Source organism: Anas acuta, chromosome 3, assembly GCF_963932015.1.
Source record: "Anas acuta chromosome 3, bAnaAcu1.1, whole genome shotgun sequence".
NCBI lineage: Eukaryota > Metazoa > Chordata > Aves > Anseriformes > Anatidae > Anas > Anas acuta.
The window spans coordinates 115,208,263-115,277,578 of record NC_088981.1 but is presented as its reverse complement, the minus strand read 5'-3'; the positions used below and the strand labels follow the sequence as shown (position 1 = coordinate 115,277,578).

The 69,316-nt window shown below is 47.5% G+C and overlaps 3 protein-coding genes and 2 long non-coding RNA genes across 6 annotated transcripts; 1 reads left to right on the top strand and 4 right to left on the bottom strand.

Moving 5' to 3' along the window:
• Positions 1-10,281: 10,281 nt before the first annotated feature.
• LOC137854925 (uncharacterized) lies at positions 10,282-11,674 on the bottom strand. The gene is made up of 2 exons (XR_011095455.1): positions 11,182-11,674; positions 10,282-10,530 (listed from the first exon to the last, which is right to left on the bottom strand). It is a non-coding gene; the product is annotated as an uncharacterized lncRNA (long non-coding RNA).
• A 3,095-nt stretch (positions 11,675-14,769) lies between these two features.
• On the bottom strand, positions 14,770-16,286 carry LOC137854924 (uncharacterized). Its single transcript, XR_011095454.1, has 2 exons — positions 15,674-16,286; positions 14,770-15,022 (listed from the first exon to the last, which is right to left on the bottom strand). It is a non-coding gene; the product is annotated as an uncharacterized lncRNA (long non-coding RNA).
• Positions 16,287-22,382: 6,096 nt separating this feature from the next.
• Positions 22,383-23,178, bottom strand: LOC137854923 (cygnin). Its single transcript, XM_068678901.1, has 2 exons — positions 23,049-23,178; positions 22,383-22,617 (listed from the first exon to the last, which is right to left on the bottom strand). The coding sequence occupies exons 1-2, from the start codon at positions 23,104-23,106 to the stop codon at positions 22,484-22,486; spliced, it is 192 nt and encodes a 63-aa protein (XP_068535002.1). The 5' UTR covers positions 23,107-23,178; the 3' UTR covers positions 22,383-22,483.
• An 8,752-nt stretch (positions 23,179-31,930) lies between these two features.
• On the bottom strand, positions 31,931-33,456 carry LOC137853122 (cygnin). The gene is made up of 2 exons (XM_068675136.1): positions 32,968-33,456; positions 31,931-32,175 (listed from the first exon to the last, which is right to left on the bottom strand). The coding sequence occupies exons 1-2, from the start codon at positions 33,023-33,025 to the stop codon at positions 32,042-32,044; spliced, it is 192 nt and encodes a 63-aa protein (XP_068531237.1). The 5' UTR covers positions 33,026-33,456; the 3' UTR covers positions 31,931-32,041.
• Positions 33,457-46,260: 12,804 nt separating this feature from the next.
• Positions 46,261-68,291, top strand: MTMR9 (myotubularin related protein 9). 2 transcript variants are annotated; one of them, XM_068678899.1, is made up of 10 exons: positions 46,261-46,610; positions 49,245-49,353; positions 50,025-50,150; positions 55,646-55,819; positions 57,503-57,720; positions 58,482-58,643; positions 60,731-60,872; positions 61,465-61,685; positions 63,601-63,752; positions 64,446-68,291. In XM_068678899.1, exons 1-10 carry the CDS (start codon positions 46,426-46,428, stop codon positions 64,607-64,609), a joined length of 1,653 nt encoding a protein of 550 aa, XP_068535000.1. In that variant the 5' UTR covers positions 46,261-46,425; the 3' UTR covers positions 64,610-68,291. The 2 variants fall into 2 exon arrangements, with proteins under 2 accessions (XP_068535000.1, XP_068535001.1); XM_068678900.1 differs by having other exon boundaries at positions 46,479-46,610; positions 49,158-49,353.
• Positions 68,292-69,316: the final 1,025 nt, after the last annotated feature.

Here is a 69,316-nt window from a genome sequence, read left to right as displayed (position 1 = left end):
TTGGTCAGTGCGATACAGAGGGAAACCTGAGGGCATCAAGCAAAGCAGGAGGATAGAAAGGACCCATCGATAGAAAGGACCCATCAAAGAGAAGCTCGAGGAACTCAGCTGTCTGCTAGCTAGGCTGATAGAAAGGGGCAGGGGGGATTTGGCAGCACAAATGCACAGGTTGAATCTCCAAGAGGATAACAAGCTCTGGCATTTTTAGGGCAGAATGAAAAAAAAAAAAAGCTGAAACAGCAGCAAACAATAACTCTTGATCTAAACCTTACAGATCACTGTACTTGCAGTGAATCCAAGGGGGCACTCGTCCAGGTGAGGACTGCAAAACAGGACCTGTTGAATGAGACTGCCTTGACCCAAACAGTTCCTGCTTGTCCTTACATCTCCAGTGGAGGCTGTGAAGCCTTGGCTGGTCATTTCTCCTCTCCTCTAGTATTTCACCTGGAAGAGAGGTAAGAATTCCTGTTCCTCTGAGACATCAAACCTCCATTCATAGACCCAAGCACTAAGTCATGCTGCTGGTCCTGCTTGAGACAGGTCAGAAAATCCCACCAAGAAACCTCTGTTCAAGAAAACATTTTCTTCATGATGAACGACATTCATTGCACTTTCAAGCAACTGCTGCTTCCTGCCTTGCAAGGTGCCATAAGATGCAGCATGTTCGTTGTGCTCGTTACTAATTAATTAACATTCCGGAGAGAAGCTGTCGGTTCCACTCGTACGAGCCAGCTCCTCTCTGCACGGCGTGCTGCTGCATCTCACGGCCGCCAGGTTTCGGTGCAAGGCAGCTGGGCTGTGAGAGAGCAAAATCTCACTTCTCAGGAGTCGTGGTGGTGTCACGACATGCCAGGGACATGTACACGCAGCATCAGACAGGGCTCCTTTCCCTGCGTTTCTTACAGGGGGTGCAAGTGCTGTCTCTCTGCTCACATGGGCTTTCAGTGTGCAGATGCGTAACGCTGTTTCTGCCTCTTTGGCAACAGCTCTTTTGCCAGGTCCTGATTAAACAAAGCATTTAAAGCAGATTGTTTAAGGACTAGCTTTTAGTGCACGGTTCAGTGCCTGGCTTCAAGGAGCACCGGCAGGTTTCAGGTGAATTTGGGGTGCAGTGCTGTGCTGGACCTTGCCTTTTCCACCGCAAAGAACAACCACCTGGGTGCAGAGAGTGCAGCATGCAGGAGGACATCCCACTTGTTGCAGGAGACACAAGCTAGCAGGGGCTCTGCAGAAGCAAATTGGTTGGAAGGACCTTGGATGTTCCTCCTCAGCCTGCAAGTCTGTCTTGAACGATTTGAATGAATTAGTTAATGGAGTTTAGGTACAAACTCCGGTTTAGTTTAGTTTAGGTTTCCGGATTTATCTTGATGCATGGAGCTGTGTTTGCCTCTTTTTCCATGCAAAATGCATGAACCAGAGCTTGGGTCTCAATAGCTGAGTGTGTAAACTCTCACATGCTCCCCTGGGAGCACTGCCACCAAGAAATGGGGTGCCTGTGCCCACCCCACCCAGCCCGTTACTTGTGCCTGCTGTGCACTGACAGAGAGCGTGAGGAGTGCAGAGTTTTAAGGTTTTAAATAAGCAGCGTTTAAGGTTTTAAATAAACAGAGACCTTGGTGTAGGTGCTGGCAGCTTCTCCACAGCATCAAGGATAGACAGGTGAGTTGAAACTAAGGAAACACCAGTGGGAGAGTCTTGAGGCCTGATATTCTCCCGATCTCCCCTACCCTCAAGGATGCACCTAAAGTTTCTTTAATCAACTTCAATTTTTCTTTCAAAGCTCAGCAAAATATCATCCAGTGATCTGTGGTTTCCCAACCAGGACCCATCGTTTTGTCTTCAGAGGAGCTTTAAAATGTGCCAGCGGAAAACGTGCATGGGTGAAGGACACTGGAAGGGATCCGGTGAATATCCCAGCTGGCTGCCAGCACTGCAGCAAAGCTTGTTTTCTTTAAAGCCCCGTGTTCTTTAACCCAGTGCTCGGTGAATTGCGAATCCAAGTGCACTTGACAGTGTGAAGGCAGTGTAACAGTCTGGCGGCTGGTTCCCCCAGTGGGAAATCCTGTGCCTGGCTCGCGTTGGCCCCGCTACGTCAGGGAGCTGCAATCATGACCGGAGGTGATACCTCCATTTTCAGGTGCAACTGCTCTTTCAGCTATTTGCCTTCCAAAATCACTCATTTTTTTCTGCTATGTGTGAAAACCTTCACCACTGTGCAAAATTACTGTGTATCAGATGGGAGCAGTTTCCTGGCGCTGCTTTTCAATAGAATATTTCACAGCTCTCTGCTTGCTGGGAAACATCCATTTCTGCTCCAGTCTCTGCTGACCCGCACAAGTCACCGGCTTTCACAGCCTCCTCATACAGAGCTCGGGGCCCGTAATCAAAGCTGGAGCCACTTGGACATTTGGGTTTGAAGAACGCTAATTCAGCATCCTCTGAACCAGCCACAGTGGGTAATTTTGTCTGACCGGTGTCCACGCTGCTGGATGATGCCGTTTTCTCCATGCTGCTACTTGTCTGGGCCATCTTCTCCAAACTTCCCAGCTCTGCAGCGCCTCGTTCATGTCACAATGTCAAAGAATTGTCTTATTGCCACGTTGCTTTTTTTTTCCTTGCTCCTTGTAGGCAAGGAAAATGTAGGGCATCATAGTTGGGATGGGCCTGCAGAGATTCTGATCTCCAAGATCTAGCCCCGTAGATGCACGTAGACCCCAACTTTTGACTCCCAGCCTGATTCCCACAAGGGCGTTGTGTTTCTTCCCTGGTTTGCAGTAGTAGTGCTGCCCTTTTCATTACCATGGATACCAGTGGCTTGTCGTAGGAGGGATTTTCAGCGTTTTAGTGTCTGCCGAGTGCTGAGGACTTCTTCATCTGGCCATCGGTCCTCAGTCTCGAACTGGGCAAAATGCCACCTGCAGTCTCTGAGGATATTTCAGACTCCGTTGCCTAAGTGCCCTCTGGTCCTTCCTCAGTGTTTCAGGCTACGGTTTGACGTTGAGGCTATCTCACGAACCACATTTATTTCCAAATGTGGCAGCAAAACGGCTCACTGTAGCACATTAATCGCTCTCTTCTCCTTTCCCGATCTCCCCAGCTCTTGCATAGGAATTGCCATAGCCACTTAGATCACCAGTTCATCAAATCCTGCTTTCTGCCTCCAGCAATGGCCAAAACCTGAGGCTTCGGAGGTTACCCCCGCAGCACACCAAACTACCTGCTCAGTTCTGGGTGTGCGGGTGGAAAGCCTCTCTCCTGGCTGCTGCAAAGATCCACTTATGCACTGAAGCATGAGATTTGATTACCTTTATTACAGGATCTTCCTGTGCAGAGCTACGAATATTCATGGTCATGCAATTATTCACTTGCAGCAATTGACTCGGTGACCTTCTTTGCCATTAGGGTCCACAAATTGACTCTGCACAGAGGTGGGACCTCAAATTTAATGCACCTCCACTGAAATTTGCCTTCACCAGGTGACACTCAGGACTTACATTGCACATAGCAGGGGAAAAAAGAAAGAGAGTTTTAAGGCGGTTCATTTGAAGACTGTTCTGCCATTTTATTTCACTCGTAAGTCCTCAAACTGTACTTTTGTCTAAAGCAAGCATATACTTGTGTTGCTCTTCAGGCTTTTTCAGCACCCTGGAGTGAAAGTGGAGATCAGAAATCACAGACTCATAGAATCAAAGAACAGTTAGGGCTGTAAGGAACCCTAAGGAGTGATTAATTCCAAACCCCTGCCATGAGCATGACCCCTGCCACCAACCCAGGCTGCCCCCAGCCCCATCCAGCCTGGCCTTGGGCACTGCCAGGGATGGAGCACCCACATCCAAGAAGGATATCACGCAGGACAGTGTCTCATGCTTTGAAACACATGGGAGGGAAGGGATGAGATCCAGATGGACCTGGCCAGGCCTGCGAGGTGGGCCCGTGTAACCTCGTGAGGTTCAACAAGGCCAAGGGCAAGGTCCTGCAGCTGGGCTGAGGCAATCCCAAACACAAATGCAGGTTGGGTGGAGAATGGATGGAGAACAGCCCTGAGGAGAAGGACCTGAGGGTGCTGGCTGATGAGGGAGGGGATTCTCCCCCTCTGCTCCAGGCCCAGCACCAGGAGGACGTGGAGCTGCTGGAGAGGGCCCAGAGGAGGCCCCGAGGAGGAGCAGAGTCTGGAGCCCCTCTGCTCTGGAGCCATCTGAGGGAGCTGGGGGTGTTGGGCCTGGGGAGGAGAAGGCTCCGGGGAGACCTCCCAGCGGCCTGCCCGGGCCTGAGGGGCTGCAGGAGAGCTGGGGAGGGACTCTGTTAGGGACAGGACAAGGGGGTTGGCTTTAAACTCAAAGATGGGAGCTTTAGATCAGACATTAGGGAGAAATTTGTCATGATGAGGGTGGCAAGGACCTGGCGCAGGCTGCCCCAAGGAACTGTGGGTGCCCCATCCCCGGGGGTGCCCAAGGCCAGGCTGGATGGGGCTTTGGGCAACCTGATTTAGTGGAAGGTGTCCATGCTCATCGCAAGAGGTTGGAATTAGATAGGACTTAAGGTCCCTTCCAACCCAAGGTGTTGTAGAATTCTGTGATCCTGGGTAAAGATCTCAGGTGTGTCTGGGAAAAGAGCATGGACATTATTCAGATGCAAGGTGGTCTTTTCAAGGTCTGACACCACCTGAGACCCCAAAGAGGAAAGATGAGGAGCGCACTCAGTTAAACTTTCAGGGAAAATTTCCTGTGCTTCAGAGTATAATTTGGCCAGAGATGTCAGTTCACAATGAAAGTACAATGAAAATACACCAGTACACCAGGCAGCAGAAGAAGCAGGAAGGAGGGAAGGAAGAACAATTATTCAAGGAGAAGGAAGAAAACAATTCTAGCTATAAGCAAAGCAAAACAATGCCAAAAAAAAAAAAAAAAAAAAAAAAAATTTAGCATCTCATCTCACACATGCTGCAGCAGCCTGGAGTGCAAGGAGCCATAAAACTGACTAAAGCAAGAGTCTCGAGAGCGGATTGCTCAAGTGAAAGGAAGCTGGAATGAAATGCCAGCCAGCCCCGTCGGTCCCTCATTCAGCACTGCTCAGAAATGCCTGATGCTTTCTGACTGGGTAGCCAGGGCTGGAGCAATTACTTGGTTGCACCGTTTTCACTTTTACAGCAAAAGGGAGGCTTCTTTTCTTTGCATGAGTTACAATTTTGCCTTGTATTTTATGAGCTGACACTGCCAACACAAGCCTTTGCTATACGGGCTTTCTGGTTTGCTCCTGACCCGGTCATAACATCCACATGGCCGCTCTCCTGCTTGGCTGTATCTGAAGCTAAATTCCCTGGTGCTATCATCTATAGATGGGAATTAAATCATCTGGGGCACAGAGAGTCATCCATACAGCTCAATTGCCACTTTCAGCCCAGGTCAACAAGCACTGACCCAAACAACCCTGGGAAGCTCAGGAGTTAGCAGAAATCAGGACCTGGAGGGACAATCCTGTTCTGAAGACTCAGAGAGTTTAAAAACAAAGACGTGGCCAGACTGTGCCAGAGGGTCTCAGGACTAGAGCCATGGACCCATTTTTTTGTGCTTTGTTGATTGTTGTTGACTAGTCTAGATGTAGCCCAACTGCTCACTTTGTCTTAGGTTGTTTGTCTTATCTTAGCTAGTCCGGGTGGAGCAGATAGCCCTGATGTTTAGCCCTTTTTCCCTGCTCACCACCCATTGCTCTGAGGTACTAGCATGGTTCAGGTCATTGTGCCCCAGGGTGGCTTGTACGGGGGAATTTGTGAGTATGGGAGCACCTCCCCTGGGTCTCCTCATCCTGAGCTCCTCCTATAGTCAGTAAATGCCTCCAAAGGCATTTGGATCAATCTCCAATGCTAAGCCATTCCTTGTTTCTCCGTTCCAGCCTCCTCCCCCCAACACACACTCTCCTTCTCTAATCCTCAAGGAGACACAGTTTAGGAGCCATAGCTTAGGATTGCATGGTGTGCGTGTCCCATTGTCCCCCTCTAATAGTATGAACCCTGTATGAATCCTCTTGATATTAGGGCATGCATTGTTACTGGAATTCCTTGCTTTATTTCTAGTGCTTTCAGTTCTGTATTGGGTCTTTTCTCTTTTTTTTTTTTTTTCCCTCTTTTTTTTTTTTCTCTTTTTATTTTATTTTTTTTTTAATTTTCTCTGGATATTCAGAGCGTGGTAAGATGTACCATTACTTAGATCTTAAATAATCTTTTATAGTAAAGATCTTTACTATAAAAAAACAACAGCAACAACAACAACAAAACACAGGGATCCACAAGAGGATATTGGTTCATATCATGAATCCTCAGGAGGCAAAATTTGGGTAACCCATTAAAGTTATCAAGAGAAAAAGTTACCTAGGAAAAATATCCCAATTATTATTGCCCAGACAGGACATTCACAGCATCTTTCAGCTTGATCATCCTCCCACACCACATAGCATCAAACTGCTTTAAGGATATGGTTTGGGAGCACTCTCACTTCCTCTGCATTTGATGTTTTTTAGGGGGCTGAATTAAAGGTTTTGACTTGGTCAGAGGTGGCAGGGAGGCCGAGCAATGGAGATGTAGAGCTGCTAAACTTGTGGAGGTGTAAAATCTTGGAAGCAATGGATATTTTGACTCTGATTTGTTATGGGATTTGTCAGATATTTCCTTGGCCAAGAGGCTAAGCAAAAAGTGCTGCACACTCATGCACTGACAGATCCTAAATGGTGTGGTGTTGGCTTGCTAGATGAAGACAATTTGGGATCAGAGGAAGGTGCTTACATTAGGATATGCTGGAGAGACAGGGAAAGGTGGAAAAGGGATGCAGGCTCACAGGATCTGTTTGGCCACATGGGCAAGACATCTTGCAGGCCATCTCCCCTTGTCCGTGATGGGGCACATTCTTCACTCCTTGCTGCCCATGGAAAGGCGATGCACAAAAGAGAGAGAAACACATCCTTAAGAAATGCTTTGGCGTGGGGGCGCAGCAGTGGTCCCAGCAGGGAACCATGTGTTCACGGAATGCTCACAAAGGGGCTTTGCCCAAGACATATTTAAGCAGCTTATGGCCATTAGACCCGTGTTTAATCTGCAGGAAAGTGGGCCACCAGGCGGGCAGGTGCTCCGACGCATTTAGAGCTATGGAGCAGCTGTGTCTTCGTAAGGCTGCTTAATGAGAGAGAGAGTGGTGGAGAGGACCCAGGGGACGTGTAATCAGATGAGTGTAGGACCAAGGTGGCTGGAGTCAGAGCTTACACACCAGGGGCTCAGCGAGCAGGCGTTGCAACCCCCCAGAAGAATTTTGTGGAAAGGGTGAAAGGAGGCCCTGAAAACACCTAGCAGCTGAGATAGTGAAAGAGAGCCCCAAAAGTAAAGTACTGAGTCTAGTTGTGCCTCTTCCACTCTCTCCTCAGTGGGGTTTTGACTGTAAGGGGAGGAGTGTGTGTGTTGGTGGGGCTGGCAAGGTAGAGGAGCAAAGCACAGGGGACACACAAGGGTTTGCTTGCCAAGAAAAAAACAGAGGAGGCACATCCAGCTTACAAGACGCAGATCTCCCAATTTCCTGGCCCAGTCACAGGCTTTTAGAGGGAAGATGAGTCTCCAAACTGAAAAGGCAATTTTCCCTCTGTCTTGACTTCCAGGTGCTGGATGCCTGCCCCTATGGCCCCCTGCGTGTTGCCTGCAGGACCTGGGCCAGCTAGGTGGAAAGCAGCTTGACTACTGCTCTCCAAAAAGCCACTGCTGAAAGGCAGCAAGGGCCAGACAGAAAATCTGCCAGATCATTTCCAGAACCAGTCCTAACTTTCCCAAATTAAAGATCTGGATCAGTCTGTGGGAGGCCAGAGAAGAGCAGGAACAACTTCAGTCATTCTCGACTGAGCTCGTCCTCCAAGAAAAAGGCCTCCCGGGACCTGGAGTAATACTTCCTAAGCAGGCTCTTATTTTGCAGTCATCCAAGAGATGGCAGCCTTCTCCAAATTTTCTTACTCGCAGGCTGGCTAGAATCTAGAAAGCTGCAGAAAGCTGTTAAAAGTCTCAGCATTTTCCTGGAGCTTGGCTCTGACTGCAAAGAGTAATTCTGCCTGCCTCCTCCCGGGAGGGTTTCCTTCCAGTTGGATGTGATCTAAACTGCCCTGAGTTCACAACCCTAGCAGCCTTGGGTTGCTGCTGCAGCGTGTCTTCACCACCCACGGGGCCCAGAGCAGCTTCTGTGGTTGTGTTGGGAGCCTGAGGTGGTTGTAGGAGCCAGAAATTCTCTGATGTGCAGCCTCAGCTGGGAGCGAGCTTGGTCCCCTCCATGTCCCTGTCCCGTCAACCTATGTTCTCCGGGCTTTGTCTTTGGAAGATAGGGACACAAACGACAAATCCGTTCTTTCCCAAGCAGCCTTTTTTTATCAGGTCACCCTTCTTTCCACGTTAGATTTGCAACCTATGCAAAGCTACAGGCTGACCCAAATACATAACAACATCCTCGGCTGAATTTCCCCCACTTCCATTTCTCTGAGTTCACCAGTCCGAGGGAAATAAGGCATGCGGCCTAGTTCTGGCTCCGTTCCCCTGGCCTTGGACACACTGGAGACATCTCTTCCACTCCATTAAACTGTGCCAGGGCCCGTTTTCTGCCCCTGAGGCCGACTGACACCGCCTGGCCTTGTCCAGACTAGGAAAAATCTCTCCCCCACCAAAGCAAGGCGTTGGGTCTCAGCTGCCGTGGTCCCCATTCCACACGCCAAATAACACCAGGAATTGCTTGGCTCAAAGGCCGGCCTTGGCAAATGGGAGTTCCTGTGCCTCGACGAGGCCCTGTGGACAAGTCACAGTCACTCTGAAGCTCTCGATTTAGGATTTGGAAAACCTCCATGGGTTTCCATGCAGACCTTGTCTGCCGCCTCGGGCAAGGCCTGGTCCCTCCCTCGTCCCTCAGCAGCAGGCAGCTTTGCTGGTGACCTCACAAATTAGACCTGCAATAGGCTCTGTTGAACCCGGTCAGCTCCAAGCTCACTAAAAGACAAATATATCAGTGCCTGCAGGGTATTTTGGTGTGCTGGAAGCAGGGACCAGCAAGGGACTCCCACTCCAGCACCCTGAGTTCCTGTCCCTCCTAAAGGAGCTCGCCCCAGGCCCAGGAACGCAGGCAGGGAAGAAACAAGGGCAAGAGCAAAGTGGCAATATGCCAGCTGCATTACTGCTCTTTTTACAGACATATTTTTTTCATAGAAATGAATTTCTTTAAGTGAATTTCATAAAGTGAACTGGGTTTGGTGAAGGACAGGCAGGGAAGGGAAAAGACTCGTGCCCAAGTGAATCGTTTTGCTCAGATAAAACTGTGAGGATCCATTTTTATTTTGAGCTTTTAAATCCTTTCCATTTGCTACATCAAAACTACACCAAGTGCATTAAAACTAAATAAAACCGTAATTTCCTCCCCCTCAAAAAGAGGCTGTGGAGCCCGGTTCCCCAGGTTAGGATAACTCCCCTGTGCCTTGGAGCTGAAATGGGCCCACAGCCTAGAAGATGGATGAGAAGGAAAGGACAAATTGTCCTCAGATATTGCAGGAAGCAAAACTTAGTTAATTTTAGCATCAACAATACAGGCATTTCTCAGTACCCTTTGTGGAGGTACTGATTAAAAATAAATAAATAAATAAATAAATAAGTGATGAATAGGAGTGAGACTCAGCAATGTAAAAAAAAAAAAAGCTGATTTGGCTTTACACTTTATTTTCCCCCCCAAAAAAATGGTGCACAAAGGGGATCCCTGCATATTTCCTTCCTGTCTAGCTTGTTGTGACTGCTTCCTGCTGCAGCACTGCTCTGTTCCCCCCATTCTCTGAACAAGGGTGGGGCACATGGCAGATTTTCTGGTCCACTGGCAAGCCCAAAGAACTCGGAGAAAATTGACTGATTGACTGTAATGTAAAAAAATTGTATTTTTCCTTTTCCAGTTTGCTAAAAGAAAAGAAAAAAAAAAAAAAAAAAAAAAGTGATGAATGGGAGTAAGAGCCACCAATGTAAAAAAAAAAAAAAAAAAAGCAGAGCAGGAGACAAGGAAACAAATTCTCCCTGGATTCTTCTCTCCAGGGGGCTGACTCAAGGGGCAGGGAGAAGGAGAGAGGAAAAATGACAGCTTTCATCCCAAATCCCTCCCCCACAAGACCCCCCGGCAGTGCTACAGATTGCTGTTACTGGGAATCCAGGCTAAGAGGACTCTGGGCTGGGCTCAGGGGACCTGTTCCAGTGCTCTTCCCGGGGTCACAGGACGCCAGTAAGCACACCACACACGTATGGGAGTTAAATCTTTTTCTCTTTTTATTTGTCCAGTTGACGGGGTGGCAGTGGAGCTCGACAGTCGAGATGCTGCTTCCAAAGCCGCCGAGCTGCCTCCTTGTCTGCAGTGGTTCCTTGCCCAGCCCTCATTTCCCTTTCCAGCCCGGCACCAGGGAGCAGCGCACTCTGCATTTCCAGTATTTGGAATACGAGCCCACCTTGGAGCACTCGGGGGAGCAGAACATGACTTTGGTATAGTGCGCCTCTGCCTTCTCATAGCCTGCAAGAAGAAAGCAGAGGGAGAGTGCTTGGCTTAGGAGAGTGCCCTTTTCCCCATAGGAATGGGGAAATGTTTCAAATGTTCAACTGGCCACGGAGCAGCCTTCCGCCAGATATTCACCGTGGTGCTTACAAGTGGGAGCCCGAGTGAAGGACTTGGCCTCAGTAGAAGAGAAACGGTGTCTGAAAGGAGCTTCTTCTGCCCGACTGGCAGATCTCAGCCCACAGTTCCTGCAGAGGGACCACAGGGCACCAGACTCCCAGAGACGGGCACTAGCAGCTACAGCTGTGTCACATCAGCAAGTGGAATGTGCCCAGGACTGCTCCGTGGCTCAGAAATCAAGTGGCAAGCGTCCCCTCTGGCACTGTGAAGCTCTCTTACCCCCTGCAGCACTGTCCATATCCAGACTCTTGGTTAGGAATTGTCTGTCCTAAGCTTGCTGCCAGATTCAGTTATCCCTCCAGAAATCTTCCTGAGCTAATCCCTTTTTACACCCCAGTCCCTTGAAATAAATCACTGATGTACCTGGCCGGGTTATAGCGATCATCTTAGGTGATGATATCTATATTTCTGAGAGTTAAAGTCACTTTAAATGAAGCCCACCAGTCTCAGCTCATCTCATCCCATCCATTTTTCCCACTTACCTGAGTTGGCCAGGGAGACCAGCAGGAAGACGGCGAGGACAAGGCAGAGAACCCTCATGGCTGGTGCTGAGCTGGAAGCTAAGTGAGGCTGGAAGGAGAAGAGCCGGAGTGAGCTCTATAAGGCATTGCCACTGGGAGCTGCAGCTGCCTTTATGAGCCCGTCCCTGTGCAGATGACACACTGAAATCCTGGAAAGCATGGAAAAAAAAAATGGTGTGTGATTACTTTATAAATGCATTCCAATTCATAATACTGTACAAACTAAAATGGAAGAACAGAAGAGGTCCTCTGAGCAAGAGAGCAAGTCAGGGAAAAAGGGAAAAGAAGTTCTAAATTTAGCCTTTCAAGTTGTGCCAGGCCCTCAGGAAATATGTTAATGTTTATGTCTGCATATTTTAAATTTTTGTTTCAATTAAAGCACGGGACAAAAAACGGCTGATAAGAGGCTGCGTGGAGGATCGCCTGATTCAGCCAGCACGGCCCCACTAAAATTGCATGGTGGAAAGCATTAAATTACTTTTTGAAGAGCCTAAAAACTCTGTTGCCTCTGGTAGCGGTGTAAAAGGAGGAGAAAGCCAAGCCGGTGGTGAGGATCTCATGGCTGGTGCTGAGCTGGAAGCTGAGTGAAGCTGGAAGGAGAAGAGCTGGAGTGAGGTTAAGCAGCCTCAAGCAGTCTGGGGCTGGAGGGGGCTCGATCTAACATTACTAATAGGAATACTATTCTGCACGTGATAGTACAATGGTTGCCAAGGCAGAAGGTCAAACGGAAAAGCTGTAACCCTGTGCCAAAGCATAATAAAGCATAATAAGTCACAGCCCTGTCAGCCTGTATCAGAAAAGAAACCCGAACTTTTTCGCATGGACAGGAAAGTTGAATTATAGAATTGTCTAGGTTGGAAGAGACCTCATATTCAGCCAACTATTCACCAATACTCCCAGGTCTTTCTCTGCCTGGCAGCTTTCCAACCAGAGGAACCTCATGGCTGGTGCTGAGCTGGAAGCTAACCGAGGCTTTAGAGAGAAGAGCTGGAGTGAGCTCGAGCAGGCTCGAGCAATGCTGCGGGAGGCTGGAGCTGCTGCTATTTATTGACACAAAACTTGTGCATGGATGATGCGAGGTATTCATGAAACTCCTCGAAATGCAGCCAAATGCAGAAAAATCCTTCAAGTGTAAACCTGGAACCTGTCCGAAGGTCAGAGAAGTAAGGGGGTGTGTTGCAGGCCTCCTGCCAGCTTCCTCCAGAGCCTATGTCAGAGAAGAAAACCCAAACTTGGGTTTTGGAAGGGTGAAGTTGAAAATTGCAAAAGGATGAGCTGCAAAAACCTGCTCAAGGTTGGACTCTTTGCTATCCTCAGTGGCTGCAACTTGGTGGTGCTGAGAGATGTTGCCTTGGTCAAGGATGAGCAGTCGGAGGACAAGTTCCCCACACTGTCTCCTCAGGAAGGGTCTTCTCCTGCCTCAGCAGGGATGCCAGAGGCAATGTACCCCTTCATGCAAAGACATTGGGATCCATGCCCTGTTTTGGAGAACACAGGGGCTAACAACACAAAATGGAAGAAAAGGAAGTCCATTTGGGGACAAGACGTAATTGCCGGTGGCAATTAGCAGGTTCAGAAGGTGCAGCACAATGTTCAGGCTGCCCCAGACCCAGCCAGGTCTCTCCTCCTCTTAATTCTCCAGCTATTCAGTCCCATGGAGCCTGTGCTTACAAAGGCTGCCAGCACAGCACAGAGCACTTCATGACGTGATTTTAGCTGCTGTATTTCCCCTTTGCACAGTTGGTTCCCAAATGTCTCAACAGTGCAGGAGTATGAGGGCTGGAGCTACAAAATCCCAGATGCCCATAAGGTTTCTCACGTGTGGAAGATGTCTGAAGAAATCTGAAAGGGCTTTGGGAACAGAAAATGTCACCTTCATAGGATTGTGTCTGGGCTGCTGGTTCAGATCGTCTGGGACAGAAAAAGAAGTAACAAAGATTTATGTAGGGGTCTCACAGCTCGTCTGAGGGTAGGACTTCTGGGACAGGCCAGAGGCCTACAGTGGATTTCTCTCCGATACCACCCCATCACCTCTGCTCCAGCACATCCCCACAGGATTCGCCAGCAGTGTGCTCAGGTGGCCAAGAAGGCCAACGGCATCCTGGCTTGCATCAGAAACAGTGTGACCATCAGGGCTAGGGAGGTGATCGTCCCCCTGTACTCGGCTCCAGTGAGGCCGCACTTCGAGTACTGTGTTCAGTTTTGGGCCCCTCGCTACAAGAAGGACATCGAGGTTTTGTCTTTGGAAGGTAGGGACACAAACGACAAATCCGTTCTTTCCCAAGCAGCCTGTTTTTATCAGGTCACCCTTCTCTCCATGTTAGATTTGTAACCTATGCAAAGCTACAGGCTGACCCAAATACATAACAACATCCTCGGCTGAATTTCCCCCACTTCCATTTCTCTGAGTTCACCAGTCCGAGGGAAATAAGGCATGCGGCCTAGTTCTGGCTCCGTTCCCCTGGCCTTGGACACACTGGAGACATCTCTTCCACTCCATTAAACTGTGCCAGGGCCCGTTTTCTGCCCCTGAGGCCGACTGGCACCGCCTGGCCTTGTCCAGACTAGGAAAAATCTCTCCCCCACCAAAGCAAGGTGTTGGGTCTCAGCTGCCGTGGTCCCCATTCCACACGCCAAATAACACCAGGAATTGCTTGGCTCAAAGGCCGGCCTTGGCAAATGGGAGTTCCTGTGCCTCAACGAGGCCCTGTGGACAAGTCACAGTCACTCTGAAGCTCTCGATTTAGGATTTGGAAAACCTCCATGGGTTTCCATGCAGACCTTGTCTGCCGCCTCGGGCAAGGCCCGGTCCCTCCCTCGTCCCTCAGCAGCAGGCAGCTTTGCTGGTGACCTCACAAATTAGACCTGCAATAGGCTCTGTTGAACCCGGTCAGCTCCAAGCTCACTAAAAGACAAATATATCAGTGCCTGCAGGGTATTTTGGTGTGCTGGAAGCAGGGACCAGCAAGGGACTCCCACTCCAGCACCCTGAGTTCCTGTCCCTCCTAAAGGAGCTCGCCCCAGGCCCAGGAATGCAGGCAGGGAAGAAACAAGGGCAAGAGCAAAGTGGCAATATGCCAGCTGCATTACTGCCCTTTTTACAGACGTATTTTTTTCATAGAAATGAATTTCTTTAAGTGAACTTCATAAAGTGTATTGGGTTTGGCGAAGGACAGGCAGGGAAGGGAAAAGACTCGTGCCCAAGTAAATTGTTTTGCTCAGATAAAACTGTGAGGATCCATTTTTATTTTGAGCTTTTAAATCCTTTCCATTTGCTACATCAAAACTACACCAAGTGCATTAAAACTCAATAAAACCGTAATTTCCTCCCCCTCAAAAAGAGGCTGTGGAGCCCGGTTCCCCAGGTTAGCTCCCTGTTAATTCCCCTGTGCCTTGGAGCTGAAATGGGCCCACAGCCTAGAAGATGGATAAGAAGGAAAGGACAAATTTTCCTCAGATATTGCAGGAAGCAAAACTTAGTTAGTTTTAGCATCAACAATACAGACGCGAATGCAAAGGACGCGAGTAAGCACACCACACACGTATGGGAGTTAAATCTTTTTCTCTCTTTTTATTTGTCCAGTTGAGGGGGTGGCAGTGGAGCTTGACAGTCGAGATGCTGCTTCCAAAGCCACGAAGCTGCCTCCTCGTCCGGGTTGGCTCCTTGCCCAGCCCTCATTTCCCTTTCCAGCCCGGCATCAGGGAGCAGCGCACTCTGCATTTCCAGTATTTGGAATACGAGCCCACCTTGGAGCACTCGGGGGAGCAGAACATGACTTTGGTATAGTGCGCCTCTGCCTTCTCATAGCCTGCAAGAAGAAAGCAGAGGGAGAGTGCTTGGCTTAGGAGAGTGCCCTTTTCCCCATAGGAATGGGGAAATGTTTCAAATGTTCAACTGGCCATGGAGCAGCCTTCCGCCACATATTCACCGTGGTGCTTACAAGTGGGAGCCCGAGTGAAGGACTTGGCCTCAGTAGAAGAGAAACGGTGTCTGAAAGGAGCTTCTTCTGCCCGACTGGCAGACCTCAGCCCACAGTTCCTGCAGAGGGACCACAGGGCACCAGACTCCCAGAGACGGGCACTAGCAGCTACAGCTGTGTCACATCAGCAAATGGAATGTGCCCAGGACTGCTCCGTGGCTCAGAAATCAAGTGGCAAGCGTCCCCTCTGGCACTGTGAAGCTCTCTTACCCCCTGCAGCACTGTCCACATCCAGACTCTTGGTTAGGAATTGTCTGTCCTAAGCTTGCTGCCAGATTCAGTTATCCCTCCAGAAATCTTCCTGAGCTAGTCCCTTTTTACACCCCAGTCCCTTGAAATAAATCACTGATGTACCTGGCCGGGTTATAGCGATCATCTTAGGTGATGATATCTATATTTCTGAGAGTTAAAGTCACTTTAAATGAAGCCCACCAGTCTCAGCTCATCTCATCCCATCCACTTTTCCCACTTACCTGAGTTGGCCAGGGAGACCAGCAGGAAGACGGCGAGGACAAGGCAGAGAACCCTCATGGCTGGTGCTGAGCTGGAAGCTAAGTGAGGCTGGAAGGAGAAGAGCCGGAGTGAGCTCTATAAGGCGTTGCCACTGGGAGCTGCAGCTGCCTTTATGAGCCCGTCCCTGTGCAGATGACACACTGAAATCCTGGAAAGCATGGAAAAAAATCGAAGGTATTGTGTGTGATTACTTTGTAAGATGCATTCCAATTCATTGTACTCTGGCTTTATCATTCAATATTCTTTACAGAGCAGCCTGTTCACCATAGTGATTACAATGTTTACAACTTCTACTTCCTCCAAAGTAAATCGGAAGTCCTGAGTGAAAGCCAGGGAAGAAGGGAAAAAAGAAAAGAAAAAAAAAAAAAGCAGAGTGAAAGACAAGGATTCCTGATTCCTGGGAGGACAGAGGCCAGGACGTCAGGAAATATGTTATCTTTTATGCCTTCATATTTTAAATTTTTGTTTCAATTAAAGCACGGGACAAAAACGGCTGATAAGAGGCTGCGTGGAGGACTGCCTGATTCATCAAGCACGGTCCCACTAAAATTGCATGGTGGAAAGCATTAAATTACTTTTTGAAGAGCCTAAAAACTCTGTTGCCTCTGGCACCGGTGTAAAAGAAGGAGAAATCCAAGCCGGTGCATCTCTAAACAGCTTGTCTGTGCAGAGTAAACGTCTGCCCCTGCTGCAGAGCTCCCGCAGACCTCGGATGCCCTCACAGCCCTTCTCCATACCCATTTTTCCCCACCTGAGACCAGAATCTGACCCTCCCTCCCCCCGTATGGTACCAATACCCCAAACTGAAGAAGCCCTGGCTGGGCAGCCTGCCCGAGGAGAATTAAAAAGGCATGGTTTGAGGTGTGGGACAGACAATTTGTGCCTCTGTTGTCCACCTGCCTCTGGGGGTCTGCTGGTGTTTGCACAGAAAAGGGGGGTATGACATGCTTACAGCAGACGTTGCTGAACCACACACATTTTTTGAGACGTCTGGATACATCCTGTAGCCTGAAAAAAAGCAGTAAGGAACTGAAAGATTCTCCCTGGATTCTTCTCTCCAGGGGTCTGACTCAAGGGGCAGGGAGAAGGAGAGAGGAAAAATGACAGCTTTCATCCCAAATCCCTCCCCCACAAGACCCCCCGGCAGTGCTACAGATTGCTGTTACTGGGAATCCAGGCTTCTGTGGTGCTAAGAGGACTCTGGGCTGGGCTCAGGGAACCTGTTCCAGTGCTCTGCCAGGGGTCACAGGACGCGAGTAAGCACACCACACACGTATGGGAGTTAAATCTTTTTCTCTCTTTTTATTTGTCCAGTTGAGGGGGTGGCAGTGGAGCTCGACAGTCGAGATGCTGCTTCCAAAGCCACCGAGCTGCCTCCTCGTCCGGGTTGGCTCCTTGCTCAGCCCTCATTTCCCTTTCCAGCCCGGCATCAGGGAGCAGCGCACTCTGCATTTCCAGTATTTGGAATACGAGCCCACCTTGGAGCACTCGGGGGAGCAGAACATGACTTTGGTATAGTGCGCCTCTGCCTTCTCATAGCCTGCAAGAAGAAAGCAGAGGGAGAGTGCTTGGGTTAGGAGAGTGCCCTTTTCCCCATAGGAATAGGGAAATGTTTCAAATGTTCAACTGGCCACGGAGCAGCCTTCCGCCACATATTCACCGTGGTGCTTACAAGTGGGAGCCCGAGTGAAGGACTTGGCCTCAGTAGAAGAGAAACGGTGTCTGAAAGGAGCTTCTTCTGCCCGACTGGCAGATCTCAGCCCATAGTTCCTGCAGAGGGACCACAGGGCACCAGACTCCCAGAGACGGGCACTAGCAGCTACAGCTGTGTCACATCAGCAAGTGGAATGTGCCCAGGACTGCTCCGTGGCTCAGAAATCAAGTGGCAAGCGTCCCCTCTGGCACTGTGAAGCTCTCTCTTGGTTAGGAATTGTCTGTCCTAAGCTCACCCCCAAACTTTTAACCTCAGTTATCCCTCCAGAAATCTTCCCTTTTTACACCCCAGTCCCTTGAACTAAATCACTGATGTACCTGACCGGGTTATAGCAATCACCTCAGATGGCGATATCTATATTTCCGAGAGCTAAAGTCACTTTCAATGAAGCCCACCAGTCTCAGCTCATCTTATCCCATCCATTTTTCCCACTTACCTGAGTTGGCCAGGGAGACCAGCAGGAAGACGGCGAGGACAAGGCAGAGAAACCTCATGGCTGGTGCTGAGCTGGAAGCTAAGTGAGGCTGGAAGGAGAAGAGCCGGAGTGAGGTCAAGCAGTCTTGAGCAGTCTGGGGCTGGGGGGGGCTGGACCTGACGTTACTTATAGAAATACGATTCCACACGCGGTAGTACAAATTTTTCGCGTTTTCCTGTCAAGTCAAAATTTTTCACATTTTCCTGTTCAAGAAGTTAGAAGTGTGCCAAAGCATAATGAGTCACAGCCCTGTCAGCCTGTATCAGTAAGAAACCCAGACTTTTTCTCATGGACAGGGAAGTTGAATAGTAGAATTGTCTAGTATGAGCACGCTGCTGGCTCATATTCAGCCAACTATCAACCATCACTTCCAAGTCTTTCTCCGCCTGGCAGCTTTCCAACCAGAGGAACCTCATGGCTGGTGCTGAGCTGGAAGCTAACCGAGGCTTTAGAGAGAAGAGCTGGAGTGAGCTCGAGCAGGCTCGAGCAATGCTGCGGGAGGCTGGAGCTGCTGCTATTTATTGACACAAATCTTGTGCATGGATGATGCGAGGTATTCATGAAACTCCTCGAAATGCAGCCAAATGCAGAAAAATCCTTCAAGTGTAAACCTGGAACCTGTCCGAAGGTCGGAGAAGTAAGGGGGTGTGTTGCAGGCCTCCTGCCAGCTTCCTCCAGAGCCTATGTCAGAGAAGAAAACCCAAACTTGGGTTTTGGAAGGGTGAAGTTGAAAATTGCAAAAGGATGAGCTGCAAAAACCTGCTCAAGGTTGGGCTCTTTGCTATCCTCAGTGGCTGCAACTTGGTGGTGCTGAGAGATGTTGCCTTGGTCAAGGATGAGCAGTCAGAGGGCAAGTTCCCCACACTGTCTCCTCAGGAAGGGTCTTCTCCTGCCTCAGCAGGGATGCCAGAGGCAATGTACCCCTTCATGCAAAGACATTGGGATCCATGCCCTGTTTTGGAGAACACAGGGGCTAACAACACAAAATGGAAGAAAAGGAAGTCCATTTGGGGACAAGACGTAATTGCCGGTGGCAATTATCAGGTTCAGAAGGTGCAGCACAATGTTCAGGCTGCCCCAGACCCAGCCAGGTCTCTCCTCCTCTTAATTCTCCAGCTATTCAGTCCCATGGAGCCTGTGCTTACAAAGGCTGCCAGCACAGCACAGAGCACTTCATGACGTGATTTTAGCTGCTGTATTTCCCCTTTGCACAGTTGGTTCCCAAATGTCTCAACAGTGCAGGAGTATGAGGGCTGGAGCTACAAAATCTCAGATGCCCATAAGGTTTCTCACGTGTGGAAGATGTCTGAAGAAATCTGAAAGGGCTTTGGGAACAGAAAATGTCACCTTCATAGGATTGTGTCTGGGCTGCTGGTTCAGATCGTCTGGGACAGAAAAAGAAGTAACAAAGATTTATGTAGGGGTCTCTCAGCTCGTCTGAGGGTAGAACTTCTGGGACAGGCCAGAGGCCTACAGTGGATTTCTCTCCAATACCACCCCATCACCTCTGCTCCAGCACATCCCCACAGGATTCGCCAGCAGTGTGCTCAGGTGGCCAAGAAGGCAAACGGCATCCTGGCTTGCATAAGAAACAGTGTGGCCAGCAGGGCTAGGGAGGTGATCGTCCCCCTGTACTCGGCTCTGGTGAGGCCGCACCTCGAGTACTGTGTTCAGTTTTGGGCCCCTCGCTACAAGAAGGACATCGAGGTTTTGTCTTTGGAAGATAGGGACACAAACGACAAATCCGTTCTTTCCCAAGCAGCCTGTTTTTATCAGGATCCCCCGACCACGACTTTTGGGAAGACAATGAACCACACAGCGCACCTCAGAGTGGGAACTGGTCTTTTTTAATGAGAGGACCGAACTCCATTTCCATGAAATAAGAAACTGCCGCATGCATCACCGTTTCCCTCCTCCTCCCAGCACTGAAAGTCTCAGCTCGACTTCTTTTTCCTGTGTCTCAGGCAGCAAGATGTCCTCCTGCAGTCCTCAGGGTGCACCTCCCTCTCTCCTTTAGCACACATCCTGGAACAATGCCCGTTGCAGCTCTTTTTTGACTGTCTTTTTCCTGTAGAAAGAAAGAGAGTTAAGTCTGTGTTTGCTATTTCTTCGTGGTCAGTGGCACAGAAAGTCCACCACCTCGCAGGAAACTGTCTCCTTACAACAAAGCACCCACACCCAAACCAATCATTAGGAACGGGCCCTGGTCATGGTTGGTCCTTGTCTCAGGATGGTTTGGGTCCATGCTATTTGGCCAAGAGCAAAACTGATAATTGAAAGGCTTGGAAGATTTAATTTCAGTGTCAAGTCCAGGCCTCAGAGCAGGCACTGATGAAGTTATTAGAATAGCCGTAACCATCCAGGTTCATAAATTGAAATTCAACTTCAGAGGAGCTGATTTGCTCTGCCTGCGTTCATTTGTCTCCAGTGACTGTGATGGGACTCAGTTCACATGAAGACACCCTCAGATGGTGGATGTCTAAATCTAGGCCAGTGTGATTCAGCAGCTGGTCTCCTTCCCAAAATCTGGTGAGCCAAACCCACCCAAAACCTCTATATGACCCTCCCCACCTGCACCTATTTCCCTGGAAAAGTCTTCGTTACCTTCCTTCCTTTATGGTTCATTCATTTCTTCTCCACGTAATGTGCCACCTTACCTGGGGTGGCCATCAGGGTCATCAGGAAAACAGCAAACACAACATAGATGATCTTCATGCCTGGATCTCCACCGGGATCACAGCAGGTCTGGGATGCAGCCTGGCCGAGGGAGCTTGAATCTGCTGCTAAAAATAAGGCTGGAAATCCCGATATTTATAGCCATTTCGTGGCAGAAAGGACAGCGTTAAGGAGGGGCGTGACTCTGCTGTTGCCCAAGGACGCGTTGTTTGCTGCTCCATGGGATATCGTGTCACTCCAACCCAGTGGCCCTCCGACAATGAGACATCCACCCTGTGCCCATTTGTCACGGGGTGTTGAAGGCATCTCGCGTGGCCTCTGCAGGCGTCTCTCCTTTCGTGGCCGGGCTCCTCTCCATCTCGGTGATGATGCTCTTATCATGGCCAATTGTCACTACCAATCCCAGGGTACATGTCTTGGGATGGAGAGGTCACAGGGACAGGTCTGAGAGTGCTTCTGCCCTTCCAGAACAGACACCTGAGAGGACTGGTGCTACACAAGCCAATGCCACCACGTACCTTCTCTTTTTATGTCAAAACCTAGCCCCTCTGCTAGGAGCCAACATACTGTGGCAATGGACAGGCAAGTTTTTATAAAGTTGAAATATCTTTCCTGATAGATATAAATATAAATATCTTTCCAGAACTCTGGCACACTGAAGGTGAGGCCACCAGTCTCATCGTCAGGGGCTTAATTCACTTTCCTGAACACTGACAGCACCATTCCCCAGGTTCACCCTACTCATCAACCACGTGCAAGAGACTTGAAAGTCTCTTCCTGCAGAGAGAGAAAATAGCAGCTCAGTCCTTGTCTCTTATTCTCCTCAGTCCTCTAAGAGTTGGGCTTTAAACAGAAATGGATGGAACAGAGCAAAACACCGCCTGCAGAGGTGACCAAATGGTGGCAAGCAGAGAAATAGCAACCACAGCACCTCCAGTCCGAGCAGACACACCGTGGGCTGTGTTCCCTGGCAATGACCGAGTGTTTTGGGCTGAACAATATTGGCACTGCCTTGTGCTGTTCCCTCCAGACCTGCCTGCAAGCAGGTTAGGGCTATCTGCCCCGGAGAGCACAACCTGCAGAAGCACTCGCTCCAAGTCCATTCGCTCTGAGTGGGAGGTGAATAAACCTAGCAGAGAGATCCCACCTCATCCCCAGCCATGGCTCTAGAGGGTAATCATCTCCTGCAGCTTCCAAATCACACCTGGCAGCCACGTAAAGGTGTCCCAGGCACAAAGATCCTTCTAGGTAAAGACCTAAGAGCTAAGCTCTCCCTAATTTTCTTTTTAATCTCACCCAAATTGTTCCAGCCCTTCTCCATACCCATTTTTCCCCACCTGAGACCAGAAACTGACCCTCCCTCCCCCCGTATGGTAGCGATACCCCAAACTGAAGAAGCTCTGGCTGGGCAGCCTGCCCGAGGAGAATTAAAAAGGCATGGTTTGAGGTGTGGGACAGACAATTTGTGCCTCTGTTGTCCACCTCTGGGGGTCTGCTGGTATTTGCACAGAAAAGGGGGGTATGACATGCTTACAGCAGACATTGCTGAACCACCCACATTTTTTGAGACGTCTGGATACATCCTGTAGCCTGAAAAAAAGCAGTAAGGAACTGAAAGATTCTCCCTGGATTCTTCTCTCCAGGGGGCTGACTCAAGGGGCAGGGAGGAGAGAGGAAAAATGACAGCTTTCATCCCAAATCCCTCCCCCACTTTGGGCTGGACTCAGGGAACCTGTCCTAGTGCTCTGCCTGGGGCCACGGGACGCGAGCAAGCACACCACACACAGGAGTTACATCTTTTTGTCTCTTTTTATTTATGCAGAGGAGGGGGTGGCAGTTGAGAAGCCGCTCCCAAAGCCACCGAGCTGCCTCCTGGTCCGCGGGGGCTGCTTGCCCAGCCCTTATTTCCCCTTCCAGCCGGGCGGCAGGCAGCAGTAGAACTTGCAGTCGGAGGACAGGGACCACACGTCCGCCTTGGAGCACTTGCTGGAGCAGTACCCGACCTTGGGGCAGTACTTCCTCACCTGCCCGTAGCCTGCAAAAGGAAAGCAGAGGGAGAGTGCTTGGGTTAGGAGGGTGCCCTTTTCCCCTGTTTTCCAGCCTTTCGTCACCTCCAGAGTGAGGATACTGAGCAGGATGAGCTCCTGTTCACGGGGAGGTCCTGCTCAAGGCTGCTCTGTGACTCAGAAATCAAGTGGCAAGAGTTCCCTCTGGAAATGTGAAGCTCTCTCTTGGTTAGGAATTGTCTGTCCTAAGCTCACTCCCAAACTTTTAACCTCAGTTATCCCTCCAGAAATCTTCCTGAGCTAGTCCCTTTTTCCATCCCAGTCCCTTGAACTAAATCACTGATGTACCTGACCGGGTTATAGCAATCACCTCAGATGGCGATATCTATTTTTCCAAGAGCAAAGTTGCGTGAAATAAATCCCAGCCAGTCAGCTCATCTCTCCCACTTTTCCCACTTACCTGGGGCAGCCAGGGAGATCAGCAGGAAGACGGCGAAGACAAGGCAGAGGAACCTCATGGCTGGGGCTGAGCTGGGATCTCAGCGAGACTGGAGGGAAAAGAGCCGGAGCGAGCTCGAGAGGAGGAGGAGGAGGCAGTGTGGAGGGAGGCTGAGGCTGCGGGTATTTATCGAGCCCTCTCCTACAGCGCAGAGGATGCCGGGGAGCCACGGGAACCCGTCCAAGACCGTGCTGTTCATGGCCGGGCACACGGTGGGGGGGAACGAGCAGCAGGACCTCCTGCGCCCAGGTGTGCTGGCAGCCGCCTCCCGGTTGCCCAATATCGGCCAATAATCCACGCGCCGCCTTTGAAGGGAGCACAAAGGAATAGGGGCTGGCAAGAGCGGGGCGGATGGGTCAGCGGGACCTGATGGGGATCTGCAGTATAACGGGGAGGGGAGGACGAGATCGGTATCACAGAATTTCGGGGCTTTTCTCGGCCTCTGGCAGAGATGCAAGAGGGCTGAGCAGCGGGCGCGATATGCCGATAACTCGCCCTCCATTGTCTAGACCCTTCAGCACGCAGACAGAGGGAGCCTGCTGTGAGCTGCCTTGGCTTCAGGAGGGCCCAGGGCCTGTGCCTCCATTCCCACCCTCATGGGAACACAGCCTGCAAAATATCTCTAATAATTTCAGCAAACCTCATATCCATCACTTGCTGTCCCCTCTCACCCCGCCGATGGGCAGCAGCACAGGGGCTGAGTGCCTCTCCCAGGAGCCTGGATCAGCCGACTGCTTGCAGACACTTTGGTCACCATCCCCTCTCTCAAACCCTCCAGAAAATTATGTGGTTTGGGAAAAAATATGTAATCTTCGTACAAATGATGGAGGGAGGAGGATTGGGAATCCGGGGGCTCTGAACACAGCTGCAAGGCTGAAAAGGGGAAAACTGTATGCTAAGAAATTTTAGCTTTCTGATTTTTGATTAGAATTTGGATTTTAGCTTTCTGATTTTCAATTTCTGATGGCCTGTAATAGGGCAAGAAGAGGTTAAAAGCTGGGGGTTCATTCCCGTAAAGTTAAATATGCCAGAGCTTTTCAGCTCACGAATGAAGCAGTTACTGGAGATGGATCACAAGGCTACAAAAATTGTAGAGGGCTAAGGGACATCTACAGTTCTCCAAGTCTAACCCAAGAAATGGGCGAGATGTGCTGAATCACACGTTCATAGCAAAAGTAAACAAAATACACCCTTCACACTGAACGTAGCTGAAATGTTGAACACGTTGCCACCAGATGTTGGAGAAAAATATCAGACATCTTAAAAAGCACTTTATTAATTCAAGAAGCAATTGCAAATGCAAAAATTAGATACAAATCCTTATCGAAGAAGACCCTGAACCTCATGGTGCTGCAGGCTGGAGACTTTTGCTGGGCAAAAACACGCTCTTGGACTCTCTCTCATGCTGTTTCATGGCTGCTGCTTCTAACCAGCACTTTGCCTGTTTTGCAGTGTTTATTTTCTCTGTGCACGGTGTACAAAGCTGGATGGATGCACTTTCCGACACGTGCAGGGTGCCGTGGGTACGTCCTGTGTTTCACCAACCCAGCTTCTGTTTAAACTTGCAGGACAATTGGTGCTGGCTTCCCAGCACCAGGACATTGCTCGTTTGTTCCTACCCGTGATCCACTGCAACCTGAAATTTTCCTGCACGACTGCTGCGCAGACAGAAACTCCTTGTTCTGCAATCCCCAGCTAATTACTCATGTCTGGAGATGGGTAGCTCTCCCTGTTCCCTAATCGTACTTGGTTTATTATTTCTTTAGCATGAATCCTCACCCTGTCCTCTAATTTGTAGCAGTCCCTCACAACTTTTTATTTGTGAATATAGCAAGCACTGTCCCTGGATGACCGGAAAAATTATTAGGCAGGATAGCACTGGGCTCACAACAGATTTCTGATCAGATGTGGTGTGGGAATGAATTGCTTTAGTTTTGTTTAGATATTTGCCTGTTTCCCTCAATCAGCTTCATGTTTCTTTTGAGGAGATTCCAACAAAACACCCAAATAGCTCCCAGGCTATTGCAGGGCATCAATAGGAAAGACCCTTGGAGAACCTCACTGACAAAGTGAGGATGGAGGCACCCTGAAAACCATTCCCTATGATGGATTTGATGCCCCAGTGCTGTCCGTGAGGTCTGTGCATTGCAGACAGCATCCAGGGCTGGTGCCTGACCAGAAGGACACTCAGGCTGGATTTCTGCAGCCCTGGGGAGCAAACCTGCCCCAGGCAGCTCCTGCTGGCACCGGGTTGAGCAGGGCTGCACCCGGCGGCGCTGAGCAGCCGGATCTGGAGGAGGGGGAATTGCCCCCGCGTGTCCGGGTTGGTGCAAGCGGCCGGGAGCTGGGAGGTGAAGCCCACTGGAGCATGGCCCCAGCCTCCTGGCACCTTTGGGAGCGGGTCCAGCAGGTCGCAGTGACATTGCACGCGCCAGAAAGCAAACGCCGCCTCTCCGAAGATGGCTTTGCTCGAGTTCCTCCTCCCTGTTCATGTCAGGCACTGCTCTATAAAACCCAGCACCTCCAGCGTTCCTCACCGTGGCCGTCTCACACCTCTGCTTTGCTCCCGGCGTGCCGAGATCCCCACCGTCCTCCAGACATGAGGGTGCTCTGCGTGGTCTTTGCCGTGCTCCTGCTTTTCTCCATGGCCGCGCCAGGTAAGAGAGCGATGCCGTACCTGGGGCTGAGGGTGCACAGCCTCTAGCAGAACCATTTCCAAATGCTTACCTTGGGTCCCTGGGTTTTAGAGGCTCACAGCCACAAGGGATGCCCTGGAGACACCTCCTGACCTTCTCCTTTCTCACTCTTTTTTACTCTAATTCCTGCCCTCTCTTCCCCTTTTGCCCTCTGCTCATATCACCCGGTGTCTCCTGCCTCCCCTCTCCGGTCTGTGGGGTGGACGGAGGGATGCATCTCCCCCAGCTCTGGGGCTCATCCTCCCGTGGCCTCCCCCTGCTGCCTTCAGCTTTAGCAAGGACAGACAAAAACGGGCACTTTAGGACATGATTTACCCCACGCAGCCAGCAAGCTGTATAGGTCAACGTAGGGATGAACTTCCAGTGCCCAGCTCTCCACCTGGCTCAACGGGGACAGAAAACACCACTCCTTCCCTGCAAGGGTTTAAACACAAACCTTCCCCCTGCCCCAGCACAGCCAGAGAGGAGACAATTTCCAACTTTTGGGGGCTTGCTGTCCTACAGTGCAGGACATTTGCTGTTATAACCCACCTCTCTCTCCTCCCTCGCAGGGTACGGGCAGAAGAAGGGCTTTTGCGCAGGGTACTGCTCCTACTCGTGTGCCAAAACGGACGAGTGGACGTTCCACCAGACCTGCGGGAAGATGTACTGCTGCATCCCCCCTCCCAAAAAGGGAAAATGATTGCAACGGAGATCCCAGCGCTGTGTTCATTGCGTGCCGGAGACGGTTTCGTTGCTTTGAAGTAAATGTGGCCAAAAGTGATTTGTGTGTGCCGTGTGGTTCATTCCCCTCCTGGGCAGGGAGCTCCAGGGGAGGTTCTGCAGCCTCCCTGGGCCACAAACGCAATGCGCCTCTGATAACCACAGACATGTGACTGCAAAATGTCAGTCTGGAAGGGAAGGGGCTTTGGGACCTGCTTAAAAACAGGGTGGTGGCAAAGGCTGGGGGAGAACGGACTGCCTGATATCCTGTCCTCCTCCTCCACACTTTTCCTGGTCCCTACCCACTCCATCACACCATAAACCTTTCACTCCAGGCTTTCTGCACGGGGATGGGGACAGGGAGTGGTCTGGTGCTGGGGGGCTCAAAGCATCCAGGCAAAAAGCAGCCAGGGAAGGCTCAGGAGCAATATCAGAGGGTGGGATGTTCGTGTCAAAAAGCAGCAGCTTCCTGACTGCCTCACGGGACAGAAAACAGCCCAGTTCCTGAGCAATCCCCCGGGAAACAGAATAAGTTTCCAGCCGTGGGGCCTTTCAAACGCAGAAAAAGGCTCCCACACTGGTGTTTGTCAGGTTAGGGGATGATGAAGGAAACTCCCTCGCAGAAAACTTGGTTAATTTAGGATTAAAAGAAAGAAAGTCAGCTTAATTTTTTCCGTGTGTAACCTGAGCTGCTCCAACTGCTACTACTAATAACTCGGGTAAAAACAAGCCACATCAGGAGATTTTTTTGGGGGAGGGGTTGAAGAGAGCAAGTAGCCTTACACTATTTAATCCACGGGACAAAGGGTCATTGTGAAACCCGATAACTTTAAAAGATGCATCTCTTGACAAAGTGAGCAAGAAGCCAGGAGTCCTGATGGAGCTGTGGGATCCCATGCGATGTTTCCCCTTGCAGGAGGAGCTGTCAAGATTTCTCTTTCAGATTTCTCTTTCCAAACCAGATGGTGAGATGTTGAGCAAGAGGGGTTAACATCAGCGTGGGGCTGAGATCAGCCAGGGGAAGGCAGCAAGGAAATGTTGAGAGTGACAGGCGTCCTGCTTACCCAGTGGTTACTTACCCCAGGCAACAGGATCCAAAAAATAAAAATAAAAAAAGGGAAAAGCACCTGAAACAGCCAGCTGCTGGTGAGAAGACTGCACGGCCACATGGGGTTGGGAGTTGGAGAAAATAATAAAACTTGCAGAAGGAGGTGCTGAACAACAGCAGAAAAACAAAACAAAACAAAACAAAACAAAACAAAACAAAACAAAAAAACCCTTACTGTTTCTTTCCCATTTTTCCACAAGGAAAAAAAAAAAAAAAAAAGTGTGAAGAAAGTGAAAAGAAAAGCCCTGTGAAAGTGAATGAGCAGCAAAATGGGGTTTTGAAGAGGTCTCTCTCGCTCTGCTACATCTCCAGCCTTCAAAATTCTCTCTGCAGCTATAGAAAGTTTCTGATAGCAAGAGCTTATTCCAAATGTCCGTTGTGAGGAGATAAAAGAGCTCTCCTCTGCCTCCTGCAGAGCAGAGGGGCCCTCCAAGGGCGCTGAGCATCAGAAGGGATGGCACGGGCTCTGCTTTGTGGTTTCCAGCCTGGAAAGGGCTGTGGTTGCAGTGCAAGGAGGGGAGGAAGGCTTCCTTCACCTTCAGGGCCCATCTCCTTTACCTGTAGATAGCTGGAGCTTGGTACATGCCACAAAAATGCTGTTTCTGTTGTGTGGAAGTGATGTTTGCCCAAGGGGCCTTCACAAAAGGGAAGCAAAAGGCCCCCGTGCAAAGAGCATCCAGGATCCCTTCAGAGGCAAGACTGAGGAGCTGATGGGGACACAAACTTGACCAGTCTCTTGGAAGAACTGTCAATAATAAATTCATTTTTGCAGGAGGCATTTTGATCACTGTTGTGCAGGATTTTATTTTGCTTTCCTGCAGGATAACTGTACAAGACATGAACCGTAAGCTTGCAGGAAGAGCAGGTGGGTGGGTGAGAACACGTCCAAGAAAAAAGACAAACCTCATCTGGTTCAGTTTCTGTTATAAATTCCAGCTATGGCAAGAAGCAGATTTAGGCCCTAGAAAGCACCTTCTGTTGGAGAAGTAGCTGAATACTTATAAAGTCTAAATACTTATAAAGCCTTACAAAGTCAGCGTGGATAAATTACTGGTGTAGAGGGGTTTTGTACATTTACAGGGAGAAAACACCAGTTAGAGGCTCACCAGCCTAGCAGGAGGAGACAAAGCCCTCACAAGCAATTGTTCAGTTACTTCTTCTGGCATGCAAAATAACACTTGGTGCTGGCTAACACACTGGGTTTAGCTCAAAGTTTTACCCTGGGTGTGGTGGTTTTACCACGCTCTGCAGCATTCATCAGGTTCCCACCTCTGCAGGAGCAACAGGGAATGGAAAGGCCGCTATTCCTGTGCTTAATTTCAACGAGGGAGCCACATAAAAATGGGGGAAATGTTAAAAAGAAGACAAAAGGGACAGCTAAAGGAGTTAAATCCTTGCAAACAGATTATTTGCAGGCACCCTGGGAGCTGTTGAAGGCCACTGTATTGGAGACTCAGAGAGAATGTATGACACCTATTAAAGAAAAGCCCCGAGAAAGAGCAAAAAGAAAAGGTCACAGCAGAACAGTGGGATGAGGGAGGTTGTTAGAAGGAAGAAGCTGAAATTGTGTCCAAACGTGGGCAACAGAAAAGATAATAAACTGTGCCTGACAACGTGTAAAACGCAATAAAGCTGCTCAGCAGAGAAGAACTTGCAAAAGGCAAAGAAACCTCCTGAAATATGTCTTTTTTTTTTTTTTTTCAAACATATCAGAAAAAAGAAGTGTGTAGGGCAGGAGATGGCTGAATTAGTAAAGCAGAGAAAAGTTAAGGCCACTTCGTGGAAACTAAATGAAATATTTGCGGCTGTGTTCACCTTGAGAGAAAGCAAGGAGGTCTTCATGCCAAACCTTTGTGGGAACTTGTCAAAGGATTGGTCTTAAATGAACCGGCAGTGGAAGGGAGGGAATAAACAGCAGCAAACCTCCAGCATCCAGAGAGATTTCCCCAAAAGTCCTAGAGGAACTCACGGATGCAATAGCTGCCCTACGACTGCTGCGTGTCTTAGTGATTAATGGGGATTTGCTGTGCAAAGGTTGGAGATGCTTATGTTAGGAAAAAAGAAAACTTAAAAGGGGTCCAGGACCAACAGGATGATAAGGCATGATTGTGCTAGTCCCAGATATAAGACATGGGAGAAGACAGAGGAAAATCCTGTCCTAAAAACCTGCCGGGGCTCTCTGATAGTGGCAGCAAAAAATGCCTCAAGGACTAGGAGATGGCCAGGGGGCCCAAATAGATGGAGAAGGAGGTCACAGGCAGATCAGTGGGGTGTCACTGCAGGGGCTGCAGTGGTAAATTTGGCCGTAAAAGATGTGCGAAAAGGGTTGGATGGAAAGATGGCAAAATTTGCTACTGGCACTGCATTGCTCAGGGTAATAAAGGTGATGGCTGCGGCAGGACCTCGCTGTTTTGAGTGTCTGGCTCATAAACCATGATGAAATCCAGCGTAGGTCGATGTGGAGTGATGCACATAGGAGAAATCAGACTAATTTTATAAGTCGAATGAATGGCTCTACGTTGGCTATTCCATGGCTCAGCAGAGACCAGGGAGCAAGCAATCAGCAGAGGAAGAGAGAGCAGGGAATAGCATCATCACGGGGGATAGCTTGCAAAATCTGGGGAATTGTAGCCAGAAATTTATTTAAGAGCACTTACTTAATTTTCCTGTTTCAGGCAGAAAGTGTCTGCCTTCTTCTAACGACAGCTAACATCCCTGTGCAAGAAGAGGAAAGAGTTTTAGGTGCTGAACTTTGTATGTGTCATTTTAGGCATTGGAACGGGCTGCCCAGGAAAGTGGTGGAGTCACCATCCCTGGAGGTCTTTAAAAGACATTTAGAAGTAGAGCTTAGGGATATGGTTTAGTGGAGGACTGGTTAGTGTTAGGTCAGAGGTTGGACTCGATGATCTTGAGGTCTCTTCCAACCTAGAAATTCTGTGATTCTGTGTGATTCTGTGATTCAGAGAGGGAAATGGGAGCCTTCAGTCTCCTCCTGGTCAGGAAGCTTCAATTGGAAAAAAGCCCTCATGAGTCATGGTTCTTCAGACAACGTGCAGTCAACCATAAAAAAACGAAGTCCCAGCACAAAAAGTCAGATTCTGCCCCAATTGCTGTCTGGGATTGTATGTGGCTACATCTGACAGCAAAGCAGATAGGCATGCTAACACAACTCCTTGGACTAAGTAGTTTTTTTTATTATGCCTGGCACTCCTCTTTCTTCCAGGGCAGATGCACAGAGACTGTCACTACAGGAAAAGACAGATCTCTAAAATGCATCGCACCAGGCAGCATGGCATCTCCAGATTGGTGTGGCAGGTGTTTCTTGCTGCTGGGTGCAGCTTGTTTCCTTCAAAATGTCTCCACAGAAGTCATTGTATTTCACTGAAAATAAGGCGTAGAGGAAAGTGGTGGGAAAAAATAAAAAAATAAAACCATCTTACAACCAGGATCCAATCTGCTATTGTCCTGCATGTTACAGAAGCAGGGCTCAGAAGCGCACCTTTTCTCTTGGAGCTGCAATTTATGGTGCTGTTGGAATGGGAACTTAGTGTCACTTTACATGTTACTCTCACTGCCAGATCGGAAAAAGCAAGAGTTTCTCCACTTCCCAAGAATTTCTGTCCTTTCTGGCAGTGGAGCACCATGAAAGCTTCAAACGAGACTGGTCCATAAATGACTGCATTAAAATGATGAAGTTTTAGGTGAAAAAACCATCACTTCACCACTCTGCTCAGGCACGTTCTTTATAGTAGTCTCTGCTTTGTCACTGAAAAATGTGGTTTCTTTTCCAGGACCCAGAAACATGAAAAAGGGCTTCACAGGAAGGGCACAAAGCCAGTGACACAGATTTCTATTTGGAAAGTAGCTGCAGAAGGACGCAATGATGATAGAGATAATTATTGTAACAGAAAGGAATGCGGCAAATATTCCTTTTACAGCCCCTGCTAGGGCCATGCGTTGGGTTTCCGTGGCAGTGCAGAAGGAGGGGTGAGAGGGCAGAGGTTTTCGGCTACCTGCTGGTCCCAAACCAGCACAGGCTGCTGTGTGCCCATGGCAGAAACCCTCCAGCAAGCCCAACTGATGCTGTTGGTGGTGCAGAGGAGCCTCTGGGAACCAGAGGGCAGGAGCAATCCACCCAGCCCTTTTCCACCCACCATTGATTAAATTATCAAAAAAGAGAGGAAAACTCCATGTGTTGAGCTCTTTTGCTATCAATTATGTGCAAAACCCACTGATGAGACACACTGCTAATGGGCTTTTTGGGCTGTGCTCAGGGGAACCATCTTAACCCTCTGCCTGGGGCCACGGGACACGAGCAAGCACACCACACGCAGGAGTTACATCTTTTTGTCTCTTTTTATTTATCCAGAGGAGGGGGTGGCAGTTGAGAAGCCGCTCCCAAAGCCACCGAGCTGCCTCCTGGTCCGCGGGGGCTGCTTGCCCAGCCCTTATTTCCCCTTCCAGCCGGGCGGCAGGCAGCAGTAGAACTTGCAGTCGGAGGACAGGGACCACACGTCCGCCTTGGAGCACTTGCTGGAGCAGTACCCGACCTTGGGGCAGTACTTCCTCACCTGCCCATAGCCTGCAAGAGGAAAGCAGAGGGAGAGTGCTAAATAAAATAAAATAAAATAAAATAAAATAAAATAAAATAAAATAAAATAAAATAAAATAAAATAAAATAAAATAAAATAAAATAAAATAAAATAAAATAAAATAAAATAAAATAAAATAAAATAAAATAAAAATCAAGTGCAGAGCACTAGGCACCAAGGTGGGAGACAGTTTGGAAATGATGTCCCGAGTGAATGGGTACTGGGTTGGGAACCCTTCTGAGCCCAGAATTTGATTCACTGAAGAGGGAAGTGGGAAGCAGGCTGCAGGGGTATACAGGGGAGCTGCGTTCTGGATGAGAAATACCCTGAGAGCATCCTCAGAACCAGCTTGGCACAAAAGGGGGCATTGTTGTACTGAAATAGAAACACTGCAGCCCGGCTCACCTGGACCTAGAAGACATCAAAAATATCTAAAACACGTGAAAGTGCTCTTTGTAGTACTTTAATTGTGAAGTGAGTTTTTCTCTAAAGAGGATATCTATTTTCTAGCTGCAGGGTGCCGCTCAGTTGCCCACACACGAACACCAAGCCCCATTTAAAGCAGCCTGGGTTAACCAAGTCGTGTACATCTGCAGGAGACCAGCAGCCTACCCTAAGGATGAGATGCCTACGTGTGTGCAACTAAATTGTAGCCTTTAAAGCTGATAAAGACCCCGAGCTGTCTCTGAAGGGTGGCACACTGCTGTGTGCTGCAGCCCTGACCCCCATCTGGCTCTCCCAGCACTCTCCAAATTATTTTCCAGTGCAATTTGCCCGCTTACCTGGGGCAGCCAGGGAGATCAGCAGGAAGACGGCGAAGACGAGGCAGAGGAACCTCATGGCTGGGGTCGAGCTGGGATCTCAGCGAGGCTGGAGGGAGAAGAGCTGGAGTGATCCTGAGCTGGACACCGTTGTGTGGTGAGGCTGGGGATCCTCCTATTTATAGCGAGGAGAGGAGGGCTCTGGGGAGGTCCTGCTGCTTGATGGACCTCGCACGGTTCATGGCACAGCACCCTCCTCCTGCCCCTCCACCCTGCACCCAGCTATGGTGGCGAAACTCTGCCCTCCCCAGCTCCGCTATCAAAAATCGTAAGGAAATACAAGGAAAATCATTGACTGTGACAAGAACCAGCGGTGCACAGATAGGACAGATCCGCTGGGGCAGAGGGACCTGAGAGAATGCAAGATCGGTATCACAGGGTTTCGTTTCTCAACCGTGGGAGGAGAAGTGAGTTATGCAATAGGGCTGAGCAGTGGATGCAATGCTCTGATAGCTCTCCCCCCACTGCCTGGACCAGTCTCTGGACATGCTGAAAGAAAGCCAGGTGTGAGCAGCCTCAGCTTGGGAAGGACCTGGTGTCCACGTCCCCATCCCCACCACCACGGGAACCACAGGTGCAAATCCCCTCTAATTAATTTAGCAGAGACTGTGTTCAGTGCAGCTCCTTGTGTTGTCCCCACTCGTCTGGAGGCACTCTTTTTAGGATGCAGATAGTCTGATCCCTGCTACGGGGGGAGCTCTGCTGTAAAAGGTCGTCCAGGGCAGTGAAACTGAAGCTGCTCACAAGGAGTTTGCAAGGCAGGAGGGCCTCAGCTCTGAGCAGCAGTGTTAGTGGGTGTTTCAGGGATGGCAAACTTACTCTCACCTTCCAGGAAAGAGGTGCTCCCAAAGAGAACTTCAGAAAAATTCACCTCCAGTATCTGGGGGCAGTCAGAAAGGAAATCTGAGTGCTGGGATTTATGAGGATGGGCACTGAAAAAATCGGCGTGTCGCTGTACCAAACTTCAGGGGACTTCATGCTGCATACTGTGCATGCCTCTGGTGTTCCATCTCTGCAAATACTAGGACTAAAAGTGGTACAAAGGATGGCACAGAATACTTCATCCCACATCAGCCCTGTCCTATATACAACACGGAACTGTCATTGCTGCACTTTAAGCCCACTGTTTATCGTCCAGCCCACCCTAGGCATGGGGAACATACATAATCCCCTTCATATGTACCTTCTCTTCCAGATTTGCAGGGCATCACGGTTCCCACATATTTTTTCTCATCATCATGATGTCAGTTATTCCAGATTTTTGTTATAGATTGCATTTGCTTGGTCTGTTAATCCTCTCAGCTCTAGACTCTGTCCAATTATTCCACCTCATCTTGTAACATGGTGCTTAAACAGTGAGCAGTGCACTGCCTGGAAATTTAGCAGTCAGCAGTAACAAATGGATTGGTTTAAGTGCCTGAGCAGTGATAACCCTTAATACGTATATAAAGAAATAAGGATTTCTGTTGTTTCCATAGCAGGATGACATTGTACCATTCTGAGCACCTTGCTGCCCAGTGCAATCCCACACCTTTCCTGCAGAACTGCTGCACTGCCAGGTATTGCCTGCTCTACCTTCTCCACCAATTGCTCTCGTATTTTGCAGAAAATGCAGCTCGCCAGGATTCTCCCACATTGCTGCAGTCCCTTTCAGCCTGCTGTTTGCAAATCCAGTAAGCACAATCTTTATTCCATTCTGCAATTTGGTAATGAAGACCCCGGATAGTCCAGGACTCAGAACAGCCCTCTGAGATGTCCTTCTACCATCACCATGGTAACTGGAAATTTAGCAACTCGTGTTCATGGACCGTTTTGCCTTCATTTCCTTTAGGCCTGTGTCATGATCAATATGGAGGGGGAAATAAAAGAGAGAAAAAAATATTCAAATAGCTGTAAGGCCAAATGAATGTGATGAAAGTGTTGCAGAGCATCAGGTTGGGAAAGACGCTTGAAGAGACTCACTGACAAAGTGGGGATGGAGGCACCCTGAAAACCATTCCCTGTGATGGATTTGATGCCCCAGTGCTGTCCGTCAGCTCTGTACCTTGAAGACGGTGTCCAGAGCCAGTGCCTGATCAGAAGGACACCCAGGCTGGATTCATGCAGCCCTGGAGAGCAAACCTACCCCAGGCAGCTCCTGCTGCTTGAGCAGGGCTGAAGACGGTGGTGCTGGGCAGCCAGAATTGCCCCCACGTATCCGAGTTGGTGGAAGTGGCCAGGAGCTGGGAGGTGAAGCCCACTGGAGCATGGCCCCAGCCTCCTGGCACCTTTGGGAGCAGGTCCAGCAGGTCGCAGTGACATTGCACACGCCAGAAAGCAAACGCCGCCTCTCCGAAGATGGCTTTGCTCGAGTTCCTCCTCCCACCACTCAGTTCATATCAGGAATCCATCTCTAAGTACCAATATCTCTGTCTTTGTTTGCAACGAGTATTGTTCTCGGTTCCTGGCATGCCAAGATCTCAGCTGGCCCCCAGGCATGAATATTTTCTTCACTGCTTCATTCTTCTCTCCTTTTCCCCCATGCCCACCACAACAGTTAGGAAACTAGAGAGGACAGAGAGTATTAGAAGGTGAAAATTCAAAATTACTGCCTTCAGAGTATTCATGCCTGGGCAACCTGCAGAGATACAATTGAAAGACTCTTCCAAATCTCTCCTCTGCTTCTCTTTAACCCTCTTACCACAGCTTTCTCCATTCTCCCTCTTATTTGCCCTTTCCTCCCATTATTTGACACTACATGTTCATACCTTCCTAGTCCCCTTGCTCATTCTTTGCTTTTCCTGTTTGTTCTTGCCTTGATCTTTTTCTTCTTTCCCATGATCACTGCAAGGAAATAACTCCGCTCATTTCAGCAACTGGCCATTCATAAGCTTCTTAAATGAATAATTCAATTTACTTGAATTAAGCTGTGCTGAGCAGCTTCCTTTTTTCTTGACAAGCAATCGTTGTTTTATTTTTTTTTTCAGATGCATTTTATTTTACAGATATTGAATGTATATGTTCCTATAAATGCTCAACAGGGAATCCCTAATTCAAGCTATTCATATTTGAATACAAATAAACACCACCACTCATCGCTAATGTTGGCTCAGCATGAGGAGCTGCAATATTTGCATGGATTCAGCTTTTCTGGATGCAAAACCAACCGCTATAATTTGAGTTAAGGCACAAGGGCTGGAAAGGATGAGTCGGTGAATCTCCTGGCAGACAAAAGAAAGCAATGCTGGGGGATGCTGAGGCACTCCATGCGACAGGAGAAACAACAGAGCTGGAGAAAAGCCAGCAGAGGAGGGGAAGGATCTTTTATGGTTCTTCACGAAGCATATTTTTCATTGTATTTTTGAATTAGATATGATGTAGCCTTGATGTAATTCAGTGTATTTTTAAGCAGTTCTGGGACCGTTTGCCCTCAGGCAAATCACCCAGGCACCTTGTGCAGATATTTCATGGGGCTTATTTCTTTCCAACTTGTTCCTGGTAAGAATAGTGACCTCTGTGATCCTCGTATTGTTTACACAGGCTGCCTCTGTACCCATAAATTAAATATTTTCCAGAGCAGTAATAAGACATGTAGAGCCCTGCATTATTAATATAATTTTTGGCCTGTTTTCCCTTGTTCATTACTTTGCAATTAGCAATTTTTGTGACTCTTTCCCAAAATGCATAGCAGTGAACATAGACTAGGTCTCGCAACACGCCTGCTTTAGAGCATTGGGTACTGAGGACTTGTGGCAATGATAATTGTCAGATTAATTAGACTTGTATGATACTGCTCGTTAGGTGCTCCAGGAAAGATAGATGCAATGGATGCAGTTTTAGTAACTGTGTACCTCGACGGCTCTTTAAAACCAGACATAAAATATCCAGGAAGTGAAATGATGATGTTCTTTGCTGGTTTTAAGCTACAGCCCTTATATTTCACCTGCAATAAGTTACGCTGGACACATTTACAAGGACGGTGGAGGGCGGTAATGCAAATATCCAATTGTATCCTGTCCTGCCCCACTCTGCACTGGTGCGGCCTCAGCTTGTGTACTGTGGCCTGTTTTGGGAATCACCATATAAAGAGGACACAAAACTATCAGAGAGTGCTGAAAAGAGGGCTACGAAGGTGGCGAAGGGTCTGGAGGGGAAGGCGTGTGAGGAGAAGCTGAGGTCCCTGGGTTTGTTCAGCCCAGAGCAGAGCAGGCCGAGGGGAGGCCTCATGGCGGCCTGCAGCTCCCTCACGAGGGGAGCGGAGGGGCAGGCGCTGAGCTCTGCTCTCTGGGGACAGCGACAGGACCCGAGGGGACGGCATGGAGCTGGCACAGGGCAGGGTCAGGCTGGGGGTGAGGGAAAGGTTCTGCACCCAGAGGTGGTCGGGCACTGGGACAGGATCCCCAGGGCAGTGGTCACAGCACCGAGCTGCTGGAGTTCAAGAAGTGTTGGGACAATGCTCTCAGACATAGGGACTGGTTTTGGGGTGTTGCTGTGTGGAGCCAGAAGCTGGATTTGATGGTACTTGGTGGTCCCTTCCAACTCAGGATATTCCATGATTCTCTGATTCTATCCTATCTTATCTCATCCCATCCCATTCAGTTTCAAAGTTGTCAGGCACATACAAGCTTCCATGACACCCTTCTGTTGTAAGCAAGTAGATAAAAATCCTCATTTAGTTCTTCCAACAATATGTGATTAATTTTTTGTGGCTTGTGGTGTCCAGAGGACCCCCCTTTTCCACTGCTCTTGGCTTACTAAATCCAGAAGAGGGATTTGGTGAAACTAGATGCCCTAGACCACAACAGCTCAGAGACTGTGCCAACCACTTAGGATCACAGCCCTGCTTAATTTAGGGTGTCCCCTAGGTATCTCAAGATGGCAACATTTACCAGTATTAAAGAGAGCAGCAGCAGTAAATATAACCAGATCTGCAGGACTTCATAAGTTGTGGAGTTGCACTCAGTGACAGTGTTCCCTGGCAGAAGGCATCCACTTATGATTGAAGATCTCCAACAGATGAAGACACTACTGTTTCTGTTAATCTCACTCATAAGAACTAAGCTTTCTTTCTAAGTTTACTCTGTCTAACTAAGAAGCAGCAGCATCTGGAGGTTATGCCTTTCTCTGTTCCGTTAAACAGCTCTCTTTGATTTTTGGTATTGTCTCCCTGTGAAAACACACCCTGAATGGAATCACTCCCTGGTGATTTGATAAGCCCCTTATCCTCCCGCAGGGTGATATTTCCTACACCTTACTATATAAATCTGCATCCTTTTTCCAAAATATATTCTTTCCAGTAGCACTGACCTCCTATATTCTTTTCAATGTGAGTCAGCAGTGAAGCATTGCACCAGGCAGACGAACTGCATAATGGGCTATTATCAGCAAAAGCATGGCCATAAAAGGAAGGGAGTTTTTTCCATCTGTTTGGCACTTGAGGACTGCATCTGGAAGCCTGTGACAAGTGCAAGAAAAAATCCCAATAAAGGCACGAGTCCTGCTTTGTTTCTATCTGGAGTTCAAAGTCTCTGTTGCTTTTCTCTTCTCCAGAGTTCTCCTGTGACCAGACTAAGACAGCTTCTAGGTTTACTTGTTCTGGCGATGAGCTATTTGCAAGAACAGAGTCTTGCTTTTAGTCTTCTGTCACTCAAACAACAATTTCACACCACAAACAATTTTACCCTGTGCATTTCATGATTTTTTTTTTACACTGTGAATCTCATCTCATATTACTCCGGTCCTCATGACAACCCAGTTCTTGCTCTATGTTACCTTAACCTTTTTTTTTCTTTTTTTTTTCTTTTTTTTTTCTTTTTTTTTTTTTTTTTTTCCTGTACTGATGGAATACACTAGATTTGGGTCCAGTACATTGCTTTTTCATTCTTGAATTTTTGTTCTGAGAAGAATGACCCAGGAGAAAAAAATTGCAGTAGCTGCCCCCCTGCCTGACATCTTTCCTTTCAAGGTTGTTCCTCAGCCAATTTACAGTGCCTTTACTACCCCCCCCCCTCACCCCCCCCCCCCACTTCATTTAATGTAGTCTTTCATTCTTTCATGAACATTTTACTAATGGTCTTTACTGAAGTGCATTTGATAAGATCTGATGCCTTCTCTTTGCTAAAAAGCTATTTCATCAGGTTAGTCTGTTGAAAACTATTCAGCTGAGAACCCCTGATGCATTTTCTTTTGTATTCTTGTTTGCCTGGTTGTTCCAAAGCCTTGCATGGTATCGAGATTAGATCATACTCACCTGGATGATTCTTCTGTTCTCACTCTGAACTTTAATAGTGCTTGCTGTTCTCAGATTTTAGTGTAACCCACACTTACCAGATTCCTGAGAAATTCCTGTTGTTTAACCCCAGTTTTATGAGCCCCTTTTCTGAATTTGGGGAAGGATAATATTAAATGATCATTGTGGGTCCCTTCCAAATGAACTCTTCTATCCTATCCTATCCTATCCTATCCTATCCTATCCTATCCTATCCTATCCTATCCTATCCTATCCTATCCTATCCTAACCTACTCTACTCTCTAACTAAGGCTCTCCCATTCTTTGGGACTGATTTCCAGTGAGGCCATTTCCAGTTATTTGCAATTTTCCAGCCTTACTTATTCCTGAATACCAAACCAAAATATTCATCGGTGTCTGTTCCTGCACACTCTGCAAATCCACCTCTCTACAATAGCAGCTCCGCTTTGCCTCTGATCTTACAGCTACAGAGACTTGATGGTGAGCTATGGCACGGCTTGACTTTTCCCAGTGCTCGCTTTCTCCCTGTCCTTTTTGATTTCCAAAATGGCAATTCTTTGCTCTGAATTTATCCCGCTCCCTACAACAGAGAGGGGAACAAAAGGCATTTCAGCATGTAGGAGCCTGGCTGACCCTACTGGGCTACCCTATTGCTAGTCTCTTTGTCACATATAAGCGTGGGTACTCTGCCCATTTCATCTTTATTAACTGGAACCATTAATTGGGTTCCAAAGGGAAAGGTTTTCATTTCTAAATATCCAACAGAGAGAACATTTAATCCCGTGCTGAGCATCCTTTTTCCTTGACAAGCAATTTTTCAGACCCAGCCTCAATCTACTACACTCATCCTGGGAAACCCTAATTCATCCTATCCAGATTTGATCTGAAATACTCGCCACAACCTCAGCAGTCACTGCTGAACTGACAACACCAAGATGCAGACCCTGTTCCTGACATTTAAAGCTATGTGCCAATTCCCACAGTTGTGTTACATTACAGGGCAGCTTGCCAGGTTTCACATGGCAGTTCTTCTAGCATAACCTCCTTTTTTTTCTCTCTCTTTTAAGCAGAAGCACTCACCAAACCTCTATCAAGCCCAAGAGGTTTTAGTGTAGAAGATATTTTAATTTATACTTTTCTAGAGGCTATTCATGATGCAGCTTTCTCCTGAATGATCTGGTAAGTTCTTAAATTGGGTCAGACCCCCAAGAACCCAGCTTTGAAGACGTGAAGAATTACCCCAGCACATGCACCTCCTGGGACACAAACAACGCAATCCATATCCCATGGAAAAACACCCAGAACTATGTTTTCAAAGCACTGAAGCTTTTAAGTAGTAACAATAAAAAAAAAAATCAGATCAGAAGCAGCTTGCTTTATCAGCTTACATTATCCTCATTTGCTCTTTCAGGAATAGGTGGAAGGAGAGCCCTGCTCACTCGAATGACATGGCTTTCTCCTGGACCCCAGAGAAATCAGAGCTGTCTCTGTTACAGACTGTAGCCACTGTATAAATGGCTGTTTAATTATCTTTCCACTTAAAACCATGTGCAGGTCAAAACGATTTCATTAATGCTCCCCTGCTCCTTCTCCCCCTCCCCCCCCCTCCTTTTTTTCATGCTGCTGTCTAATGGAAAATGTTTGTAACCACAGAGGTTTCTCCTCCGTGCCATCAGCTTCTTCTCCCTTTCCCTCCATGCTGAGGCTCCCTTTACTTCAGGCAGCAGAAGGCAAGCATGGACCCCAAAAAGGAACATCAGGGCCACACCGTGATGCCTCTTCCAAGCCTGCATCACCAATTCCACACGTTAAATCACGTCCACAGCTCTCAGAACACCTCTGCTTCTACCTCATAAATCAGGGCATGATTATTTAAGAACAGGTCAATATACAAAAGATTCTTCAGCCCCTTATTAGGCTGGTGGATGCCTCTTAGGCATTAGCTGATGTTATAAATGACGATATTTTCTGTAGAATTCAAGCTTTTTTCTCCCCCCAACAATTTCCAAAAAAAGCCAAAAGCCGGTATCAGAAACACTTCCCACATGGACACCAGAGCTGGGGAAAGCTCTGGGGACAGTTCGTACCAGAGCGATTGTTCTCGCTCAGTCAGAATAATTGCAGGCAACTTTGGCACCGAGCTATCTGCATGTTTTGGGTGGCCAGTTCTGAAGACGCTCCGAGAGCACAGAGACCTGCAGATTTATCTTTGGCCAGTTCCCCGACTGGGAATGATTTCGCCGAGATGAGGAGAAAACCAGCCCAGAAGTTCACTTTTCATTGTCCAGACATTTCCCAAATTGAGAAATTAAAGGTAAAAGAAAAACAAAACAAAGCAAAACACACCTCAAGGTGGAAAAGACAAAAAGCTTTGTAAAAAAAAAAAAAAAAAAAAAAAAGATAAATTTCTGATTTATGGACTTTATGTAGAGTCTCATGACTCTGATCCCCCTTTCCTTATGACAAAATGGGAAAGCTTCACTAGAAATCCCTGCAAAAGAACAGAAGAACAACATACTATCACCACCAAATACAAACTAAACTAAGCATTGCCCAAACTCTCCTGGGCAGACCTCAAGAGTTAGCAGAGGGACTGACACCCATCAAGCTGACCCCTTTTGGGGAAGCCAGGAGACCTTAATATCCTCTACATGGCCATGCAAGCTGGCCTCGTGGCTGCCCTGGCACTATAAATTTCCTACCACAGATGTGGGCACTGCAGTCTCAGGTGGTTTTCAGCCACAAACATCCTAGGAAAACATCAGAGGTTGAACATCAGAGGGTATCGGGATAATAAAATCCCAACCTATTTCAGGAATGAAAACAAGCAAGCTGCACAGCCCTAAAAGATTACTCGTGCTTCTCCAAGGGGCAAATGGGCACGGGACTGCAGCAGATGGAGGGGGATCCTCTGGCATGCTGCAGCCAATTGTGATTTGGATTTCGCAGGCGAAACCTGCTGATAGGAGCACATGTAGGGGAGAAAACCTCGCTCGCTGAAGTGCCCAACATCAGGCAAATTGCCTGCCATTTGGGAGACGTGGCACCTCCTGGGGTGGGGAACCTCCATCCAGGAACCACTTTCCACCCAGGAAGAGTGGCCAGAGACCCGACAGCTCCTGATGGTGCTCCCCAGCCAGAAAGGAGGACGTGGGAAGAGCCCTTCTCCTGCCGAGGCCAGACAAACTCTTGGCATGACAAGGGACGGACACGGAGCAGATGGCCAGGCGTTAGGGACCTGGCAGAAGGATCGCTGGGCATTTGGCACTGATTCAGCTGCATCTCCTCCTGCCTGGACACCTTCTGGATGTGCAGGCTACTCCTGCATGGTGGGGATGCTGTTTCTCAGGAGGCTTTTAGCTACCAGCCTCCAGAAGCTGGAAAACCCCGATTAACCCATGTGTACTATTACGAAGCAAGCACAACCTCACAAATACCTGTACATCTGCTCCCTCTTGTGCAGAGAAGCCACTACCCCTCACCACAGAAGTGGTTTTGTTTGCAGTGTGCGCAGCCCAGCCCGTTGTTTCTCCTTGCCCTGAACAGAGCTGTGGGTTTGGGAACGGAGCCCAGCATCATCTGTGCAGTGTGCGGGTCCAACTGAAATTGCACAAGAGACACCTTGTACTCCTCCTCGCGTTCTGTACATCCTCCATTTCTTAGGAGATGGTAGTGACACCTAATGACTGTGACGCCAGGGTTGCGCTGTGCCAGGAGGTGTTGAAATACTGGAGGAGAAGGAGCCTGCCCCAAACGTTCCTGGCCTTGCTCCACAGGAGGGACAACGAGCCTCAGGGAACAGGTGTCTCAGAGCTTTCCGTGGAGGAAAATAGATTTAAGCCCAAGCTTTTTGGCTATGAAGCCTTTCAGCTTTGCCACCTAGCATCTCATTTTCCCTAAAGGTAAAAAGAAAGAGGCATGTGAGTGCTACTCCTCTTATTAGACACATTTCAAAAGCACCTCTCACTCATTTTGGTTCACATAACATGCCTCCAGTTTGAGGACTATACTTAATGCCTTTTTTCTTTTTCTCTCTCTTTTTTTTTTTTCCTCCAAGCTGGGAGAGAGATCATCCAAGACCTTAGTCCTGCTATTGCCATGACTCTACTGAGGACCACAGGGATATATATATATGTATTTCTATTTCATATTTGTATTTGTATTTCTATTCATATTTTTATTTGTATTTGCATTTCTATTCATATTTTTATTTCTATTTACAAAGTGCCTATCACCATACTGATAAACACTCTTTGGAACCACTCTGATGGTAGGGGTAAGAACAGGAGTTGGCCTGTTAGTACCTCAGCAATTCTGTTTCCAACCAATTAAAAAAAATAGTAATAAACCACAAGACTTTTCTGGGGACCACAAGGCTTCATCAGCCACATGCTCATACCCATCAGCTGGCCACAAGGCAGAAGGAGCTGCACGGAGCTCCTTCTGGAGCTGAAGGCATCACCAAAGCATCAGCCATCCAAAAATGCCAAACTGAGTTTTTTTGCCTTGGAGGCTCCAGCCCTACAGGATGGTTGGAGGCTGGATGGGAAGGGAGCAGCAGAGCAAATGTACAGGGCTATCACCCTCACCATTCCCTGTGGTCTGGTATCAGAAGCGATGGCAGGTGGAACTGGAAATGAGAGGAGGTAAAATGTGTGCTGATTGCTCTGAGCCGATGCCCTCTGGTCTCTTTTCCAGGTTTCTTTAGCTGAGTTAAGGTAAGGATTTCTTGTACAACCGTAGGCTTGTACAAGACTTCCCAGTCCGTCCGGTAAAATCCAGAGAGAATTAGGGCAGTACTGCTTGCAGGCCACCCCAGAACCAGAACAAAAGCAGTGAAAATACATTTTTAAGTTACTCACAGGACTCCTGTACCCTGGGAGCTCCAGAGCTAGGAGGACCCCCTCTTCTCTTTTGGAGCTGCTACTGCTGTGGGTCACTTCCAGCACTGACAAAAGAGCATTAAGCTTCCTTATTATGATTGTTTGAATGTGTTTATGAAAAGAATATGCCATTAAGCAGCTTTCCAAATCATTCTCAGATAAAGAAATCACCTAAACTGCCAGCATTAATAAGACATGCAAGGAAGAACCTGGACAAACAGAGAGTGAACTCGCCGCCAGAGGTGAGTAGAAAATTTCAGGTCACTGTACCTAAATACCTGCACAATCTTTCTCCTGTGCAATTGCCTAGAACAGGCTGTCATCCAAAGCTGCCTGCTTGCATCTGCACTGATAGTTCCAGGCCGTTTCCATCGTGCAAGGACTGAACACTCTCGAACTTGTACCACCGAGGTAATCACAAGCAGGATGGTACGGAACGGCTATTTGTCTCCTCCAAAGATAGCCCTGGACATGTCTGGCATGATTTTCATGCTTTGTTCTTTTCCAGAGATGAAGCAGATTGAGGACTGAGTTTCTCGAGGTGACCAAGACCCAGGGTTCTGTGCCAGCATCGGCACCCCACGTCTCCAAGCCCTTTGCCTGGGAACCCTTCTCAGTCTCACAAGCACTCAGGGTAAATGTAGGATTTCAGCACTATCCACCTCAAAATAGGTTATGAATCTTGCTAGTTTCTTCATTTTGGTGAAACCCCGCTGTTAGTGAACCCCATGCCAAGACCTGTTGTCTGGTCCTCAGGTTTAGTCTGGCCGCTGTGTGTGGACGATCTTTGGCTATGTTTGCTGTCTCGAACTTTGCTAACAGTGATTTGGTGGATGACAGATTGACCACGAGCCAGCGGTGTGCCCTGGTGGCCAAGAAGACCAGTGGGATCCTGGCGTGCATTTAAAGAAGCATGGTCAGCAGGTCAAGGGAGGTGATCCTCCCCCTCTACTCTGCCCTGGTCAGGCCTCACCTGGCATATTGTGTCCAGTTCTGGGCTCCCCGGTACAAAAAAAAAAAAGACAGGGATTTTCTGGAAAGAGTCCAGTGGAGGGCCACAAAGATGAGACGGGGCCTGGAGCATCTCTCCTGTGAGGAAAGGCTGAGAGACCTGGGTCTGTTCAGCCTTGAGAAAACTGAGGGGGGATCTCGTCAATGTTTTTAAATGCCTGAAGTGTGGGAGACAGAGGGACTTGGCCAACTTCTTCTCAGTGGTTTGTGGGGACAGAACAAGAGGCAATGGCCACAAAATGGAGCCGAGGCAGTTCCGCACCAACATGCGAAAGAACTTCTTCTTGGTGAGGGTGATGGAGCACTGGGACAGGCTGCCCAGGGAGGTTGTGGGGTCTCCTTCTCTGGAGGTATTCAAGGCCCGTCTGGATGCCTCCCTGGGCAGCCTGCTCTAGGGAACTGCTTTGGCAGGGGGGTTGGACCCGATGGTCTCTGGAGGTCCCTTCCAACCCCTACAATTCTGTGATTCTGTGATTTATTTCACAGCAGTAACCCAGGGAAAAGTGCACAAATGCCTCTCCTCACTGCCAGCTCTTGCATGTTTGCAATGTCATGGGACACACTTCACAGCATGAAGGAACACCTACAGCCCACGGATGGCTCCTTTGACACCAGGAAAGTTGTGGGATGAAGCACTGGGTGATGTACAAGGGGCACAGGCACCAGAAAACCTAAGATCACCACACGGTTTGGGGCTCAGGTTTGGAAGGGCAAGTGGGCATGGCCCGAAGGTGTCAAGGGGGTGCTGAGGAAAAAGCCAGGAGCAGCAGTGATGGCTGTCGTGGGGTTTCACCCAGGTGAAGAGCAGTGTCAGGGCTTTGCACAAAGCTTGTTCGCATCTCTAGTATTGTCTTTTCCCTTATTGTTTTTTCCCCTTTTGCCTTTTCCCCTATAGTGCAGGGGGGCAGAGCCAGGAAAGTTGGAGCCCCGCTTCTTGCAGGGGGGGGCAGCCTTTTCCCACAGGCTAAGGGAGGATAACAGAACAGCGGGTAAGGACTTAACAGAACCAAAATCCCACAACAGGGCCGGGACAACTACAATTTACACACACACACACCCCGGGCGGACAAGTCAGCCCGCGGAACCTTCCTCAGCAACCACCATTGCGTGCCGAACCCTCTCCTCCCCTCCCTTCCCTTCCCGCCCGGGCGGCGTCCGCCATTTTGAGTCCACGCTTCGGCCGCGGCTCCTCCACGGCCCGGCCATGGCGGCGGGCTCGGGGCTCGGGGGCTGTGGCCTCTGAGCCCCCTTTCAGGTTCCCTTTTTCTTCTTTTTTTCCCCCTTTTCCCGGTGGCGATGGAGTTCGCGGAGCTGATCAAGACGCCTCGGGCGGATAACGCGGTGCTGCACGGCCCCCGGTGCCCGGCGGTGCGCGGCACCCTGTGCCTCACCGGGCACCACCTCATCTTCTCGTCACGGCGCAAGGAGGGCGGCGAGGAGCTGTGGCTGCTGCACGCCAACATCGACTGCGTGGAGAAGAGGTGAGGGGCGAGTTTGTGCCGTTATTAGGGGCTCAGGTGGGAAATGAGGAGGTTTTTCTGGTCAGGAAGAGCAGTCAGGCGTTGGGACGGGTTGCCCAGGGAGGTGGTGGAGTCACCGTCCCTGGGGGTGGTCAAGGAGAGGTTGGACGTGGTGCCTGGGGACATGGTTTGGTGGTGACATTGGTGGTAACGTGGTTGGGCCAGGTGGTCATGGAGGGCTTTTCCAACCTGAATGATTCTGCGATTCTAAAAAATGTCCCACCAGAGGTGGAAGGTGAGGTCCTACCAAAGGGATCTGCCAGGCAAAAGTGATGTCAGGACTAGGTGATGGGTTATCTCAGCCCCACATCACTCTCCAGCTGCTCGGCAGAGTCATCCCTGTACTCCTCCAGCGCCTTATAAAAATCAATAACGCCCTTCACATCATGCTCCTTGCCAGAGTGCTGTGGTAAAACTGGATTTTAGCTACAGCACGCCAATAGCATTTTAGTCTTGCCCATCCTCTCTTGTTACAGGAGCTTCAGAGACAAATCTCAGCATAGTTTTTGTCAGTTTTATGTGTTCTGCTGCCCCGTTGTGCTTCTATCAAGCCGTTAACTGCCAGTCCCCTCTCATCTGGTCGTTGCGTTGTCAGCTGCACAGCCCCTTTTCCAGTTTGGTCATAATATATATTTATTTTTTAATTAAAAACTCATCTTCCTCTGCTCTTATCATCTTTCAAAGCAATCCAGAAGATACATTTCCTCTCTGACAACAAGGCAGGAAAGACCAGGCAGCAGCAGTTGGAGATAGCAGGCTTCCTCAGAATGGCTGAAGTGTTGGTCACAGATGAAGTTTGTTCTGATTTCTTTCAGGGTTGGATAAATGTTGCTTTGTGGCCTGAGTGTAAAGAAGAGCAGGGTAAAACCTAAGGAGATCTGCTCCCATCTGCTGCTGCTCAGTCATCGGGGTGCTTTGGCCACGTCCTCAGTGCTGCTTGTACTAAACCAGGCATAGTTAAAAATATATATATATATATATATATATATTATAGAGAAGTTTTGTTTTTTTTTTTCCTTCTTTTAGTCTAAAATGTAAGTTAACATGAAGGGAGAAAGGAGCATTTTAAGCTTTGATGCTGGCGAGCGGCGCATTGCTAACTCAGTGCATGATTTATAACGGAGCTAGCTGTGCCTGCCCGTCCTTCAGTCAGCCCTTTTTGCCAGCCCCAGTTTCTAAAAGGTCCCTAGAGTGGGCACCTCCCTGCTGAGAGCAGCTTTGTGAGCATAATTGCAATGAAACTCCTCCATGTAAAAGGAAAGGAGACTATATTCCTCTCAGTGCTGGAGAGGATAGAATAACAAGGCTCTTCAAACCAAGAAAGACTGTAAAAAGCTGCAGTTTGGCACTGTATTAGTGCCTAACAGCTGTGGTACTACATCAGGTTCATCAAGTCTCTTCTCCCAGCTCTGTGACGTGAGTATATTCCGTAAAAAGCGGTGTTTTCCCCAGTTATCAGGTGCTCATTAAACTGTTTTCAGTGTTTCATAGGTTTTTTTATAACTTAAATATGAGCTGTAGGGTGTGTTGAGAAACAGTTTGTAGTGATATTATGTAGAGGTTTTGCTGAAAGAATTGGGGCAAGGAGGAGTAGCTCTAGTGATGTTAGAGCCCAGAGAGTAGCCCCACCGTGGCTGTTACTTTGGGGATCTGTGAAGTAGTGCTGCAGCGAGCACGTGTGATGAACAGACTGGCTGTGCTGGTGATGATTTTTGGTCAAAATGCCTAAATCCCTTTCTTCAAAAAACTAAAAAATCCTAATCCTTCAAAAAACTAAAAAATCCAAAAAACTACTAAAATCCTAATGGGCTCTGGACTTTAACCTTTCCTTGCACAGAAGATCACCTATAATAACTTCAGAACAAATTAGAGGCACATTTGTAGCTCAGGTGAAGCAACCCAAAGTGTAGCAACAAGTCTGCTCTTAGAGCTGGTGCAGCTCTGCCCTTCTTTCTGTGGTCTTTCCCCTGCTTAGTCCCTCAAGGGACTGAAACTTGGTCCTTCACTTCTTGCCTGTACCTGTTTCTTGCATCACCTTTGGGTGCCGTGAGCACTGCCATATTTTCCTTAGTTCACTGCTCTGCAAACAAAAATATGTGTCGCTTCTGTGAGTGCTGCTGGCTACTTAACGTAAGGAAAACACTCGTTATCTGCTCAGATGTAGTCCTTTCACATCTGCAGGAAGGACTGGAGAGGGCGTCTGTGTGCTGTGTTTGCTTTGTGGCATAGTTTTTCTGGGTTGATTTCCAGCTGAAGTTCCCAGACTTATTGGGGGGAAAAAAATCACAACAACAACATTCCTTTTCTCTTGCTTATTTTAAAGCAAAGCTGCGGTGAAAACCAACTCTATCTTGTAATATGTCCACTCACTGCCACATCACGAGGGTGGAAAAGCAGAGCACAGCTTGAAAAATACCAAATATTTCTCTGTTGTCATCTTTCCCAAACCGTTATATATCTACATATATACTGCAGATGAATTACTACTAATGGAATTTTATCTTGCAGGCATGTGTTGTGGGAAGAGCTCTAATACGTCGCCAGACCTTAGAAGATCTTGCTCCTAAGAGGCTCTTTCTTCCTGTCTTGCTGCAGGTTTGTGGGCTCGCTCGGTACCATCGTTATAAAATGCAAAGATCTGCGAATCATTCAGCTGGATATCCCTGGCATGGAGGAGTGCCTGAACATCGCCAGCTCTATCGAGGTAAGAATTCATGATGATAATCACACTTGGGTTCTCAGACCTTCTCAGACCTCAGCCTTGGCTCTTCTCAGCCATGGAAGTCCTCACTGCTGTTCTGGAAGGCAAATGAGAATTGTGGGATTATCTCTTTTCAATTGTTAAAACAAATTTGTTGTTTGGAGGTATTTAAAAAAACAATAAAACACTTCTGAATCAAATACTTCCCAGTAGCATTTGGGAAAATGAGTTAGGGTGGAGCATGAGGAGGTGAAAACAAATCAGACCAAATAAATTTTCACGCATCTCCAACAGCATTAACAACTGACTCTTTGAGTTTAAAGCTCAATGGTAGGATATAGGAGGTATCCCATTACTTATACCTGTTCAGGATGCATCGTCCTCGTTCTTTGTTGCACTATAAAATAGCACAGCCTGCACGAGTGATACTGTGCAGACAAATCCCCAGTTGTGGTTAAGTTGTCTGTTATCTCCTTTTTTTTATTGTGTTACTCTGTTCTAAACTACCCTGCAGGTAAACTTAGTACTTCAAATGTAATAGTTTAGTTCTTTTGGATGACTTCAGCTTGCATCACCAGTATTAGAGGAAAACACAACTTTCTGTGAGTTTTAGGAGTGAAACAGGAGTTTGAGTGATTTTTTTAACCACCTGTTTATTTCTCTCATCCCCGCAGGCGCTTTCCACGTTGGATTCGATCACTCTGATGTATCCGTTCTTCTACCGGCCCATGTTTGAGGTCGTTGAAGATGGCTGGCATTCTTACCTGCCTGAACAAGAGTTTGAGCTCCTCAGTTCGTTGGTAAGCTGAACCTAAAGGGTTGCACAGACACTGAAGTGCTTCACCCAGTGCCTGGGCAGGAAATCCTCTGTGGGTTGTAATAGCTGACAGTGCCTGGGTGGAAAATGAGTGGTGTTCCTGGTGCTCTCTGTAAACGTCAGGCATTTCTGCTCATGGTAAAAAATCCTGTTTGGAACTCAGATTTTGACCTGGTGGAAATGGAAATAAGAACTCAGGAAATGTTTGTCCTCTGGGGATGGCTTCGTGGCTGTAAGAATGAGTACAGGGCCTTTGCTCTGGGTTTGTTCAAGTCAAGTTTTCCCCTGGAGCAGGATGAATCTTTGTCAACCCCTGAACTGAAACAAGGCTGTCTTGAAAAACAAACAAAAACTTAAAAATGACGAATGAGTTCATAGCTCTCTAGGAAGATGACAGTGTGCATGCCCAAATCAAACTACTCGTAGCTCTAGTTCACGCAGGGGAAATACTGGCAGGGTTCACAAGGCAGGGCGTTTCCAGGTGCTGTAAACACACATTGATACAATTTTGGTACCTCTGGAGTAGGAACTGTCCTTACAGAATTGTGTATTGTACCTCAGACTTCATTTTACGATGCTGAATTTGGTGCAGCAGGAGCTGGCTCCCTTGGAGGACTCCACCTGGTTTGATACTGCCTTGGGTTTGCATTTCTGTGTTCCAAGTCCTTCGCATTAGATACGCGAGCTTGCTGCATCGCTGATGTTCCTGAGACCACATCCATTAGTACAGCATCAAAGAACATTGATTTTTTTTTTTAAATATGCAACCCGGCTTGTCTGCAGGATTCGTCACTTCCTGTTTATGACTAATAACTGAATAATCGGATTAGCTCGGCCAGATTCATCCGATGAAATCAGAAAATTAAAGTTTAGGGGTCTTTCTATTTTTGTCCCATAATTAGATGCGTGTTCCATCTTCACCTGCTGTCAAAAGTAATAAAAACTGACCTTTTCTAATAACTAACCCCACAGCTTGAGTTTTAATTCGGTTGGATGAGTCAAACCTAAGATCAGAGTGCTCTCCTGTTTGGAGGCAAAGCAGCGGATGTTTTCCCAGCTCACAGAGGCATTAGGGAGAAGCAGAAGGCAAGAAGTGGAAGTGTGCCCTCTGGTGAGAAGGGAGATCTTGCAAGAGCAGGATTGAGAGCAGCAGGAGGTCCCTCAAAGCTCAGTGGAAGCTTGCAGGAGATGGTTCTGTTCGTGTCTGTCTTCTGAACATAGATTCCTGCTAAGAAATACGAATATACTCCTTCCCAGGAAATGTTCTTTTTAATTAAAAACTTAATGATTAATTCCTTTAAAATATATGTACCTAGCAGCTGCTGATTAATTCTGGGCTTTTAACTTAGAATTTCAGATCAAACTTTTTTTTTTTTTTCCAAGAAATGGTCACAAAAGCCACGTTAAGTGACTTACTTTCCCTGAACAACAGATAAAAAATGTTGTTGACCAAATATTTCTTGTTCTATGATTAAACTTTATTCTGGGACAGGCCAGAACAAGTAAATGGCCGATTTTCTTAAGTCAAATGAGTGGAATTCAGAAGCTTACTTCCCTCTCCCTTAAATCATCCATCTGGCTGTGTTGTGCTTCCAAATTACTGTGAGATGAGACTTTGAAGATACTATGGATAAATCTGAAAGGAGCAAAGAATGCACAGGACAGATGATGTTTGCTTATCCAGCTGTTGGTTTTTTTTTTTTCTGGAGGCACCGGGTACAGGTACATCAGGTGAAATTTCTTTTAAAGAAAATCGCATTCCTCACTGTGCTCCTGCATAACTGAATGGAATTAGAGGATGTGCAATGAAAATATTTAATTTCCTTCTGAGGAGTCGAGGAAAAGCTCATGGGTCAGGATGGAGAAGTTTCCCTTCTGCCAGCTCCTACAGTTGCAGGGTACTGTGAGCTGTAACTCTGAAAACTCACCTTCCTCTTCAGGGTAAGGGAATGGCCCTGGAAAGCTTATATACTCACAGAATAATCAACCTGAAGATGTTTCATTGCCATGGAGCTGGGTTTTTGTCTTCTAATATTATTATTTATTTATTTATTTTTATTTTGTTGTCAGCATAGGAAAGCTAAGGGTTCTGGGCAGTTCCTCTGGTTTATCTTCTGTCCTGGAGTTCTTATAAACAGCTGAATTTTCTGGTTTTGGTCTCAGCTTGCAGTGCAGCAGATAATAGCGAAATACAGGTGATCAAACGAGTTTCAATCTTTGCCTGTGTCTGTTTTGCTTCTTGTCTCTGCACCCTCTGTTACAGGGCTTGGTGCCTTCTGTGCATTCCTAGGTACTGACCTGTCGTCACTGCTTTGCAGGATTCTTCTAGGTCTGTGAAGGCTTCTTGAACTGTCCTCTAAGGCTTGTTGTTTTACACAGTTTTGTTGAAAATTACCTTTTCTATCAACTGCAAGCTCTTGGGAGGAAGAATAACTGTAGTTTTAGTTTTCCAGTACAGTAACATTTGAAAATTGCTGTCTGAATGAGTACCAGGACAGGCAAAGTAGAAAGAAGAGAAAGTTAATCCTGCACTGTGTTTAGGAAAACACTTCTCACTACTTTTTCGTTCCTCCTTTGGGGTCCTCTCCCCTGTGATCCTTTGTCAGTTCAACCTCAACTGGAATTTGTCTTTTTTTCCTGAATCCTTAAAGCTGGGGTCTCTAGATTGCCAGGAGAAGTAACTGGTAACTTTGTACTTTCTCTGAGTTTCATGCAGCATAATGTGCTGCATGAAGATGAGGTCAACCTCTTTCCCTGCCGTCTGTGCTGCTTCCTGCCTCTGCGTCTTCTACAGCACATGGCTGAATTGCTAATCCCTCACTGCTCATGAGCAATGGCAGATTTTTTCCAAATTGCAGAGATCCCAAGTAAAATCTACGAAGATGCTTGCACTGTTGGGTTTTACTGTCACTGAATTATAACTGGCTGCCACAACAGTGTCATCTGTCTCGTGTTACAGATGGTGAGGAGAGGAGGTTGTGAGCAAAGTTACCAAGTGGGAGATAAATCAGGTCGATACTCTTCTATTCCTCTCGTGTTGGTGTTATTGGTGATGGCCAAACTTTCAAAAAGCATGCTACAAGGTTTTGATTCTGCCCTCCCTATGTCTTACGTAACAGTAAGGTGTTTCCATTCATTCCTGTGTCACTCACACTTCTTAAATTGTGGACAAATTGCACATCGTATGAAATCTACTGTAATTTGATACCGGCACCCCAGAAAGCTGTAAAAACATGGTTGTTGGCACAAAAAAGCACGAACTGTGACCGGCCAACCTCCCTTCTGCGATCCAGACACTGTTTCATCTCTGCCTGTGACACGATCGCCAGAGGCAATTTAATTCTGAAAAAGGGAGGGCCTTTACCATGTAAAACCTAGCTGTTCACAGGAGCTGTTTTGAGGTTAATGAATAATGAAATAAGCTTACAACAGGGCTGCTGCAAGACCTGTAGGTCTTCAGGTAGGCTGCTGAACACAGTGCTGAGCACTGTTCTTGGTGACAATAACAGCCACGTGTGTGCTTTCCAGCATCTTTTTCTTAGGCTGCCACCGAAGGAGACAATTTTGCTGCATCCGAGGCCCCACATCTCTTGTATTGCATCTGTTGATTGTGAAATTGTCATGAATCAGATCGCTGCGTTTGTCTGGTGGAGATACTTCATTGCAAGAAGCATTTCTTGTTCAATCCTATATTTCCACTGGACAAGCAAGGCAAGCAGATTGCTTTGTATAACCAGGTACAGGCACGGGAAAGTACGCCTTTGTAAAAGGAAAGAGGAGAAGAGACCTTTCTGGTCAGAGTTGTGCGGTTAGTGCATGTGAATCCAACCTTTCTGAATCAATTTTTGTTTTAATTTATGTCTGTTACTGGAAAACTTAACTGTCATGCCGTTCTCTTCCTCTGATACCTGCTTTATTCCTGTAACTTTTTGTCTAGCTGAAGCTTTCTCTGAACACAAACGGGCACAGTTTTTTACAGCATCTTGGAGGTTTCTGCCTGCTGCAGTTGCACAACTTTTTACTGGTCCGTACCAAAAACGCCTCATCTGAGGAATTACTCGGGGTCTTATTTGCTTTCTTACACTTCTGTCCTGATTGGTAACTAAATATTAAAAAAAAGACCTTAATAGCAGCTGCCTGTTCCTCTTCAAAAGACTTGATTTCATTTTAATTTTTTTGCCTGGAGCTTTCTACAGGCAAACCCGACTGTCATTCTGCTGCTGTTCTTTAGAGGTTAACGCTGTTGTTAAACTCCAAACATGCTTTAGAGGCTTCTGGGTCACTTTTTCCACCTAGGTTTCTATCAGCAGTTTTGGTTGGCTGTAAGGAGTTAGAGAATAAGAACCCAAGGACTGAACATGCAGCCTAGCAAAGCCACCACCCTGCTACCAAGCACCCCGAGCTCTGTTCCTGCCAAGCTTTAGGCGCTGCTCTGCTGTGTTTTCCGTGCCTCTGGCAAAAATGTGTGCCTCGCAGCCACTTAGTGGACCTACTGCTTGCTGAGCAGCCTCTTTGCTGCCGAGTGCAGCTGCATTTGAGACCAAAGCTCTGCTTTGACTCAAAATCTGTCCCTTGAAAAATCCGTGAGGGCTTTTTGTTAGTGAGACCACTTGTTGACCTTTGGTTTTTGCCTGAGGTGGAGCCTAGGCTTGTGTCTGACCCTGCGTACCTTCTAGCCTGAGCTCAGTGCCAGCTGCCTGGCAGAAATACCAGCGGCCAGCTGGAGGGTGCCGATGTTCAGCGGGTTCTTTCACAAATGTTTGGCTGCTGGGAGCTGAAAAATTATGTAACGGGAGTTCACCCTGGTGCTCAGACACTGCTGTGGTTCTAGGGAGTGCTTCTGGAGGAAGAGCTGCCATAGTTTATGTTAAGCAGAGCCCACAGGAAAAAAAAAAAAAAACAAGCTGGAAGTATTAAGTTGCAACTTTTGAACCTCAAAGCAGCTTTGTCTTCTGGAGCTGATTTGTCTGCTAATGCGCCGAATTCCTTTCTGACCACGGCAGCAGCAGCTAAATGGGGAGCTGTTGTGGAACAAATCCCTCAGGAACCAGGATGATCTTACAAAGTTTCGCTGGCAGCAGGAGAGATGACTGCGTGCTGGTTAACGAGCTTCTGGGAGCTGCAGCTACGCGATGTGGTTGGAGACAACATTAGGAGATTTGGCGTGGGAGGATCGGTCAGCAGACCTGTAAAAAGGCCTTAAAGGCACTGGGCCTTTTGGTATCTGTGATACGTGCGTGTTAGGCTTTTGATCTGACTGATTGGTGTAGTTACGCTCTCACAGGGGGGTTCAGAGTCCTGGGTGAGCAGAAGTGATTTTATGCTCAGAGACAGCTGAGCTTTTATCTGTGGTGCAGATGGAACAGATCACCGTGTGTGCTTTGTTCCGAGTATGGAAGTTCCTCTTTGCTATTACATTTCACTCAAGCGGTAACATTCTGTTTTCTGACCTAACCCTTGCAATTTCTTCCCTTTCAGACAGATGAATGGCGTCTGAGCTGTGCCAACAAGGATTTCTCTGTCTGTCCCACCTACCCTCCCGTTGTTATCGTCCCCAAATGCATCGATGACGAAGCGCTCCGGAAGGTCGCACTGTTTCGCTATGGCGGTCGTTTCCCAGTCCTCAGCTACTACCATAAGAAGAACGGGATGGTAAGTTGGGGTGGCTGATGGTTGTACCTGAAGGAACCATGTGAACCTGCTCAAATCTTGTCAGCTTCTCTTAACGAGCAGAACAGCTTGTGCTCTAGCCTCAATGCAGTTCATGAGACATTCACTCATTATTTTCCAGCTTATTTTTAAGTGAAACTGGTTCTGGGTGACGGAACGAGTAATCTCCGTCCTAGAAATAGCTATTAGCCTGCTTGTTTGGGCGCGTACGTGGCGTGAGCTTGTCTCATCTTGCTCTTAGTGCTGGGAGCTTGCAAAGCCACCGCTGGCACCCTTTCTTGCTTCGTCTGCCAAGAGGCTTCACGCTGCAGGGATGGCAGAAACCACATTGTCATGTCTCTGGGTGGTGGGCCGGCTCTTCTGCAACAGAGGCACGATGACAGCAAGCGTGCCCGCAGCCAGCGCCGCTTCTGCTGCGTAACTGTCGATGGAGTGATGGGAACAATCTGTTCTCCCAGCCTCTCAGCTTAACACATTTTGGGAAGAGCAAATTCTTGCTGTCGCAGACTTCGCCACCTCTCAGCGAGCCAAAATCTAATTGAGGCACCGATGTGCTGTAATTAAGAAATGCACTTCATGAAATCGGTGGGTAATTCTCTGTCTCTCTTGCTGATGTAACTTGTTCTGAGGATGCTGGGGTGTTCCGCTGGCAGCTTGCAGCCTCGATGCACGCTTCTGAGTCAAATTCTCTTAAGTGTTCTCGCCTCCTGTTGCCAAGATTTGTAAGGCCTGAGTGAGAGGACATCTAATCTGACCCAGCACTGTGCTAGCTTCATTTTTTTTTTGCCTTGCTTTTAAAATCAGCTCTCCACCACCTTCCTAAGTAGTGTTTTCTGCTCTTTTTCTGCTTGAGTGAAAACTCTTGAAGGAAGACGTGTTCAGTTAGCCCTCTGAATTGTGTGTGTATCAAGTGTGAGGAGCACAGTAGCATTTGGCTCAGTGCTTGAACTGACAGTAATGCTGCCTGTCATGTTGCTCTCCTGGCTTTGAGTTCTCAACTATAGCTGGGGTTGCCAACTGGCTGCCCTCACCTTTTAGTTGTTGGAGCTGTTGGGATGCAATAGCTTCCTGATTTGAAAAGTGTTTACCAAAGAAATCTCAGCTAATAAACCTGTTGAACTGGGATTTATTAGCCTAGCCACTGAGTGAAACTGTGTCTAATAGTGTTAGTATATGAGTGACTAAGATACTGTAAAAATGGACTTGGAAAAAGCCCATCAGAATGAGCAGCCTAGAAATGTTGGTTTATAAAGGAGGCAGCAGCAGGGAGCCAGTTCAGTGGCTTGCAAAGATGATTCTACAGGAATAAAGAACAACTCTGTAACTTAGGAAGTGTCCGGCCAAGTGATTGCACAACTTAATGATTTCTATTTTTATTTTATTTTTTTAAACAAATTCTGTCCCTATGAGTAATTGCACTTAAGAACTGAAGAAGAGAACTGAAGGATTCATAGCAAGAGAGAACAGCAGCTTTTTGAAGAACCAGAGGAATTTGTGCCAGTATTTCTGTGCATCAGGCTGCGCAGATCAGCGTGTTTGACCATCTAGATGTTGTGACTCAAACTCGAGGAGGATTTTGTTCTAAACTGAAAGCCACAGATGACTTGAGCCCCAAGTCTTAAGCCTTTCTGTCTCCTAATTCATGGTTGTTTGTCCTCCTCACAGGTCATGATGCGAAGTAGCCAGCCTCTGACGGGTACAAACGGCAGGCGGTGCAAAGAAGACGAGAAGCTGATTAACGCCACGCTGCGGCCTGGAAAGCGTGGCTACATCATCGATACGAGGTCCCTAAATGTTGCCCAGCAGGCCAGGGCCAAAGGAGGGGGCTTTGAACAAGAAGTGTACTACCCCCAGTGGAGGAGGATTCACAAGTGTATTGAGAGGTGGGTGAAACCACACGGTGGAATCCGTGGTGTTGAAGTGGCATTTGATCCAGCAGTACTTCAGTGCCCCTGGAAGGTGTAGTGTCAAATAGGACCAGAGAAGCAGCTGTATGCAGGATATCAGCTTTGCAGGGCTTGAGAACATACTGCAACAACTGTAAAAGTGAAAATTTGTCCTTCTTTCAGCTACATCTTGCTACATTCTTCAGAATTTAGCCAAACTTAGTGTGGCTCTGCATAGTGAAACTGAGTCTACTCTAAAATTTTCTGTGTTACAGTGGGGTTGCAGCTCTACAGGTTAAAACTTGTAGTGTAGTAGAAAGAACAAAGCAGCACTTGAAGCCTGGCAGATGCTTGCTAGTGCCCATGCTGGGCTGCAGTAACACTCGTATTTGGTGATGGGAGTAAGGCTCCTGAAACACACCTTACATGTGAAATGTTCCCGTGGCTGAACATGCACAGAGCTCTGGTAAGACAAGGAAAAGGCTGCACTGTTGTAACACCTCATGGAGCAATTTGTTTTGAAAGTAAAGAGGCTGCTTGTGTCCAAAGAGTAGTGTTTTGGCAGTTAGCCACAGTTTGGGATTCCCAGTGAAAGCAGGCTTGCAGCATGACGAGCTACAACATCTGTGGGGTCATACTTCCTGCTGTAAATGCACGCAAGTCTTGGTGCTGAATTTTGAGATGAGGATGTTTTTGTGCATTGCCCTGGTTGCTGTGGTACTGCTGATATTTTCAACAATATTTTGCTCTTCCCGAAGGTTTAATATTCTGCAGGAAAGCCTCATCAAACTCGTGGAAGCTTGTAATGACCAGTCACACAACATGGACCGCTGGCTCAGTAAGCTGGAAGCTTCCAACTGGCTGACTCACATCAAGGAGATATTAACAGCAGCTTGTCTTGCCGCTCAGTGCATTGACAGGTAAAGCTTTTTTTAAAAAAACTTAAGTTTCTCATTTACTTCTTACAGTTTAATTATTAAATACTCTGTTTTCTTCAGGTGGCATTTAGACCATTAGTAATTGGCACCATGACTTAGCTTGCTTGCAGCTTTGCAAGGTATTATTTCGTCATCGTGGTTGAGGAATGTTCCATTGGATTTGCACTCTTGAGTACAAGCCTGAGGGAGGAAACGCTGACTGGGAATAGATACTAGATCAGCTAGGTGACATCTGTTCCTACATCTGATTCAGCCCCTCTGATTTAGTTTGTTTTACTGAAGGTTTAGGTGAGAATGCGCCCATCTGAAATACTGTGTGGTAGCCCGGCAAAGCAGGAACAGTCTTATTAAAAAATACATTATTTTTTTTCGGCTGAAAGTTTCCAGTACTCCACTTCCAGAGACTAAACCAATGGCATTTCTTTGTTTTCCTAAGGAATTGGTCCAGAGCTTTTTGCTCTCAAAATTCTTAACTCTTTAGTCATATCTGAGCAATCTTGCTCATCCCTTATAAGTGTTCGTGACCTCTTTTAACCTGACGCTTAATAAATCCTGCTGATTTCACTGGCTTGTCCTCAGAATCTCTTCATGTCTCAGGCTGGACAGTGAAAACCAACAGTCAGGTGCCAGGGTTTGTAAAAACCAAATGCAGGGGTATAAATGTGGTGGTCTTGGGTCTGAAAGGGGAAGGCCCTTCTCAAAGCTTGGGGAACCTTAAGCTTTCCCTAACAGTCAGGAAATTGGTTACACGGATACACAAACAAGATGAAATGCAGTCTCATTGGTAAAACAGCATTACTGCATTAAAACATGAGCTGCGGTGCTTTTTAAAAGCACTGACAGCGTCTGCTTAGTTACAGGCTGTGCCAGGGAATGATTGCTCTTGATCAATAGCTTTATCTGGAACTCTTTCCCCTTGTGTACAGGGAGAAAGATCGGTGATGAAACTCGCCCGGCTTGCTGTTGTAGGCAGTTTTGTCATCTTTCACCTCCTCTTTGCTTTTTCTGTTTACCTGGAGTTAGGACACACCAGCTCGGACCTGATGCCTGGCCTGCCTCGCTCAGAGCCTGGTGATTATGGGTGAGCTGATGAGAACAGTTTAGTTACGTTGGCTCCAGGGCAGGAGTGGCTGGGGCAGATCCCTGTCATATCTTAAATTCTGAAGGCCAGAAAGGTGTGAAAAATGTTCCTGGAGTGCCCCACTTGGGGAGCACACGGGCTTGGCAGTGAAGCTTTGCAGTTAAGGGGCCTCTGCCACTGGCTTGGGGAGGAGGAGAGTATCTAAAGATTATCTGTACTGTAGAGGCTCTGGGTTTATTTTAGACATAGGACTGTGGACAAAGATGTTGCAATGTTTAAGGTACAGATTTTTTTGTTTTCTTTTTCAGTTCAAAAAGCAGGTGATGTCTGCAGCATGGTAGATTGATCTGGTTTACCCACACTTTGTGGATTGGCTTGGGTCTCTGCACAGAAATAAATCCAGCCTGCAGTGAATGTCCTTGCTAGGTGTAAGGATGGTGGCAGGAGTTGAGGCAGTGGGTCAAGGTTTGGGAGGAGTGAGGGTTATAAATGCAATTCAATACCATCCTGTCCTTAATTCAGGAGTACTTTAATTAGTTTTGGATAATGTATCCAAATACAGCCAAGGATGGAAGAAGAGGAGAGGAAATCAGTTGTGTTAGTGACAACTAGGGTGTGGGGAGTGACAGCACGTGGGCCCCCAACAATGTAGAAAACCCTTTCTGCCCCAGACTGTCCCGTTTCAATCCGTTCCTCACGTTGTTCTCCTGCTTCACTTGTGCTGATGGTGAGGTGGGAAGCCTTTGTGCTCAGCTCTTAGACAAGCTTCCTTGCTCAGTGCAAACAATTCATCTTCCTTTCTGGACACCAAGCTCTGCCTCTTCTTTCTCCTGCACTGGCTTATTGGCTTTTCTTACAGTAAACCCCAGTTAAGGTGTAAATGTAGTTAAGCCTGTAAACAAGAATCTCATAGGTCTATTGTGATGCTGACATCCACGGGATATGTTCTACTCGTTCATACTGTTATTCCTTCCCACCTTTCTCACAGGGAAGGTGCGTCCGTGCTGGTTCATGGGTCTGACGGAACGGATTCAACACTCCAGGTGACTTCTCTGGCACAGATCATCTTGGATCCAAGGTGCAGGACCATACGTGGCTTTGAGGCTCTCGTTGTGAGGGAGTGGCTGCAGGTGAGTACCTGGGGATAGAACAGCAATCTGTTCTGTTCCCACTTGTGTTGAGAAATGGCCTGAGAGGCAGCAAACAAGTTGGGCCTTGTCGCAGCCCTGCTTCGTGTGAGCAGCCCTTGTCCGAAGGAGCACCATTAGAACTGAGTCATCTGTACCTCTGGCGTTCCACGGGGCTTGTATCTCTCATCTGAATTCTCCAGTTTGAGGGAGCTGCCTCTTGTGTGCCCAAGGTGCACGTCTCTAGAATACTAGAAACACAAAATTTTAATTCTGCTCCGTGCTGTTGCAGCTGATGTCCTCAGACCGGTCCTTCAGTGCCTACACTAGTTTGCTCTACACTAGTTTGCTCTTGATAAAATCCTCTGATCGATACAGTGCTGGCTACAGAGCCAAAAAAAAAAAAAAAAGGCAGAAATGCCTTTTTTTCCATGCCTTTTTAGTCTGTGCTCACTAGCAATTTATCACTGGATGTTTGATGAAGCTACAGTTGTAGAAAAGAACAGGAATAGAGTAGGTGCGTGGACAGAACTGGCTCTGAAATCCTTGCTATGTGTATTTACGTCCTTTTATTTTTGTGTGATGCTCTCTCTAGGCTGGCCATCCTTTTCAGCTGCGTTGTGCCCAGTCAGCCTACTCGAACACAAAGCAGAAGTGGGAGGCCCCGGTGTTCCTCCTCTTTTTGGACTGTGTGTGGCAAATCCTGCGTCAGTTCCCTTGCTCTTTCGAATTCAACGAACAATTCCTTATTATGCTCTTTGAACATGCTTATGCTTCGCAGTTCGGGACTTTCCTGGGAAACAACGAAAATGAAAGGTTGGTGAGGATGCTTACTTTGAACCTTGTAAATACCAGCCTGTATCTGGCAAGAAAAAAAAAGTTTATAGGCCCAAAAAAGGTGATTGTGTGGTCTTCCTTAATGCAGGTGAGGTTTTTACAGTTAGTGATCGGTGGCAATATTAAGAGATTTTTCCCTTTTACGATCAGGACATTTTGAATAAAGGAATTTGCGGCTTGGTCAGTGAGAATTTGCCTTCTCCGAGTCCAAACTATTACCTTAGGTTGTCTTTTCTGTTTCCCTGCGTGGCCTTGAAAATCCTCCACCTTTCCTTATATAATCCCTTACACAGAAACGCTTTCTGGGCAGGAATAAATGATGAGAGTTCAACAGTGAAGTAAGCCTTAGCTGGGCAAAGCAAGCTTCTCAGCATCAGCCTGGAGGAGAAGGTCAAGGCAGGCACGGGCCAAAGCTGCAAATTTTGGCTCTTAGCTGCCAGGCAGGGGTGTGGCTTTATAGCCAACGCCCCCAGGAAACGGAGGATTTGCTTTTTATATCGTCCTTTAACTGCTGGAGGTAGAGAACGATGGAAGAGATTCTCTCACGAGGATCTGTCCTCATGGTCTCGAGGATCAAGATGTACTCATGTCCTCGAGGATCTGGGTATTTTTTTGGTTGCACAGTAGTAAAACTTCAACAGAAGGACCCTAAATCCCTTTAGATATAACCTGTACCTTAGAGAAATGTGAATTTACTGTGCTGAAGTTCTGAGCGCATGCTATGAACACTCAGATGGGTGCACTTGTGATTTTTTTTTTTAAAAGGAAGCAGCTGAGATGTGTTCTGTTGGAGTCTGCCTTGCCAGGTAGTGTTAGGCCTCTTGCTGAGCTTGCTTGTGGCTTTTAAGGCACTTGAGCAGACCTCGCTTCTGAACTCTAGTCCCGTTTGGATGCTGTGCTCTACCAGTGGGGCAATTCTGGAGTCCAGGAGCCTCCCAAGACAGTTGGCAGCAGCCAGAGGTTTGAATTCCTGTTCTAATCTTAGGCACTTCTGTTCTCAGCCCTTCAGACTCCAGTAAGACTGTGTCTGTTGGTCTCCCGCTAAACTGAAGATCACTGAAGGAGCAGTAGGAAAAAATAGAGCTGCTAATACAAAAAGGCAGTTTGAAACTTTCTAGAAACCTCTCTGCCCTTCAAGTAACCTTTGCTTTTAGAAGAGACTCTCCTGTTTTCTGCTCAACTGGTCAGGCTGCAAAGCTGTATCAGATTTAAAACTAGCGCAAGGAAATCTGAAGGAGTACTGAATGTTACATGTAGTAACCTGCCTGTCACATTTGGATGTCCAGCTGTGAGCAGAAAATGTTTGAAGTCTGATGTCAGGCTTGTTCTGCGTGAAGTATTCACAGGAATGATGAATCTCCTGCCTGGGTGGCAGCTCAGTCAGAATGAGGTTTGCCAGAATTCAGGGAATGAGAACCCTTGTTTGACTCTGGGAAGTGGATTTGGCCTAGGAACGTGGACTTTTCTGTGCTCTGATTCTTCCTGCCACCAGAGGGACCCAACGGGACGTCCCCATTGCACAATTCTAGCACTAATACTGTTTTACCAGAAGGATTAAATCCCTTTCTAAAACCTGGCAGGCCAGCCTTTTTGGGGAGGTGACTGATTCTTCACCTGGACAGAAGGCAACTAACTCCCACCCAAGTTGTAAATGTTATTTCGTCATCTCTTCTTTGAAAGGCATTGCTGAGTAAACCGCTTCAGGTTTCCACCAACCCCAAGCTTTGTTGAGGAGTGGTATGGAAAGGATTAGCAGGAATGTTCACCCTTGGTTTGTCTGGGCTGGTAGCACACAGGAGTGCCTGTGGCAGCCTGATCTGCACGTTTCTGACAAAACAAAATGAGTCTTAACAGTAGAAAACGAAAAGCTAATTTGGTCCTTTGGGTTTACCAGGTCTAAGCTGAAGCTGACACAAAAGACCATGTCCCTGTGGTCCTGGGTGAACCGGTCTGAAGAGCTGGCCAGATTCATGAACCCTCTTTTTGAGGCCAACAGCCTTGTCATCTGGCCCTCTGTTGCCCCGCAGAGCCTGCAGCTCTGGGAAGGTAAGGCAGCCTGCCTTTTTCTGTTACGGGTTTTCTTCTTCTGTTACCGTGTGTCTTGTGGCTGCTCATAAAGCTTCTGTCCACTCCTATTGTCTGTCAGCTGGTCCAGCTGGTGGTGATCTCACTCCCTTTGAAATCTATTCCAAAATATTTCTGGCATCCCCAGAAGTGTAATGCTTTCTCCCAGAGTTTGGCAGGTTCTTTTCCCTGGGATCGTACCAAGCCTTCCTAGTATCACTTAACTTTTTAGCACAGTACTTCGGCAGCAATGTGGCTTTATTTATATATATTCTGCAAGCCTCAGTTTTTTGTTCTATACAAAAAAAAGACTTCTTTCTCAGTTTTCTTTGCCAACAGATGAGTTGTTTGTGCAGTAGGTTTTCTGCTGCAGAAACTTTCTCCTTTCTGTGTCTGCTAAAAAGTTAACGACAATGTAGTCAGCAGGCAGTCATGGCAAGCTAGAGACTAAACATGGATTGGTCTTTGTCAGTATATGAGGAAAAAAAGGAAGGCAAAAAAAATGCTTTTATATTTTAACCTTGCTTAATAGAAAGGTGAACTCGGGAGGTTCAGTATTGCTAAGTGCTGTTTAGGGGAGATTTCTGTTTTTAAGAAAAAAAAATGTATACGTTGTATGCACTTCCCTGCTGTAACAAAAAAGCCTCCTGACTTTTTCTGTCTATTGGCTTTCAGGTGTCTTCCTTCGGTGGAACAGGCCTTCCAAATTCCTCGATGAAGCCCAGGAAGAAGTGCTCAACATCATAAACTACAACAGGGAACTTCAGGCAAAGGTGAACGCGTTGAGGAGGCAGCTGGCAGAGCTGGAAACGAATGACAGGATGCAGGAGAACCTGTGAGCTGCCAGGGCTTTGCCTCAGGTCTTTCTTTTCCAGTTTCCTTTACGTTAAAAGACTAAACGTGGAAAGTGCATGTATTGCAAAGTCCTCTGGTACAGCTGACCCTGCCTTCCCGCTGCTGAAACCTTCACACTATGTACCTCCCTGCTTTTGGGGAGGGATTTTTTTTTGTTTACAGAAGATGCACACAAGCGGGCATAGTGTCCTCTCTCTTGGCAGCTTTTCTGTCTCTAAATTGTGTTCAGTGTCAGTATAAGCTGGAACTCATTACCTCCACCCAACGGTATGGATGACCAGGATGGGCCGAGAGATGGGATGTTTCAGACTTACTTTGGACTTTATTTCCCTGAACTCTCCAAACACTCTTTGCGGGGTTAAATGACGAATTTCTGTATAGATAGGGAAAGGCATTCTGTCCGAAGGCACCTTTTCTCCTCAGGAGTAGGTAAGGCAGCTTAGTTCTTTAGTTCCCTAGGTAATGGTATAATCTAACTACAAGCTCAACCAGTCTATATGATGTTTTCTGTAGCCTTCATATCTAACACTTGTTTGTTCCTTTTTTTTTTTTTGTGGCTTGGGAGCCGTAGGTTAAATACCAAACCAGAGTAAGAAATTCAGTGCAATACAGGACCAAGGTGTAAGGATTCTGCTGCTAATGTTTAAGCCATGACCTTCAGGTGGAATTGTCCCTCGTGGACAAACACCTCCTAAGGAATAACAAACTTTTTTTTTTTTTTTTTTTTTTAATTCTACCTGGAAAACACAAAGGTGAAGCGGTTGGTGGAGGTGTTCACTTGCTAAGCAAAACTGATTTGAAGCTTTTCTTTTTGAACTACTGCCCTCTTGAAGCTTCTGACCGCACTGGCTGTTTCTGTACATTTGAACAGGCTCACGGCATTGCCAGGGTGCATGAGCAACACTTAATCTACAGCTCAACAAAGTATTTGCACTCCATTCAGTGCTTTTTTTTCTTTTTTTTCTTTTTTTTTTTTTATACCTGTCTTAGACACATTGTAAAACATCAGAAGCAGGAGTTGGGAGTTAATGTGACCTAACATCCCAGGTTGCTGCTGCAGGTTGGAAGGCTGTCACACTACAGAAACACTCATAGTGTAAATCACTTGCAGGTGCTAAAACTGCCTAAAGATGCTAGAGAGAACTTTTTATTTTGTACCTACTTGTTCCTGTGACTGCAATCTGCTATGTTAAAAAGTTTGTGGGTTTTTGCTAGAGACTTTTTTCCTCCTTCAAAAAGGCAGGGAAGAATGGTCTGGCATTTTAACTCATCTCAACGTTTGTTCAGCTCGATTCTGTTGGCACATGACTTGAATTAAAACAGTGCGTGTGGCCGGAATTGTTATTACAAGTTGTTTGCCATCAGCCTGATTGGGCTGAAACAAGTGGAGCTGTGTTGGGTCAACACGTCTTGATGTCTTGAAAAGTGTTGAACTTCCACATTTTTCTTTGGTGTTCTGGAATGAAGCTGCCTTTACCTAAAAGCCACTTAATATAAAGACAGATAGGACATCGGGATCTGTAGTTGTCTTGGAAGTATCTGGAGAATAGTCTTCTGCAAAAATTGTATAGCCACTAAAAATACTTGTTAAAGTGTTCCATAACAAAGAAAGCTACTTGTGACAGCTAGTTTTAGACACTCCCTTAATACCTTTTGTTCCAGTCCTTATTTCCTTATTTATTTACTTTTTTTGACTAGCCTAAACTCAGTCCTAAAGCCATCTCAATTCAGAAGGAAAAAAAAACAACAAACACCCAGCTGTAATACCAATTTCTACCAGTTTCTTCCTGCATATTGAGAACAACAGACGTGCTCACTAAATCAAGGCTGACATAGGGAACACTTCTCAGGGTAGCTGGTGATCTTTACTGCCTAACAGTTGAGAGTCAAGTTGGCCATGCCTTCCTTCTGCCTCCAAGCTCCAGATTTTGGAGCTGCCTTCTGGGTGCATTGCAAATGAGAGCCCTGAGCGTTATTGCTCTCCCTTTAAAATTCCAGCTGCGTGCTCTGCACCTGCCTGGATGTTGTTCCCCTATCCAATTCGCAGCTTCTGCTGTTCCTGCACATCTGAAATACGTGATCACTACTCAGAGAAGGGTTCAGAAGGGACTATTTTCCCCATAATAGACTATACATAAAACACGCTTAAAGGTTATGCAATTTTGTAACATAATAATTATATATCGAGTTAAATAATAGAGAAGCAAAGAGGGTTGATTTTTTTTTTTTTGATCTAATTGCCTGCCTGCTCTAGTCTCTTGGAAACTGCAGGCATCTGAGGAAAATGGGTAACCAGCTGTGACAGCTAACAAAAGGCAGAAAATTCCCTCCGAGCTGGCATTTCATCCCCGACTCGTGTTTCAGGACTGATTCCACCCCAGTGCGTGCACCTTGGCTTCGTGGCAGTGTGGATCTTAACGAGAATCCCCTGGTGTCATCCTGAGCAGCGGCAGCAGGTTGTCCCACCCCCTGGTTCCTCTGCCACGCTTCGCCTTGTGCTCACAGCAAGCAGCAGGAGCTGGAGGGCTGAGTTAACCCGCAACCAGTCGCCTCTGTGCCACGTTGCAGTCCTGCAGGGTGTTGTGTGAGGTGGAATTGAGACAAGATCTCTCCTGGGAGTCCTCTCCTGGGTTCGCAGGCCACTCGCACGGTCTGTTTGCCTTTTCATTCCCCGCGTTTTCCAGTTTCAAGCCTGGTGGCTACTGGTAACACGCAGTGGAGCAGCACCCCTTCTTTCCTTACCCGTACGCCCACCGTATTTATTCACTTTGATCAGCTTGCTTCTTGTTAGCCCGCTGCACTCGCCCCGTGGAGTCAGTGACACGCTGCTTGCAGTCACCCGTGTCTTTCTGAGCATCGTGGCAGTGCCCAGCTCTGCCTCAGCAGCTGAGCTGCCCGTGTCTACTCTTTTGCACCCCTGTAATAAGCTGGACATCGAGGGGCCCCTTCTCCAAGCTCTGGGGTCAGTCAAGGCGGGGACACTGCCATTGACCCAAAAAAAAAAAAAAGGGAAAAAGAACTAACTTGCACAGCTTTCACGAACATAAAGGGAATATGTACCTTCAATATATTGATTGTATCGATCTAACTCCTGAATGTGGCGATCTGGTTAAGTGCACGGCATCCACGTTGCATACGATGTAACTTAAATTGCACTGTACGACGTTACCGGCCTCTGTCTGCTTCTCTCAAGCCTTGGAAAGGTTCCTACAGGTTCCTCTACGGAGGAAGGTGTCTGTAGCAGCACTCCTTTTGTAACCGTGGCACTGAATAGCATGGCGTGATGTCTGCTATATAGATTTCGTACGAGTTAACAGCTAAGTGACGAGTGCACTCCTGTCCAAACATCTGGGATTGTTCATTGGCTGCTGCGTCAGTTTTTGTTTCAAAACAAAATGAGTAACAGGGCTGGGAGTTTCGTGCTATTGTTAGATGTATGCTGTATGTGTACAGAATCCTAGCTGCTGTGGTATTGAATATATTGCAAAACAAACAAGAAAAAAAAAAAGTAAAACTTGAGGAAAAATCACAATGGCTGAAATTGCTAAGCCATTTGAGGGCAGAAAACCAGATACGAAGTGGCTGTAAACTTTGCTGTAGATATGTTGAGAACATAGTAGACTTGTCTGTTCAAATTAAAACCTTGAAGACTCTAAAATTCTTTAATTACAGTCGTGAATCTTCTTTATTAGCGCTGCCTTCACTTTCCATTGGGTGTGTGTGTGTGACTTGGGTGTAAACACTTGCCTGAAGCTGTTTTATTTTTCCAGCTCATTTGCTTTTTCTCCTGCAGCTCAACACGGGCTGTGGTGGTAGAGAAGGAATTGGTGCTGCAGGGCTGCATGAAAAGGTTGAGACCCCGAGTCTCTGCACAGTTTGCAGAGCTCTGCTTCCACGTTTTTGGCTCTTTGACACCAGCCCTGCACGTGATGAATAAACAAATTAATTAGCTATGATTTTTAGCTTGTTTTAGATTCTCTAAAGTAAGGCTGGCAGATCTCCTCAAAGGTCAGGACTGCAAAACCTACAAAGAGTTCATCAGGAGAGCTGGGGCTCTGTTACCTACTATTTTAAGGGGGCGCATGGGGAGGTATTTTTTTCTTGCCAAGGGGAAAAAAAGAGGTAATTTCTTGAAAAACAGAGTCTGTGACCCATGGAGGAGACCTACCAGGCTGGTAGGTCAGTGCTCTGTCTCCCTGGGGCAACACTGGTGGTCTCTGCCACTTGTCTGGGGGGTGAAGAACTCGTGTGGCCTTGGGTTTTTCAGCAGCTGAGCGCTCTGCTGCCCCGCAGCTCCTGCGGTCCCTGAAGGTGCTGAAGGCTTCATGCGTTCACAGCACCTGTGGTGGGTTCCTTTAGCTCATACAGACTGTGTGCAAACAGTGCTTTGCTTCAGTGTGCAAAAGATTTGATGGGAAGGAGCGGTGAAGATTGAGACAGATTTTTCTCAGTCTGAGAGTCGTGTTGCTTTCAGCTTGGCTTTTTCAAGCTTCCATTCCCAAACCTTAAAGCCCACCTGGTTCCAGCCCCATCCAGCCTGGCCTTGGGCACCCCCAGGGATGGGGCACCCACAGCTCCTGGGGGCAGTCTGCACCAGGGCCTCACTGCCCTCTGAGTGAAAAATTTCTCCCTAATGTCTGATCTAAAGCTCCCCTCTTTGAGTTTAGAGCCACCACCCCTTGCCCTGTCCC

Bases quoted from the DNA above. Each gene is read 5' to 3' on its own strand.
- MTMR9 (XM_068678899.1), top strand. From the start codon at position 46,426: ATGGAGTTCGCGGAGCTGATCAAGACGCCTCGGGCGGATAACGCGGTG. The intron at 46,611-49,244 runs GTGAGGGGCGAG...GTCTTGCTGCAG, and splicing joins ATCGACTGCGTGGAGAAGAG to GTTTGTGGGCTCGCTCGGTA. The intron at 57,721-58,481 runs GTGGGTGAAACC...CTCTTCCCGAAG, and splicing joins ATTCACAAGTGTATTGAGAG to GTTTAATATTCTGCAGGAAA.
- LOC137853122 (XM_068675136.1), bottom strand. From the start codon at position 33,025: ATGAGGTTCCTCTGCCTCGTCTTCGCCGTCTTCCTGCTGATCTCCCTG. The intron at 32,176-32,967 runs GTAAGCGGGCAA...TTCCTCTTGCAG, and splicing joins GATCTCCCTGGCTGCCCCAG to GCTATGGGCAGGTGAGGAAG.
- LOC137854923 (XM_068678901.1), bottom strand. From the start codon at position 23,106: ATGAGGTTCCTCTGCCTTGTCTTCGCCGTCTTCCTGCTGATCTCCCTG. The intron at 22,618-23,048 runs GTAAGTGGGAAA...TTCCTTTTGCAG, and splicing joins GATCTCCCTGGCTGCCCCAG to GCTACGGGCAGGTGAGGAAG.